The sequence below is a fragment of the Cyprinodon tularosa genome, unplaced genomic scaffold, assembly GCF_016077235.1.
Source record: "Cyprinodon tularosa strain WSP-4 unplaced genomic scaffold, ASM1607723v1 ctg566, whole genome shotgun sequence".
Taxonomy (NCBI): domain Eukaryota; kingdom Metazoa; phylum Chordata; class Actinopteri; order Cyprinodontiformes; family Cyprinodontidae; genus Cyprinodon; species Cyprinodon tularosa.
The window spans coordinates 124,008-176,585 of NW_024039303.1; the positions used below are offsets into that span (position 1 = coordinate 124,008).

Sequence of the window (52,578 nt, forward strand, 5' to 3'; positions counted from 1 at the left end):
ATTAATTTTCCCTTTAAATCAAAACGTCTATTACTGCCAAGGAACATCCAAGACATAAGTTGTTGTTTTGTGGTCAAGATTTTTTAACTTTATTGTTATATTTTTATATATATATATATATATATATATATATATATATATATATATATATATATATATATATATATATATATATATATATATATATATATATATATATATATATATAAAGCAAAGAGAACAGCAAAGAGGTAAGAAAAAATGATAACAGAACTCACAAAAATATTTAAATCAGTCATCTCTATTAAAATGATTGGTCATACTACTACAAATTAGCTGGTATGTTGTGAAAAACGTTTTAATCTAAAAGGAAAAAGCTATAAAATTTCAGTTACGTTAGTCTTTTTTTTTCTTTTTACTTTTCAAGCCCAAACAGCGTCTTGATCAGTCATTTTAAATGCTACCACAAGACCTGCTCAGTGAGTTAACTTGTTCTGAATGCAATACTTCTGATTGACCACTAGGTGCCAGTGTTGCCCTATGAAAATATCCACATCCAAAACCAAACCACACAACCGTTTGAAAAGTTTATTTCTACCATACAGAAACTGTACAACACAGCGCATATCTGTTTATTATGAAATAGTAAAAGTAATAGGAAGTTTCCATTTTACAAACTACCTCAACCGAAAAAAAAAAAACATTTTAATGTAAAACAAAACAAACCAAATTGATACAGTACAATTTCATACCAATATCGTTCCACAAAAAAGAGCATTTTCACATTACAAAACATCAAATACTAACAGGGAGAAGAGAAAAAAAATAAATATTATTCACAAAACTTCCTGAGCAAACAACATGTGGTTTAGGAATTAAAAATAACTTATAAGGGATTAAGTCTAAATAATGTAATTGGGTTTTAAAAAGATTAACATTTGTGGGTGTTTGGACAGAATAGGGTCTAAATTGTCTTCTGTTTGGCTGTTTTGCTGTTACAGTGTTTGATTCTAAAACCCTTAAAGGCTACATTGGACTTAAAAATACGACATATTGCTCAAACGAATACAGTTTGGATTTAATTCTAAAACTGGGAGACTGAATGTATGGCAGTATAAAGTAACTGCGATGACCTTTTGTCAAATTAACGGAAACACAACAGATATTTGTAAAAAGTGCAAATGATTAAAAGGAACAAGTGATTCAACTTTCAATGCTTTTTATCTGTGATGAGTGACTGAAACTGCCATGTAGTGTCTCTGTTTTCAAATAGCTGTTATTCAGATATATATACCGGTATATAAAAAGATATTTCAACCTCAATAGTTGTTGAAATGCTGAGAACTATAAGGATTAAAGACTAAAACAGAAGCAGATTTCCTGTGTCCCCCATCCATGGGATAAAAACAATCTAATATCAGTCTTTGTCATTTTTTAAGAACCTGAATCAGAGATTACAGCTACTGAAACATCGGTATTCAAACAGTCATCAGGAACTTTTCCTCCTATGAAAATAATTGTACTGTTGAATAAATTAGACACCATCCACATAATACTGTCCTACCACAAAACATAGTACTTGTATATTTTCATGAATTCATATACATTTAGGCACATACTATATGCACACACCAACATGTGTGCACAGAAGGCAGTTCAATATTTATAATTCTGTTTAAAAAAAAAGAGATGTGGTGACAAAGCGAATTTCTGATTTTCTTATTTTTTTTCTTTTTAGGTGCACTCTTTTTAGGGCACAAACTCACATTCACTTCCCAAAAAGATGTTTCATTCTCACTCCATCATCTCGAGTATAAAAAGATACAGTACTCTTGCAATTTATTTTATCATCATTCTTTTTTTTTTATCTCACTTTGTCTAATACATTCAGTTCCCATTAACAAAAGTGAAAGCAATGCCTAAAACCATTGATACTTAGTTTTGGTAGTCTTTTTTTTTTTCTTTGAATGGATTAAACTCATAAACTAAAAGAAGAGCAATAATAGACTAGCTTTTTCAACACTAGATGGCGAAAATATGCCATTAAAAACTGGAATGTGCTTTTGTGTAATTTACAATGTGCAGAAAAACCAACAGATTTCTCAAATATTAAGCATTTACAGTTCAAGAAATAAATAAAATTGGAGGAAATAAATACACTAACAAATATAATAATAAATACCAATTATTGAAGAATGACAGGAACATATACAGATTTAAATCAAGCAAACCATCCAAATAATTAAGTGCAAGAAAAGGTAAAAATAAAATAATAATAGTAAAAAAACAAACAAACAAAAAAACCTCAGCAGGATAAATGCAGAAACAGTAAAAGCATTACAAATCTGGCTGGTAATTTTCTCAGTGCAGCGTGTTTACCGGAGAAATGCCGAACACATTTCCAAAAGCCTTGTCTTATACATGCAGCCGAGCCAGCCCTCTTCAGTGAAATAGAGCTATCTAGTGCCATTATCCTAAGTCAAAGGAACCCCTTGGTAGCTCTGCAGCTTAAACATGGATGCCTTTAATAGCCTGTTTGATATTATCCAAGAGGGCCTTGCACTCTGGGGAGTATTCATGCTCCGAGTTGTTGTACATATCAGTTAATGTGTTCACATAGGCTTCAAAATTATGCTCGCTGATGGGTCCCTGCAACAAAAACATGTGTGACCATTAGTGAAAACAGCAGAGCAGACAGTGCCAGTTTGAAGGAGACTACTTTTCACTGACAAGTTGGACAGATGCAGTCTGTGGTCAAGGCTTACTGTACCATTTGAGGAAGCTGAATGTCTGTCAGGCTGTTAATGAGAGCTTGGCTGAGGCGAGCCAGCTCCTTCAGAAGGCTGTTATTGTGCTGTTCGATCATCTTGTTTTCCTCTTCAATTGTCTTTAGGTTACATTCCATCGATGAGATCTGCTTTCAGGTTCAAAATCGAAGAAAGGTTCAACAAATTAAATGTGCACCAGTCCCCCCAAAACTGTTGCGTTGGAACGCAGACTTGTAGGAGTAAATAGTTACCTGTGTTTGGAGTTGCATCATGTCTTCCTCTATTTTCATATTGGAACTGTTCAGTTCTTTGATTTCGTGGTCCAGATGGTGAATTTCTTCCTTGTTTTCAACACCTGCATCAGAGAGGATGGACTATTTTAATCTGGTCACAGCTAGGTTGCTATTTTTCTTTTCTGAAATCCATATTTTCTTGAACTCACCACTGCTGGTTTTCAGTTTGATAGTCATCATCTCCTCCTCTGAATGCTTTTTCTTGATGCTCTGTGCATTCAGCGGGCATCCTGATAAGCTAGTTAAGCATGAAAGATCATTACAGTGTGTAGAATATCACCAAATTTACAAGGCATAGTACAGGGTAGAGGTGCAACAGCAAATTGTTTCTTTAACTGAAGACCATCCTTTCAGAAATGTAATCATCAAACTCATCATGTGGAAGCAGTACCACATCGCTTTAAGGTTTAATTTTCAGTACCACTAAGTTGTTTAAAATAAACTCAACAGAACCTCACATATGTAAGAAATATGGCTGCATTAATTACAGTTAACCCAACTCCTCTGGATTCTAAGTTTTCTTACTTTTCAGCTTTGCAGTATCCCCATAGTTTTGTCCTGTGCTTTAACATCTTAACCAATAAAATTATATGCATCAGGAAAGCCATATTGCCGCCAAGCAGTCCTTTGTTATTACAATATCGTAAACATTGCTGCTGCAACAATGATGAAATTTGATATATTCCGCTTTTTAAAAGGAAACTGCATTTTTTTTTCAACCTGCGGTAGGATGAGAGAGTGGCACTTTCAGCAGATAAAAGGACGGCTTAATCAACTACAACACAGTTGTAATTGTTTACTTTTATAAACTTTCACTCTCTGTGTCATTTTGCATGCTGGACTAGGAGGCAATGGTAGATTTTTTTTCTGAAAAATTTCAGTAAACCCTTGTACTGTATGCTCAGCAATCACAAAGCCAAATTTTGGAGTCATGTCAAGCATTTTTTTATTGTCTAAAACTGTCCTCTGGATTAAGAAGCTAACTTAGAGGCTCAAGTGGCAGCACTGCCTAACAGCCAAGGTAATTTAAAACACATTGAAAGCATGAGGGTAGTGAGGCTTAGCAACTTTAGAAACAGTCTGGCCTATTCAAATGTGTGAAAGGAGCATAAATGGCCCCTTAAGGTGGACACTAGTGTTTTCATAATGGTAATTCAGCCAATTTAGGTATGATGACGCATATGTTTCTAATATTAAGGTTTAATTGTCATATGGTAATGCTGTATTGCAGATCATAGATAGAAATCCAAGCTTTCCAAATATTGGGCAATTGCTGATTTTTTTTTTTTTTTTACCAAATTCAGCGACTGGCCAGAGAGTTTGGATCGGTGCTCCTCTAGTAGAGGTGTTATTATGGTTGTGCTTGAAAGTTTACATACTGTTCCATTAAAGACAGAAAGAAATCAATTAACAAAGGTAATGATAAATAACAATGATTTTGATTTTTTTTTAAATGGAAATCATGGTACTGATTTTGAATATATATATATTTTTTAAAGTTGTTTTTCACAAGCAAGGTACTTTAATTTGTCTGGGATGGTTTGCGTTTTAGAATTATTTAAATAAAAAAAAAATCAAAATATTATTTAGTTAATTTTGATTTATTATTACCTTTTTCCATTTTATTGTGAATTACTAGCGTGCATTTGTCCTTTTCTTTAAGGGGAGGGTATGCAAACTTTCAAGCACAACTATATAGTTAAGATGAATCATATCAAAACAGCATTTTTGCTGAGAGAGGAAACAGTAAATAAGGGAGATTACCTTCGGTGAGTGGCAAATACATTATTGGCATGTCCGAGGCCATTGCAGCCAGGCAGGGGACAATGGGGCAATTCTTGCTTGTTGGCCTTCCAGGCAAAGGGCAGGCCGTTGATGGACGACTCCTTCTGTCTTTTAGCAGCTAGCGGACAACTGCCTGCGCTGCGGTGGGATGTGTATTTCCCCGATATATGGCCCTGCCCGTCACATCCAATCACAGGACACCTACAGGTCAAGAGACAAGTAGACCCAAGAGCTACAGTCACTACTGAAAACTCCAAAAAAATTGCATTTAGCAACACTGTTGTGCTGTAGACAATAAAAACACACAACCTCTTGTTAAACAACAGCAACAAAGAGTATTTAAAAAAAAAATCAATTTTAATAACTAGACCGGAAGATTTGTTAACCATTACCCTGATTAATCCAGCCAAATGCTGATTAAAAATGAAGTTGAAAAACTGGAGATGGATTCAAATCATCACATTAGCTGTAAGTTATTAATCCACTAAAACTTAGGTTGGAATAAGCGCTCTGCTTAGTTTAGTGCTTGCATTTTGTGTAGAGTAATATTTGTGTGTGGAAAAAAAAAAGCAGCACAACTCATGCTGAATGTCATTAAGAGTTTGTCAGTTGCATTTCCAGGCCTGTTTTCTGCAGGTCAGTAATGGAGTGACATGAATTACAGATAATTGTCATGTCCCCCCCCCCCTCATGCGAAAGAATGTAATTTGGAGGTGGCTAACCCATTCCCTTATTGATAAAGGTGAAAGGTCGCCTGAGATGATCCAAATGGCACGCACGCTTTGGAGTGCTGCCTGCAAAAAGCCTGTTTCAGCATTTTTTCACTACACAGCAGCAATACTGCACTTATAGGACAAAACAAAATCAGTCCCCATTACTTACATCTACCACAGGTAGGTAGCTTGATGCAAGGCACCCAGACAATGGAGGCATGCCATATGGCTCACTATTTACAATAATCTAGGGACATTTGTTACCCTCCCCCTTTCTCTCCTATTCTCCCTTAGTGTGTATGAGATCTACTACGATATAATTCCTAAGCTCTTGGCCTTGCATTAGTAATTAAAAAGAAAAAAAAATCAGTGTCCAGATGTATAAGTAAATAAGGGCTTGTGTATCTGACTTTGGATTTAAACTCCAAATCAATTACATTACCGTTGTTTTTTTTCCCCCTAACAACACTTTTACTGACAAGAGCGATTAGAGAAAATGCGTGCTGTGCCATCATTAGATCAACATTTTCTTAATGTAATATAATTATAAAGAAAGCACTGAGAGAAAAGTGAAAAGCCAGCTATCCCATTCAGAAAAAAAAAACCCTGGAAAAAATGAAAGTCTTACAAAAACCAGCTGCTAATTCCTTTGAAAAATAATAATTTACAAATGTTTCGGGACAACAAATGTATTATTTTCTTTGTTTAGCTCCACAGCCTGCAGGTATAGAACACAAAAAAAGTGTGACACTGCTCTTGCTCTGTTGCCTTGATTCATTTTTACACTGACATGATGGCAGGATGAGGAATTTAGAAAAAAACATCTTACTTAAGCTCCTGCTCGTCTTTGTCATCCTTGTTTGGTGTGAGCTTCAAACCTCCCTTTCTGGCACGTGGACACCCTGACAAGCTGAAAACAGTTGGAGAAATAAAATGAACCTACTGAGAAGTTCTGTTAAAGCCTGAAAAGAGACTAAATGCATGAATCGAAAGACAAATTGTTTTAGAGTTTCTTTCTTTTTACATAAGGGGTACCCCATAGGCCACACATAAGACAGCGAGTACACTACCAATGTAATGTCTGAGGGTGTTTAGTTTTTAATGAAAAAATAACCTTTAAAAAAAACATGTAACATGTTTTTCTCTTTCTTTACAAATGTATCAATAGAATAAATTCTGTTTTTGAAAGCTGAAAATTAAAATATATTAATATATATTTAGTATTGTAATAACAATGGTAAAAGTACTGCACCATTTCATAGATAGATAGATAGATAGATAGATAGATAGATAGATAGACAGACAGACAGACAGACAGACAGACAGACAGACAGACAGACAGACAGACAGACAGACAGACAGACAGACAGACAGACAGACAGACAGGAACCAAGTTCATCTTTAAAAACAAGAATTCAAAAAGTGCAGCATGTCTGCTGCATAAAGTGAGACTTCCACCATCTGTTTGAAAGCCATACATGTGACAAATATATTTCATGCTCAGTGGTGATGATATCTGCTTTTTTTCCCGTTTCTCTTTCATTCTACCTTCTGTGCGAAGCATAGTTCCCAGTCACATGTCCAGATCCATCACAGCCAGGTGTTGGGCACCTGCAGGTTGAGAGACACAGACACCAGGTGCTTTTTACAGCATAAAGTGGATCCGTGCTAATATGCAGGAAAGCAGCACAAATAGCTAAACGAGTTCATATTGAGGACATGGAAATCTTGCATCGTGTGTAATGGGAATGAAAGGGATAAACGAAATGCACGGGGGGGTGGATAAGAGGAGCAAAGAGTGAAAGCAAGAAAAAGCTGCCTAGTTAAATGTGAAAGAAATTCCTTTAGCAAATGAAAAATAACTGTTTTCAAAACACATACTTTAGTTCCTGAGAGTTGGCTGCCATCAGCGATTTGAGAGTTTTGTCAGCCAGGGGACACCCAGACACACTGGAGAGGATAAAGAGCTAAGAGTCACTTTAATTCATGCTTTGATCACTGTGGCATTAAATTATCCAAATACGTAAATAACAAAACATTATTTGAAAACACAACTTCCTCCTCAGGAAAAGAGAGCTGTTTCATAAAGCTGTCATTTCATATCATGTAGTGTACAAGCTACAGTTTGTGACACCTTGAAACAATAAGCACCATTTTCATAGTCTGCGTAACTTTGAGCTGCTGCTAATGAGACTGTAATTAATTGCGGTACCTCCGATGCGATGCATAATTCCCCGTCACATGGCCGCTGCCGTCACAGCCTGGGGTCGGACAGCTGCACGGAGAACACAAAGCATTTAATACACAGATTACTCCACTTCCCACAGACTGCCAAGCTGCCACTGGATCTTTTCTTTGACACTTTGAGAGCCTTTTTGTTTTTGTATACATTATGGAGGAGAAAAAAAGAGTTAGTACAGCAAGAAGTTTAGTAGCTGTTTTTGATTACGATGCTTAGGTTTCAGTCAGATGACATCTCTCAGCATCATTTTGGAAATCTCAGGGGAAGTTTTGCTGTGTAAAAACTAGAGGGTCCTACTTCTGTGGTGGAAAGACCCAGTAGAGTAGAGCATGCACTCTAACTACAAGAGTCAAGAGTTGTGCAAAGCTTTTACGGGACATACAGGTAAAAAAACTCACTTTCAAACAGACATTTCTTCTCCACATGAACCTGCAGACATATCAGTTACAGTCAAATGTGACACAGGGAGTTTCATTTGACCCACTTAAATCAATCTGCTCTACGGTTCGGAGTTACACTTTTTTTTATCATTAATACCAACCATCTGCCGACTAAAAGGGAGGATCAGCTTAAACATATCTGACTGAATAAAGATGCTGCAAGATGTTTCATTATTTAACCCTGCATACCCTACCTCAAAAGCTCCTTCTTTGAATCCCGAAGCAACAGCTTGGCTTTGGGACTTAACATACTGCCGTCCCCTGGATAGTGCTGGTCTTCCAAGGACACCTGATCATAATCCTCCAGCTGGGAAAAACAAAAAAACAACATGGTTAAAATCTCCCTCCTCACTGACCTAAAAGTGAATAATTAAGAATATCCCTTTGTAATACTCTTAAAACATTGGCTAAAGGTCAGAGGGCAGCAAAAAGAGATTAGGCCTGAGGACACTCAGGATGTAAACCATACATCCATTTAAAGTAATCCACAAAGTGTTCATGATGGAAAGCCATCAGGTACGAGTATAATGTATTAAAAATGTACTTATGTCTACAAAAAATAAGTCCTGTCTTCGAAACAAAAGACATATTACGGTTGATTCCTGCACAACAATTAGGAGCCCAGATTTTCCTCTGTATATATATATATATATATATATATATATATATATATATATATATATATATTTATTATTATGTTTTTTTCCTTTTTTTATAGATCAACAGATGGGCCATTTTTATGGATTACCTTTTCCTATAGCATTCTTCATAAATGCAAATAAAATATTCTCAGCCCATTAAAGTATTTTTTCTTTTTACTTTCTATTTGCTTTTTAAATAAATGCCTGTTAAAGTTATACCTTCACAGATTCTTATTTTTGTTATTCTTAAAGCAGAAAAACACTTAACAAAAGTTACTGTTCATTCTTTGTCACTTTGCTTTAAATTAATTGAAAGCACTTTCACAGCATTCATGTTATTTCACCAACCTAAACTGATTATTTCTTGATATTATATATTTTGGCAATAAAGCGTTATACTACTGCTATTAGTTAAGTTTAAAGGCCTTCAGATAATATGTTTTAATGAAATGATTTAACTAAATCTCACTGTGTCTGATAGAGGGAAATTAAACAGTTGAAGTAATGTTATAAACTTTGTTTCTCCTTTTGCTTTTAAGTTAAATCTGGAGCATTTTCATTTACAGAAATATGAAAATAAGAAGATAGGAATGATTTAAAATGAATAACAAAGAAACTAAAAATCATTTTGTTTTTCCTTCATTTACAGAAAATCCTTTTTTCTAGAATCTTTGCACCTTCTGGTCTCAGCAGTTTCTTTGTGATCGATGCATATTTTTCAGTCAAAAACAGCTTTACCTCTTTTTCCTGTAAAACATGTGCTTTGCTGAAGTTGACAGGGATGGAGTTCTCCCATGTTTCTCTGTCGCACAGCGGCTGGTAGAAGGTGGGGCCGATAAGCAAACTCCCGCCTTTCGCCATGGCGGACTCTGGAGGAGGCAGCTGTTCGTCCAAAGGTGTCTTTTGGGCTTTTTCACCCTCTTTACACTTTTTCATGCTCAGGTCCAATGTCCCATTTTCATCTACCTCAATGAACATATCCTAAAGAAGGAAAAAAGTTAAAAACCATGACAATCTGCTAGAGAAATTATTTTTATTTGTGCTGTGGGATTAAAAAAAATGAAAAAAGAACAGATATTTAATAATTACAATAAGCCAGCAGCTGTGCTGTAAAACTTTCACCCTCTTCTCTGTAAACATGTATAAAGTGACTTGAAACGCAGAGCAAACAACGTATTTAAATAATTCATACAGCAGTTATCTCACACCAGACAAAATACCAAACTAAGCCAGCATTAATTCTGCTGAACACAAAAAAAATAATCACTGGTGTGTAGTTTGTTTTTTGTTTTTTTTCGGTGACAGCTGTGTCATCTGTTTTCTAGGACGCACAACCAAGATGGCAGCTGGGAGTCAGTGTGTGTGTGTGTGTGTTTGCATGCCTTTGAGATTGGGGGGTTGGGATGTTGGTTTTAGGTCATCATTATTAAACCAAAAATTAAAAAGCTTAATGTGGCATAAGTTTCCCCTGCTGACAGATGTGTTTGCTGTTTGTGTATTGGGATTTTTTTTTTTTTTGTGCTGAAACGCTCTGCTATGATGACTTACGACTGTTTTAAGGTATTAAAAGTTAGACCTCAATAATTGCTAAAATCCTTATGTTTATATAAATGAAACCACCTACTCAATCCATGTGTTCATTAAACCCTATCTATGGTAATTCACTCTCTCACTAATAGTAGAGCGATCAATTAGAAAAATTATTTTCATAAATGTGACTGTCAAATTTAATTATCCTGTAGTAAAAAAGGCATCAGTGTAAAATTAAAGAACTTTAAACACTCTTTTTGATGTACTGTAATTTAATTTTAGAAGAAAAGCATTTGATTTATTTTCTCTTTTGTGTTACTGAATAATAACAACAGCTGTTTCACACTTTTCCTTGTTTTTTTTAAGCTTTTGGTTACATTTCTTTCTTGTATATAATAAAGTGTAATAAATTTACATATGCATATAAGTTAAGCATCCAGTGACATATAACACTCTAAATATGGCCCCGTCTTTTTCAAACGCGAAAGCTGTTCTTCATTTTGTGTGTCTGTCCAAGACAACTAAGCTGCAAACGAGAACAGATGATTAACTTGCTAACACTGTTTTATTCATTCAGTGGGCTGGTACCTGGTACAGGGCCACATTCTCAGCTCACCAAGCTGGGAGACAAGGATCTGTGCTGTGTAGGTGTGGAAACCTTGAATCATCTACAGTACACAGTGCACGTATGTAACCCACAGAATGTGATCAATATTAATCATGACGTGAGTTGGGAAGAAGTTGAACACAATGCCATGTTGGGCATTTGCCGAAAACAGAAGACATTTTGATCTGCACACATTTTCCAGCAAAGAGTTTGGATTTGGTGTGAATTAAACTTTTGATATGTTAACTCCTTCTGCTAATTGGCTTAATCCATTTGAAGGCTTCTAAAGACGATCTGGTGTAGACACACAGCCTATGTTGGATCATATAACTAAGCAAAATATCCTCTGCCATCTGCACTGGGCAAGACGCATCTTCAGACAACAGTTCAAGGGTTTTACGTGCCAGCTGATGTCAAAACAAAATACAATGCCGCATGTTTCACCCCCCATAAAAAGAAGAGAAAAAGACAAGTGGCTGAAACTAGAAAAGCCAGCAGATTTGATTTCCTCTTCTGATGTGATTCATTGTTTTTCTGACATGAAAATCGCCCTTTGAGAGTGCTTTCCTCTGCATCCAAGAGTGATAAAAGAGATAAAACACAGTATATGTGTTTATTATTATTAGAATTATTAGATTTTCTTCCTTTACTGCCACTTTGGTGCTAAGCTTGAATTCTTTGCACCAAAATCTCTTGTTTCCATTTCTCTTAGCTCCCAAAACAGATTTTCTTTAAAGAGCCACACAAAGGACCTTTCAAACGGTTTCATTTCATTACCTTGGTGGAGGTTGCTAAAGCCTGGCTGCTGATGGTCTCTATGCTCTTCCGGTAGCGGGTGGAGAGGTTAAGGATTGCAGTTGTCGCTGCCGTGGCCTGGAGACTGTCCTCTTTTTTGAACTGACTAGACGGACTGTGTTGACCAGAGATGGGCACGTGGCCACCGGAAGCTCCAAAGATGCCAGAATACTGCTGAGGTGCTAAAAGACAAGCAATTAGCCTGCTGGTTACTTACTGAAGCACAATTCTGTCAACTCACACATTAAAACTCTCTGAAGTATATAAAGGAAATTTATTTTACAAAGATTTAGACATGCGTTTAAAGTGAAACTTACAGTCGGGGTAGTGGGACATTTCCTGGTCTTGGTTGGCCCCCAGCAGCGGCTGTTTGCCGAAGACCTGTGCATCAAAGCTGGCATAATCAAAGCGGATTCTGCTGTACTTGTCCATTTCTTTTGTGAGGCTGGTTTGCAAGGCTGCTACTGGATGAGATAGCCTGTAGTTCAGCTGGTTCATTTCAAACTTCTTTATTAAGCTGATGGCCCTAAAAGCAGAAGAACAGAAAAGTGAGTCTTATTGTGTTAAATCATTTCAGAACAAAGGTGCCTAGAAAAGTTAATAAAAAGCAGTAAAACTGTAGACATTGTGTTTAATCATTGAGGGATGCCAGTGCTTTTGTACACATGGAGCCTGGAATCTAATGTGTGTTGTAGATCCACAGTCAGGTTGCCAGACTAATTAATATAGAAGGAGTGGGCATCCTGCCCATGATATATCCACAGGGAACAAAGAGTTCTGCTCTTTTATCATTCCTAATAGAGGGGAACTCACAGGAGCAGCAAACGTCACTTATGTTTGCTTGGAAAGCTCAGATTTAGGCTGTGTGTTCAGCTGGGATCAGGCAATTAACATTTTCCACTTTTTTTAAATAACGGTAGTCTTTATCAGTTGTTGTTTTTTTTTTTTTCAAATGATCTCAGCTGTGTTTAATAAACTGACTCCACTACTGAGCTGAAATGTGATTGTTTGTCTACATGCGTTCACACTGAGAGCATTGAAAGTCTTAAAAATATGGTCTGGCGCCATACCTCGGTGAGCGGTCAGGCGTTTGTCTGCACTTCGGGTTCTCATCCTGAGGTTTGGAGATTTTCACTGCGGCGGCAATGGGGCAGCCGGAGAGACTGGTTGGGGAGGGGGGGTAAACACATTAACAGTGTAAGAGATCGCCAAACAGGGTGCAGATTTTCTAATGGCTTATATCTGTGGATGTACCTCCGGTGGGTGCTACGGTTGCTGTTGACATGGCCCCTTCCTGTGCACCCAGGTGTAGGGCACTTGAGGACGTTTTCATGCATTGCCAGGACTGCATAACGAGAAAACAGATGACATTAGCTTAACACAAGATGTACCAAAAATATATATATATAACTACCTGTAAGGAGCAGCAAATGCAGTGTCTGACAAGAGCATTCCCACCACTTGATCTTTATGTTACACAGCTACAAACCTCAAAATGTTATAAGGATATAAGTTGAAATACCTATTTGAAGCAAAATTGTTATGCCACAGTGGAAGGAATGTAATACTTATTTTTATTTTCCTTCACAGTATGTATGTATACAGTATAAACGAAAAATCTCTTTTGTAGAACCACCTTTGTATTGCAAGTAAACTATTTCTCTACCTGCTTTGCAGGATACAAGACAATAGGAAATACAATAGAAAGCTTTAGTTTCTTCTGTGCAATGCACCCTGAGTTCAGTCAGACTGGATACATCTGAAAAAAAAAAAGTTTACACATCTTTCCTGCTAATTATTTACTAGATTTAGGTCTAGACTCTTATTCTAATGCTCCGATCCATTGTATGTTTGTGGCTATTTTGTAGTTATTTTCCTGTTGGATGGTGAACCTCAGTTTCAGGTCTTTTATAGCTTTTATTTCAGGATTACTCCTTATCCAGTTCCCCGTCCCTGAAGAAAAGCATTCCCACAGCAGGCTTCTACCAAACCAATGTTTCATAAACATGTAGGGCTGAAGCAATTAATTGGATTAATCTTGTTTAATCTATTATTAAAATAATCATAAAATATTTAGTAATCGATTAATCGTTAGCTGGACTATAGAAACTGTAAAATATGCATTTAGCTGACAGAGCAACCCATTCAGAGCAGTAATTATATCAAAATTGTAAAAAAAAATAAATAAACATTGTGCATTTAATATTAAAAAACTTTTTTGTCTGTCAATATACTCTATCCAGAACCAATCTAGTGGAAAAGTTTTAGTTTCACCTGTTTAATTTAATTAAAAAATCTTCCTTAAGGAAGCTTTGGCTAAGCAGTAATTAATCGATTAATTGACAAATTAATCGATTTGCAAAATAATCGTTAGTTCAGCCCTATAATAAAATTGTTGGCAAAATAAAACTGTGGTGACACTTTTCTTCAATAGAAGTGACAAAAGCTTTTACAATTTTAGATTTTATTAAATTAGTATTTTCTAATTCAGTTTAAATGTATGCGCTATCTTGGGTTTCTCTCCCGTTGACAAGATGACTCATAAAAAAATAAACAAGATTTGAAAACTTTCAAAAGGGTTGATACTTTTCATTTCTGTGTATAAGCTGATGTTTTAAAGAACTAGTACACTAAAGCCTACATTAAGAAAGGTCCATATGGACAGTGAATGGATAAAAACAAAACAAAAGACGGTTTAGTTATTGAGTAAAATGCTGTAATGTGGCTGAAATGTAAACAGCTTAGCAGGAGAGAGGAGGAAAAAAAACACAAGACAAGATTACATTGTTTAAAGTAAACGCGTTGTTAAAGGTCCGCTCTGTATCCTTAGAAAGTTCTCCTCTGTACGTATCCGCCAATTAGTTTGTTGGAGTTGTCTATTTATTTTTGAATTCTTGCGTCTGGAAGCCCTTTGATTTGCAAATACAGCCTGCAGTCTAAGAGCATGTGCTTTTTTGAAAAACTTAATTACTTTTTCTGTTCCCTTTTGTAACATTACCGTTTAATGTCCCATGTTTGTTGAGTTATATGGAAATGACTTAACAATCGCCAACATTGAGGAAAAAAGGGGAATTCAATATTCAAACATTATGAGTAAAAGAAAGAAAATCCTTTAAGTTTATGTGTAAAGTTTTTGTTGCTCATCTTTGAATTAAACTAAATGCATAAGCAGGCTTTTGTTGTCTTTGGAAATGTGCTAAGAGGTTTTCAATTACTGCGGCTTTTTGCAAATGGTGAAATCGAAAGGGTTTTTTTGTAAGTAAAAATCAGCCCACTTAACGGCGTTGCTTCAGCTACTCACTCTCTGGGGGAACTCGGACTTTGTGAGGACATCCAGACAGACTCCTGTGATGTGGGTACAGGCCCGTCACATGACCGGTGCCATCACAGCCGGGGGTTGGACACTTTATATCCTTTTTATCTGTCCTGGGAGAGTCTACAGACATAGGAAAAGAGCAGATTTTTTTACAACAGATAAAATGGAATTGTCTTTGTTTCGAATGTGAAAAATCAAGAAAAGTAAATGAATTGTGCATTTAAAGATTTTGCAGTGGTCTAAATGTTTAAAACAGATAAACCAAAAGATTGAAATATCATCCACGGGTTTTTCTCTGCATGCATCTATTAAGCCGTCGCTTTAGTTAAGGCTACAGTGTAACACAGAGCGTTCACTTCTTAATGCCCATCCATCGAAAGATTACATCCAGGATTACATATTTATCTGCAGTCATTTGAAGAATCCCAGGGAAACATGAGAGGTACTTTAGGAGGATTTAAGACTTATGGTCATGGTTAAATATCCCGTTGATTCCTATCAAAATCCAATATTCTGAGTAGCACCAATTCCATATTAAAAAAAATGTTCTTCTTTATATTTTAGTCTGTTTATTTATTACCTCACTTGTTGCCAAAATGTTTTTAGTCTTTAAGAGGATTTCCATCCTCTGATTCCCCCGCCACCCCCTGCATATGCTTCCTTTATTCCTTTCAACTGTTTTTTTTTTTTCTAAATAAGTCGTCTATCTGATTTGTGCTAGATGAGGCTTCTGTTTTTTTCATTCTTAAACAAGAATATTTCAGATTGGTTGGCGTTAATACCTTTCCCTCCGTGATAGTTGAGCCTGCTCTCTATGTCCATCATCCTGTGATGCCTTCTCTCGCTAGTCATCTGCTCCAGCAGGAATCGGTCCATTTCTCTGTAGGCGTGGTGCAGGGCCTGTCTTTGCTCCGTCTGCAGGGCGATGGCCTGCTCCAACAGGCTCAGGTTCACTCTCCCTCTGCTCATGTCGAGGCCTCTCTCATGGAGGCCCAGAGCCCATCCGTCCAGCCTAGGCAGCCTGTCTACCTCTGTCTCCCCCTCGCTGTCCTCCTCAGTGGGGAGCAGCCTGTACCTTACAGCTTCGGCTTGGAAAATACTCTGTCTGCCTATAGGGCAGCCCGGTTCAGACCCCTCCTTAATGTGGCTGTTTCTGCATGAAAGATCTTCTGAGGCTCTGGAAGGGCTGCAATTTGAGCTGTTGTCTTTGGCAGACAGAGACAGGGGCTCCCACTCAGCTTCCCTCAAGTCTCTGTATGGACTTTGTGGCGACGAGCTGTTGCTTATCCTGTCTTGACTTTGGTCCTCTTCTTCATTATTAGGGAACTCCTCATCCTCCTCCACCATTAGATGCTGAGATGTGTCCGGCTGGCACTGGGGTGAACTGTTAGGCGAACCTTCAGGCCATCCAAGCAGACTGCAGGACTTCGAGGCAGCATCCAGGTCACCGTTGTTGTTAGCCAGTCCATTCACTCCTTTCAGATTTTCATCTAAAACAAGATGACAACACTTATTATTAGATTCAATACTGGACTTGAGCTGCCGTTACCCTAAGAATAATGATATTTGTATTTCTTTAGTAATCTTTAGCAAAATCCTTTAATGGGTTTAGTTTATTTTTACTTCTTTGAGAATAATATTCAGAGGAAAACATGTTTTTCTAAGGATCCAAAGGGATTTGTAAGCATACATGCTATTGGGGATTGATGATTAACAGATATAAGGTTGCAAGATTTCCAAGCAATTTGGACATTTTCTTTTAAAAACATATGTAAAATCTTCCTTCTTCTGCGGAATAAGGACCACAATTGCTTTTCACTTTGTTGTCTCTATCTGGAGTAAAAGCTCAATAAAGATGTACAGCATGATTATGAAAGGATTTGCAGTGCATAGGCATAAAATAAATTTTTTATTTATTCATGATCTTTGTTATGAAGTGCTAGCTGAGGAGCAAAATATTATCTGTCAAATCTGCTTTTAGGAGCAAACAATTGTTGTTTTTTAGGTATAACACTACCGAAAAATGGGAGATTAATTCAAGAAAAAAAAACAGAAATGTCATTATTAAAAACTAAATTCATCATAGAACTAAGCAGAACTGGGTTTTGTTTCAATAAAAATAAAATAACATTAAAAAAGGAAATATGTCAGTAGCACTGGTGTCATTCTACTGAATTTGACTGAATTTGTTAACATGATGTAAAAATCAGAATGTCTATTATGTGATTTACTTAGAAAATCCCTGAATCCTCCAGCTCTTGAAGCTGGAAATATTTGGCACATTTTTGTCAAAAATAATCAACACACAAACCACAAAATATCCAACTGTTAACAGTAAATGAACGTAAAATTTAAATGAAAAAAAGTGTTTTATATTAAATATAAATCATAATAAAAAAGGATATATGTTGTTTTTTTGTGTATGTTATATCTCTGCCAGTTAAAGTCACACATGGTGGATGTATGGAGCAATTTATGATCTTGTTTTCATGTCTGTGTAAAAAAAAAATCAGCAGGTAGTTGAACTTCTAATATCAATTTAATGTAGTGACAGTTCTAAGAGAAATAACGCAGAGTGTGATTCAATAAATGTTTTTTTCTTTTCATAAATCCCTTTTATTTTAACACACATAACCTATCTATTGGCAGCATTGCAAATGATTAAACTCTGGACATATTTGAAATATTTTGCAGAATATTGAAGAGAAAAAGACCTTTTTTTTCCCATCTGGGTTATTTTGTAAAGTGCTCTTAATAATTTTGTTTGCATTAACTCAAAGATCCTTTATCATTTAGAATAAATCCTACTCAAATGCGCAGAAGATTTTAGAAAACGTCGATCTGGTAAAGAGACAAAGAGGGTTAGGGTTATCCCTGAAAATGCATCGAGACAACACTTTATTAACACTGCTGATCACATTAAATCATGGTCAGTGATTAACAAAGGAAAGCTATCATCTGGATTGATTCAACAAAATCTCTCCTGATCCTCAAGCCATTTAAACTTATGTGTTATTAAAGCTTTTTAGAATATGAGGTTTTTTTGTTTTTTTTACTTTCAGTCGGCTAAACTGGAGGTCTTTATATCCACTTAAGTAGCCGGACATTAGAGTCCAAACTGAAAGCACGATTCAATAGATTGAGAAGACTGATAGAAATGGATTGTGAGGAAAAAAAGAGGAAGATATAGATACAGGCATTAGCAGAAAGCTGCGACTTAATAACGAAAAAAAACTTAATCCTGGCCAAAAGAGCTTTAAAATCATAGGAATTATATGGTGCTGATGAAACAAAACTAACTATTAGTGAAAATACAGGATTTTGGGGCTTTGTTAAGTATGTGGGAGTTTTAATGTCTGGCTCAGGAAACATTTCAGTGGGTCAATATTCCCAACTGGGAGAAAGAACCGGAAAAAAAAAATATCTAAAGGCAAACCTTGTTGAATGAAAAATTAAAGTCAGTAACACGTATTTACATTTATGAAGCAAGGGTTTTTGTTTTTCATCCAGATGGACTCCCAGGCCTGACACAGCCGCATACAGTCAGACAAACACACACACCCACACACACACACGCTGAAGTGTAGTGAGAAAAAAAAGGAAAGAGATGGAGGAAAAAAACTTGGATCTCTCGGCTGGTTTGTGTGTTGGAACAGGTGAACAGTTTGTACTCCAGAATAGCCATTACCAGCACTCTGCAGCAGGGCTGCAGTTGGCTGGAGCTGAACGCAGCGTGGCTCAACAAAACAAGAGGCTTATTTTTTCCTCCCTTTTTGTTAAAATGCAGATATGACCAGCTTCCCGCCGCAAAAACAAAACAAAAAAAAATTCTTACAGCTTCCAGTCCACTTTTCCAATTTTTGTTTTTCCACCGAAAATAGCCCCATGATTCCAACAATAACAGCAAAATATGCTGTGAATATGCTTCACAATATTCTTGTTGTTTTAGACACATTTGAAATGTATTTTTTGTAGTTTTGTTTTTTTCTTTTTCAAACTAACTCCACTTATTAACGGTTTATATAAGGAAACATAAACAGCAGAAACCCAATTATAAACAGTGAATTACCTGAACAAAACTGTAATGTAATACAAACCCAGGAAACAAATAAATCCAATTTTTTTAATAAATCCACACAATTTTGGTGAGCCTCTCTCCTGCCCATTTAACTACACACATGTGTACTATAATGAGCTGAAGACATTATGCCTAATTATGTATTAGACTATGTTAGAGGGCCTAACAAAAGCTTTTGAAAGGGACAATTACGTTTGTTGCTTAGTTACATCGTTAAAAATATACTGAATCAGTACAGATTATAGTGGGCGAGAATGCACACGAACGCTACGAGCGCTGTTGCCAAAATGCACAAAATTCAGTTAATCTGGGAAAAATAAAAAATAAAAAGGATGAAATCAGCAAGAGTATAAGTAATGTAACGGGACAAAAAGAAAATACATAAAAGCAAGATATTGTAATATGAGAAAAATAAAGGAGGAAAGAAGCATCTCAATTTAAATCAAACTGCACTGGTGCACGTCTTCATTCAGTTTTTTATTGTATGGAATCAATGAGTTTTAGCTGGCTATTAAAACAGAACAGATGAGGGGTCTGAAATCTGGCCTCATCAAGAGAGGGTAAAGCAACGCCAAAAATATCATGGCAGATCAGCTGTCAAAACTTCAATTTGCGGACGTGAGACACAACTAATGTGGACCCAGCAGTGTAGTCTTTCACTTCCACTGCACAATGACTGTGGCTGTTGGCTGATGGCAGAGGGAGGGGAAATATGAATGCAACAGATGGGATTTTAAAATTCAGCGTCAATTGTTCATCAAAACAGACAAAACAACAGGACATCTGTTTACCTGCTGGAGTGTCAATGTTCCTCAGCTCTTCTTTGTCCTGTGGCGGTGCCAGGTCCTCGCTCTCCTCTTCACAAGCGTCGCTAGGGCTGTAGTGGCGGGGCTTCATCAGCAGGGACTTTCGCTTATTGACAGGAGCGCCCTGCACCCCATCTTGGGCGCTCCTCTTCCTCGCTGCCGACCCGTATGGGCTGAAAAAAAGGGGGTAAGCATAGGCAAAAGAGGTGTCAAGATGCTCATTTTAAATTGTAAAAATGCTGGGCTTTAATCTACATGCTAGTAGATTAAGTATAAATCTTCGAATGGATCTGAAGGTTTTCTAAAAGTTTTTTAGGATTCAAAATCTCACCTGTGGCTCTCAGTGACGCAGTCAACCAAGCCTGTGAAAGAAAAACCAGGAAGTATTAGACGTAAAGCCCTGTTTACGTTTCAAGCCACAATGGCACAGCATCTGTCTTCAAAGCTCCATGGTCACTTACAACTTCTGGAGCCTTGCTAATGAAAGTTTACAATGCACTGTAAATATTTGCTCTGCAGATAATGTCTTAGGGATGATATGATGCTGACCTTTTCACCATAGATTTTACAACGCCACAGTATCAGTATAATCAGCAGACCAGTGTAGAAGTGGACTCCTCATTGATCTGAAAAAGACCTCTCATTCAGCCTGCTCACCCTCTGGAAATGTGAAAGTAGCTCATCCTTTGACAGAATTGACAACATGATCTAAAAGGCTAAATCTATTTCCCCAGAGGGGGTCCTGCCTAAATTTCATTTACAAGTTGCACCTCTACTCCCATAAAGCACAACGAATAATAATATCGTTCATGATTTTTCTTTTATTTCTGATCTCAGTCGGGGTAATAGCCCCATCGTGATCAGAAAGGCTCTGCAAGCTTTGCACACTTGCATGTTGACATATCCAGTTTAGAGGTTTTCAATCACACAATACACAGAGACACGCACTCCTTCACTAATTTGGAGCCTGTGTTTGAATTTAATGAAGTTATTCCCCTCTGAATAATGAATGGTGGTGCAGTGCTCTTCAGATTGCAAAGATAATAGATAAAACTGACAGTTATAAAGTTGGCTTGTTGAACTGATACCCCTAACCTATAATCATAAGAGGGTTGTGTAGTGTTTGGGTGTGGGTGTGTATATGTGTGTATGCTCATAAGCGCTTAAAGCAGAAGTCTGAACTCACCTGTGCTACTGTTGCATGTTTCAAAGGTTTGCTCCTCACCTTCGGAATCCATCTGTAACAAAAGCATCATATATGCAGATGATATACAGATTTTTTTTTTTTTTTTTTTGTAGTTCTTTTACAGTTTTGGTGCAAAATTAAATTTGCCAGTTCTCCAAATTAGTCAAATCTACCGAAATAATGCAAAACAAAAAAAGTGAAACACAACAAACTGACTACTTTACCTTTCAAATAACAATTAAAACTATTCATTCTCTCACAATCTACTTATGTTAAAAAGCAGAGATAACAAGTTTTTTTTTAATCTGATATTCAAATGAATGAGATATATGGATTAAAATTGGTAAAATAAGCAAAATCTCACATTTTATATTTTAGTTGGAAACCAAGGTCAGCCTACAGAGGCTGTCTGAAGGACTGACCCGATTGCTTTTAAAAATGATGAAGAGATTACATAAATAAGATACTGCCATACTGTTTAAAACTTGACTAAATAACAAAATGCTAAAATGGAAGCCAAAACGAAAAATGGAAGCCATTATTGCAAAGCTTTCAGGACTAAAGTTCTTATTAATGTTTTTTGCTGCTAGTAAAAAGACAAGACATTTTTCAATGTAAATCAGAAAACGCATTTATTTGTTTGTGATTTAGAAGATAAGCCAGTAGTCCTGAGGGCTACTTATTCTTGAAGTCCATATTTGTGCACAACACCACAAACAATTACTAAAACACTGGTAACATGTAAACAGACTAGTATTAAGTAAAAAAAAAAAAAAAGTTCTGTAGGAGTGAGAAAATCATTGTGACACAAAATAATGACATTTAAGTGCAGACAGGACCTCATAGTGTGTTTAGACAAAAATAGTTGCTAAAAACCATCTACTCTCACTGGCTGTTGCTTGTGGATCCCAAATAAAACCTATTAAACATAATTATTCCGGGATGGTGGCGGTGTATAGTGGTCACAGGCCAGCGAAATCTGTGAGTCATAGGATATGCTGTTACTTTTCTCTGGTAATGGGAAACATGACTCCTCTCTCTCGTTTGCTGTTGTGATTGAAGGCACTGACCTGTCATACATTTATAATAGGGGAGCAGGTGTGGCAGTGATGGACCTTAATTTCCTTTAATAAACCTTTTATGTGCCACACTCTTAATGCCACGCCGGGCCCTCAGAGGTCCTGCTCATAATAGGTTCATTACTTTTGATTACTACAGCCTATTGAGACAAACAACTCCAAAACACTATAGATTACCTTCTGTAAAACTGAGTGTAGCTGATTAGGTTATAACACTTTCACAAACAGACACACTTCAATATTTTATATAAATTTGTTGGTCCAGATGTAAAATGTTTTCTTCACGTCAACTAACTTGTGATTTCAGCAATGATTTAAACTGATGTTATCAATGCAGGCAATGCAGACACTGAATTAATATATTACGGCCAATTTTTTTTTCTTTCATCTAGTTTATTCTTGATATAGACCCCCTGTCAATAAACGATAACAGTATATTAAAACAAAGCATAACATTTGTAATATTCACACTATTTATTTGCGTATTTATTTATTTTTTAATATTATTTTCTTTAGTTTTTCCAGTTATCTTTCTATCCCTATTGAAAGTTTTTTTTTTTTTTTTTTTTTTTTTAGTAATTCTAATTAATGATCTTTCATTTCTGTGTTTCCTCTTATTGAAAGGTTTACTGTTAATTTTTACACAACTTTGTGTAAAATAGATAAGCTTGCATTAAGAGAAGCTGTGTTAAGATTTGGTAACAAATCATAAAAAATCATAAATGTGAATGTCCCAATGACATTGCCTAATATCTATGTGTTTTCTGCTTAAGGGTAGGTTTAAATAGCGCAACTGACCATTTTTTATAGTTTTAGAGTAATTACATACACATTAGAGTTATTATATACACATAAAAGAGAAAGAAAAAGAATATTCTGGAGGTTCTGTGATGGAAAAAGGATTTCTAAACCAACAAGAAAATGAATACAAGTGATATGATCAAAAAAGAGCATCAAAGTATTTGAAGTGTTCAGAGACTGAAAATGTTCAGTCTTCTTAGCTTTGATATATTTAATGAGGGGGGGGGGGGGGGGGGGGTTTGCAGTGTTTGCCCTGCTCAAAAAGAACTGACCAATTCTGATCTTAAGGTGATTTGTTTATTAGTTTTCTATACGCTAACTTTAGTTATTTCTTTCATCATAAAATAGGGTCCATCTGAGTCAACAACAATAGTTCAGTGCTTTATCGCTTCAAATAAAGCAGGTTCAGCTATTTTAGAGTTTATTATCTGCCAGCCTCCCACAGCTCTCTGAGAAAAAACTATCTGAGACTGAGATGAGTGCAGCCAAAAGAGCACCGACTTCCACTTACAGAACACTCTCATTCAGACAGTTACATAATCACATTTGTGTCTTTTTCTAACATCTAACAAATCTACATATAAAACTCTGCTTTTGCAACAGACGACTCACCTTTGATTGTGGTTTCCCGAGCGCAGTGAAGGATAAGATGCCAGATCCACACTGTTCACCCTGGCTGCTGTTTTTACGCTCGTTTTCTCTCAGGAAGCGATCATGTAATTCATTATCTGTGACAGAAAAAAAACAAGAACATGCACTATTTAGTTACACACACTGCAACTTTCTTATAAAAGAGTAAACTGAGCAATGATCTGGACTTTACAAATTTATCTCAGTCATTTCATGGTATAGAAACACTTATATTGATATCTCCACAGAAAAAATGGAAGAAAATGCAAATTGATTGCTTGACAGAGATCAAATTGCTTGCTTCTAATTAATACAAAATATCCAAGAGGGAAAACAAGGATGAACACAATGAGTACATTAAGCCTCTTCACTTCACAGATCTTATTATATAATTATTTATTTCTGTTAGCTTTGGAGAAAGAAAAAAAAAAAGAAAGAAAAAGCACACATCCTCTTAATTATAGCTCACAGAGCATTTCCCCAGGAAGACAAAATTGGGGTGGGGTGGGGTGGGGGGGGGGGGATTTAACACAGTTTCATTTGCATATGAAAAAAGACTTACCCTACTACTATTCTAGTGGGTTTGTCATCTGCTGAATCATATTTAAGCCTCTCAAACACACACACACACACACCCTCACGCCCCAACATAAGTAATGTTTCTCAGAGGGTAGATAGATTTCTCTGGGGGGAAAATAAACTGAAGCAGCCTGATGCTGAGGGTCTGCGAGACTTTCGGTGTGTTAATCTGGCTGATAACTGTCCTTGAGCCCACCCTATTTTCCCCCCTTTAACCCCATCTGCCAGCATTCCCACTGCAGAGGAGGAGAATGGGCTGAAACTGGGGGGGGGGGGGGACCTTCCCAGTCCAGCAATCATGAATAACCATTGCCTTTCACCATTATCAGGGGAGCTTGGCTCCGAGCTGGAGATGGTAAGGAGAGCAAACGCATGCAGAACGCTCAACGATCTGGACATTACTCTCACATTTTGGTTGTTAGTGATGCTATTATTATTATTTTCATATAATGCCTTATTAATACTCTGCAGCTGCTGTGGATATTCATCACTGACCTTGAGTGTTTGTGTGTGTGCGCCCTGCTTCAGTTCCTAGCTTATCTGTCCACTTGGGATGCTCTCGTATAATTAACACAAACATTATTGTGATGGAGTAACAAAAAAAAAAATAAAGGAGAAAACAACAAATCTGCGCTGATACCTCATCTTGAAACCAATAAAGCATGCCAGAGTAGCAAAGTAAGATTCTGGAGAGCACAAAATTAATTACATTATTTACATTTCCTTTAGATAAGGGGGTACAGGCGATATGATGGAGGCAAATGAGATTACACAAAATAAGATTTCAAAATGTCAGAGCTGCACTCCCAACCAACCAACTGTTATGATTAGATTACTCTTTTAATATAATTACTGTCTAAGGCTGTGTGTGTGGAAACAATGCATACATAAAAACAGCAGCCGCGTATTAACTGATCCCCCCCTCCCAGCACATCCCTTTTCTCTCTGAGTCTTTTTCTCTTAACCTTTCTTCAACAGTATCATTTTGAATTATAGGGAACGGATGGGTGCTCTGCACAAGGTCACTGTCTGGTGTGCGCTCGCCCCCCCTCCTCATCCCTTCCTCCTGCCTTGTTTTTGTTTCCTCTTCCAGAAGCACACTGAGCGAAGGGTTAAAACTGGAATGGATTTAATTATGGAATGAATGGAATTATAATGCGCCTGCAGCAAGTTTTCCTCCTTATTTATTAAAGCAGCTGATGGGCCAGGTTTGATGAGCCACTTCTGGCATAATTGAGTCATCACACAAAGAGGGTTCCTCGCATTCAGAGTGGTTTTATCAGCAGCAAACAGACCTGATTACTGGCAATTACACTCTGATCTAGGGGAAGGAGAAAAAAGGGTAAATGTGCGGGGTAACTTTTTGTGTTTATAGTTTACCCCGGGAATAATTTTCACATTAATTTTACATGCTAAGTGTTTTCTGTTTATGTATTATAAAGAGCAAACGACAGGAGATAGGGGCTTTTACTTTCATATTTCCTTGTAATGAAGGTCTGGGGTATATATTTAACTGATCACAATTCATACTTACACCATAGGTGGTTACAGTGTAAAGACAGTGAGCTGAGTCTGTTTTAGCTCCAGCAGCGAGGTGAGCTAGCCGCAATGTACCTGTTTGGATAGTGCAAACACCTCATCCTGGGCAAGCTGGTGATTGCTTTTGCCATTTTTCATTGAGATGCAAATAGATTCATGGAAAGTAAATTAAGCCTTGGTCAGACAGTGAAATCAACTTCTGTTCAGAGAGTATTTAGATAAACAACTTTGTATGCGAGAGTGTGTGAGTGTATATGTGTGTATTTTTTGTTAGCTTCTTTTGTCTGAGGTGGCCACGGAGCCATCAGACATTCCAGCTGGACAGTTCAATAACTGCAAAAAAAAATAAAAAATTAAGGCAGAAGATGGGTCAGAAAAATGTGTTTAATTTGAAGTTTTCCCCCACTTGAATTTCGCAACAGGCAAATAATCGTTAGAAGGATAGTGAAGGTTTAGATTGATTACCTATATTATTATATACAAGGATTAATAATAAAGAAATAATAGGGATTCAAAACAGCTTTTTTTCAATCACTGCTTCTATTGTTTTTTCAAATCAAAAGCAAAAGAAAGAACGGTCAAAGTTTTCATTTAAATGTGTGAAGCATGGCGCATTATTACCCCCCCTCAACTTGTTGCTGCACGCTGCTGTTTTCGCTGGCTGAACAAGCTATAGGAACGGTTTTCTGTGGCTGTTTGAGAGACAGTGCTCCACCTTCACATGTCTGCACACTGATAGTCAGCTGACTTAAAGAGGGCCACTAACTCCTGTTCTTTGGTGATGTGAAAAACTTTTTTTGCAGCTATTTGAAGTGTAGAGAAGCCCACCATGGCCCTCCCTTTGGTGCTGAACGTGGTCAGACACAAAGCCTACTTCACTTAGAGAGAAACTGAGTTTACTCTGCCAGTTTAAAGCAAAGAGTAGCAAAGCCGATAGTCTGTGCTGCACATAACTAATCACTGACTAACACCTCTTACAAGAAAGATAAATGCGGGAATATAGAACGATTTCTAGAGAGATAGAGAAAAACAAAGTAGATAGTTTTGTCTGGAGATTAAAAGGAATTGTGCCAATTGCTCTTATTATGGTAATTTTGTTTTCAAACAAAACAATCTGCCTGTTAAACTGGTGACTACAGGCTGGCTACCTGAGCAGGAAGGCTGACTTATTTGCCAACCAAGGCCTACTTGTTTTTTATGGCAATGAATAGTTGAAAATGACAAATTTGGTGGGCTATTTTCTAATTATGCTTTAGTCTATATACAGAAATCAAAATTTAATTAATATGTACCATAAATAACATTATTCTAATTTTTAATAAATGTTATATCATTACAGCAGCAGCAGGAAAAAGTCTTAGAAGCAACAAGATTATGTTTCGCCAGTTTGTTTAGATTTCAGCCAAACTATGATCATTTTTAAGGATATTTCATGACAATGTCATACTGGCCAATGTCCAGCATAAATTACCGAAACAAAACTCAATCAAAATGTATTTCCTCTAGGGTGTTTTTCATCAAATATTATGCTGAGCAGCCTTGAACTTTTAAAGATTTGTTTCAGTAGTAAAATAAAACTAATGATCTTTATGTGCAACAGAGAAAAAAAAGAAAAAACTCATCTTAAAAAAATCCTGCCAACATTTTATGAGCATCCCTCTGTGTAAAGGAGTTTGGTGGTTTCATGCAGGCAAAATCCTGAAGTCAACTGCGATTTCAGATATAACAGCCTCACAGCTATCCTGACGGCCAAGCAAAGTGTTTGTGCCTTTTGCCAAAGTGTACTTTTATAGAGAAGCGTATTGGCATCTTATCGCTTCTCCAAGACGGAGACGCTTCAATAAAGGAGAGCAGCTCATAGAATTCTTAACAGACAATTAGGAGGCTGGCTCGAAGCTATCGCTTCAATGATTTGTTATGATGGCAAAACTACAGGGGAAACTTGTTGTTGGACAGAGTTAGAAGGAGTCCCATGAAAGAGTTAGATGGTGACACCTTTGCCGAGGTGATTTATAAATCTTGTAATCACGTTCCAAAGTCATCTCAAAGCCTTTCCCTCTAAATTGAGTTCATCTGGAGCCGGACCACACAGCGGCATCAAGTCCAGATTGTTTCTTCTGACATCAAAGAACCAATTTCCATTTTTGACCACATTTCTGCTTCTTTTAGTCCCCTTATCTTATAAAAGGGACCTAGATGATATGCTATTTTATTTGTGAATTTCAATCCAATTAGGGACACCAAAATATTGAAACATGGAAAATTTGTGTCCTCCTCCTCTAAGCCATTCATCAGCAGCGTAATAAATTGAGCTTTGCACAATTCATCCACTGGCAATCCTCCAGCTTGTCGAACGGCTCCTGTGTTTGCCTGAATCTTTGACTTTTATTAGAGCATGGGTTTTTCAAACCTGTCCAATTTGGGGACAGGTGTTTGGGTGAAAAAAAAAGGAACTTCCAGCTCTAGAGTGACAATGAGCAGAGTAATCCAGCTCATTGTCACTGCCCAAGGAGCCCCTTTTCATGGAGGAGCTCCAATGAATGCTACCAGGTGGTCTGCAATTTGTAGAAACGTAGTAACTACGCTGGCTAATCCGACCCCCCCTCCTCATCACAAAAGGCAGGTCTCTTGTGCTCTAGGAGGCTCTCCGGGAGGGGGGCAAAAGGGAAAAAAAGTTTACAATGGTTTCAGATGGTCTGAAAGGAGTCAGGGACTCGAGCGGTGATTCCTAATCAGATTGCGCTGAAGTGAACAGCTCGTATGGCAGCTGTAGTTTTCCCAGGGTTAATTACCTTTCACTGCTCTCTCTAAATGAGTCAGCTGTTCCTGTCATTAAACAACTCCACTCTTTCTCTGCTCCTGTGTCCTCTTCACACACGTGTCCATGTGAACACACACTATCAGACATGATATGAAACGTGTTTGGTATCGTGATCAAACACTACAAAAAATATGGATTAATCGACTGATCTTCTGAATTCGATTGCTAGCAATTTTAGGTTGGTGTGTTTTGATTTACGCCACTGATTTTAAGGCAGTGGTCCCAATGCACTTTACACTGATACAGAACAATAATAGTAGGTTATTTTGTCAGGGTGTCGTTTCTAAATGGCCCGTGTTGTACCAAAGGAGAAAACATGCTCACATATGTGCACGTGCAAACACTAGCATATGTGCATACACCAACACTCGAAACATGGATGTTCTGTCATCAATTCTGAACAATCTGCCTCCTTGCTGAGCTCAACAGCTCAGGATGTTGGGGGAGTTTTAAGTGAATTTTGCCACTGTATGGTAAAATCCCTTGGCCACCTGGATTACAAACTCTAGTCCTTTAACTCATGCCAGTATAAATCCGTGTTAACTCGGATTTACCTCTGGCATATGAATTCTCAATCTGCGTAAGCTTTGTTTGGAATGAGTCGAACAGAAGTATTTTGGATGCCCAGCAGTGAATTTTCCTTTATTCGATAAAACACACACTTAAGGGGACTAAATAGTTATTAGAAGAAATTAAGAGGGCTCAGGTGGAGTTTTATTACAGACGATATATGACACCAGTGCGGCCCTTCATGTCCAGGTGGAAGTGTGCAACACTGCACTGTGAAAGCCATGTAACCATGGTAACCAACATAAACTCAGAAAGGGTAAAGTGCAAACAAAAGCTTAAACTACAAGGTAGTATTAAAGTCACTGAAAGGTAATATAACTTTGGGAGGATGTTTTTTTGTACTTCCAATTGATAAGGAAGTTAAAATTAATAGTAAAGTGAGCTTTTTAATTTAATCTAGAAAATAGTCCTAATATTATTTCATTTACACACTTAAAGTTTGAGAGTAAACTCAAAATAAAATGCAACAAATTGTGTGGTCCAAGGTCTTTTTAAATTTGGATCAGTTCAATGATTAGAACCTGCAAATACCGTAATTGTTTTCTTCCACATTATTGAAGAAAACTTTTTTCTGTTTCTCAACATTTTGACTTTTGTCTTTAATTTATTCCTAAACCTATTCCCCCAATCCTTTTTTTTTTTTTTTTTTTTTTGAGGTCATTCAATTTTTTTTTTCTGGGAGTATTTTTTTTCCCAGACACTATGTTAACTTTTCCTTTAAAAGTCAATAATTCTTTCTTGTAATTTGAGTTGTTGAAAAAAGTTTTTTTCTTACATTGTCCTGTCATTCCAATAAAAAATAAAAAAATGTTGTTGTTTTTTGACCCGTTGTCAGGCCAAAAAAAAAAAAGAAAAAACTTTTCTCACATTTTTTTCCTCAACTGACCTTAATTCTTTACATTGTAAACTGACCCCTTATATTTATACATATTTGTTTAAACACAAATTCTGGTCTGCAACCAATGTGATCGTGATAAAATAAAACATGGCAAAAGCAGCCTGGAGGATCTAAATTAAGTATTATCCAATCTCTGCCACTCACAGACACACACACACACACACTTATGAGTTAAGCCAGACTATTTTGTACTTAAAAGGTTAGCAGGGCTGCTTTGTGAGTTTGATCTGTGTTTGCCAAATCAGCAGATGGTCCATGAATATGATTATATGCATCAATAAAGGGGGTAATCTTTGATAAAAATGTAAATTTGACTTAAGTCCAGGCTTTAATATACACCATGGACTTTACCCACTTTCCAGCTTTACCCACTTTGACTCAGGAGCACGATATGCTAAAGCTCTTGAATTTTGTAAATTAACATTCTAGTGTGATGCTACTATTCTATGAGTTTGAAACACTGAGCTAGACAGAGGGTAAAAAAACAATATTTTATATTTATCTTGTACACAAAGAATAAGCATCATATATTTCTAAGTGAATAACTGAGCAGATCAGTAATTGATTCAAATTGAGCGGGAGTGCTTAACTAGGTCCTTTTTGGAGCAGCCTTCTATTTCTCGACTTAAAATATTTGGGTACGTATTGAAAAAGACTAAACTACAAAACAAAACTAAAACATTTGAGACGTTCTTGAGCAATAGCCACAATAGTTTTGTTGATGCACAAGAAGTCTCATACCCCAAAAAATAAAAGTTACCAAAAAACTAAAAGTTTAAAGCAAAAATGTAGAAATTAAAGTTGATCAGTTAATATGTGGTCTTACCCTGATGGCTAAAGAAAAAGATGGAGAAACAAAAATAAAAAAAAGGATCACTGTTACTGACCTGGTCATTAATCTACTTATCTGAGCCTGAGGCTTACACAGTACAGCGCATCCTCACGCAGACAAACAGAATCACTTGTCTCCCCTACGTCTCAGAAAGCTCACATGTTAACATGTCGGACAGTTCAGAATCACAAGCTTGACTTACCATGCCCCTATTAGCCTTTGTTTTTCATCTCTCTGTGACATCAGGGAGAAGATGGAGCAGAAGGATATCGAGGTGGGGTTACAAGGTATAGTCCACAGTGTCGCTGCTGCGAGAGCGTGTTCGACTGTGCCGCCTGTGTGTGTACGTGTGTGTGTGTGTTTGCAGACACTCTGATATTCCTGCAAAATGCGAAGCTTTTTTTCCCTTTCCTTTTTTTCAGGGTAGCTTTTGTCCCGTTTACTTAACAACCAATCTCATTAGCTGCTGGGCTACATTAGGCTGAATTATTTTCTGTGTAAATACAACACTTGGTGATCCTCAAGGTAAAACCTCTGAAGGTCTTTTTACTGACATAAATCTGAGATTTATATCAGAAATATGAAGAGGTTCAATTCACCAGAATCAGTAAATACATTCTAAAGTTATTATTGCTGATTTTAGTTGAGTGATTAGATCATTAATAATCTATAAATGTATATATATTAGTATATTCACATTGGTAAATATAAAGTCTTAAATTGCTAATGCTAAAATAACATAGAGAACTGGAGTTTGCTCGACTTACCTCCCAGAATTTTGTAAATAAATCCCATTAAACTAAGCACAAGTGTGTATATAGTTTGTGCAATAATTTATTTATTTATTTTTTTTATTTGTTAATTATTACCTTTTGGTGCGGAGAAGCTGGGAAATGTAGCCACTGAAAGTAGTTGAAGTCATGACAGCTGTCTATAATGTGAGCTGTGCATAAGGGACACATCTATTGGCCAACTTGACCCTTGTTAGAAAACAAAACAAATACAAAAAGAGAATACTGCAGCCTGGGACTGCCGAGCCGGGTCACTGGAGATTTTCCAGACAAACGCCACACAGAGGAGGGGAGGGGAGGAAGAATAAAAAGGACAGGCTCAGAATCTCATTTTAACAGACCGCACACAATCTGGGCTCCCACAGAACTATCTCTGCCTGACCGCTTTCTATTTATCCCTTATCAGTGTTTACCAACCGCTAGTTTTCTTTCATTCACACTGTGAGGCAGTTCTCTTACTATCAGTCAACAGCTGACACCGTGGAACAGCCTCAAAGGCAAGAGGAAGGGATCAAAACTAAACCAAAGCTGTTTAAACAATACAACAGAGGAAATAAATTCATAAATCCTAATTCTTCCCAACCCACGAGGGTATAAGCAGATCCTTTATAGTTAGGCCAACAAGCAAAATCACAGCCAATGAGTTACATTAAAATCAAGGTAAATTTTGAAATATATTAAGTTAAAAAAAAAAATCCAGATAAAAAATCCAGTGTATTATTAAATGAAAGGCTCTCACAGCTGTGCCCTGTCAAGTAAATGTATATATTAAGTGAAAGGATTTTTCTCTTTTAAGATGTTTTCCAAAAATCATTTGTAATATGATTACCCACTTACATATTTAGATCACAAATAAAAAGGCTGAGAAGATTTATATTAACACAAAATAAGCATTAAGACATTTTTTTAATCTTATGTGAATAATGTAACACTTAAAGTATCTTGTAGGAATGAAACATTTCATTCAATTTAATAGGACTTTAAGATGTGTTATTCAGATCTCAATACACACAATTATTTTGCATAATTCTTTCTTTGTAGCTGTTATTTGTAAATGTGTACAAAATAGCAGTTATTATAAATTCCACCAGTTTTAAATAAAATCACAACTATGTTAGATAAAGACTATTAGGTATTATTTCCGCTGTTGCATGCCAGTTTTTGGAAACACAAACATTACTGTTCAACAGAACTGCTTTTGCTAAATTTAAGCAATTAATTACATTTATCAGATCACCAGCTGTTCAACAGCAGATGGATCATTTCTGAAAACCTTAGTTGAATCAAATCCACATGATTCATTTTTCAGGATTAACTTGCTAAAGTTTGAGAAAGAGTTGAAAGCAGGTAACAGGATGTGCAATAAACCCTAACCCTTTTTATTTGCTAAATTCAGTCAGCTTTCACTAAAGGCTAAAAGACTAATGACATAAATCCTCAGTTTTTTCTTTTACATCATATTGTATCAGGAATATATATATATATATATATATATATATATATATATATATATATATATATATATATATATATATATATATATATATATATATATATATATATATATATATATATATATATATATATATATATATATATATATATATATATATATACAATGTTAAAATTTGTAACAAAGTCCCAGTGTGTTGTCTAAAAAAACTGGAGGGGTAAGTAAGTTTCTAAGTCTTTTTCCTTTTATAGTAAGTACCATGGACAGTTCCTGAACGGCAAACACTGGTTACATTAACGTGTTGTGTAGCAACTACCATCCCTGTGCTTTGAAGAGGAAGGGATGAGAGAGGAATAATGTATCTTACTTATCACTGCTGTAACACACAGACCCGGCACAGCCTTTTGCTGCTTTTATAATTAGACCAAAGCGTAGAAGTGTAACTTTGAAAGCACTTTCTTTCTTTCTGGCTGAACCTTTGCAGGATACTTTTGGATTTGAGGGTTGTTATTTTGAGTTTTTTTTTTTTTTAAGGAAGTTGTGAAGGTGAGTTTGTGTTTGAAAAAGGCTCAGATATATTTTACAGATTTAATATTAATTATCCAGAGCCAAAGGTGTGTGCTTTTAAAAGGTTATGTACAATTGACAACCGTTGCTGAATGTCAAAGTCATCAACCAACTTATTTGCACTTATTAAAGCTTTTTCTTTCTTATTTTTGTTTTTACTTCAAAGCCACTTTTTTTTTTGAAACAATATTTAACTTAAAAACCTATTCATAGGAGGAAGATTAGAGGGCTGCCAGTTACTAGTAAATCATGAACTTTCCTAGCCAGTATCCAGCCTCCTGAATCAATAGTTGCTCTGGAGACTGCTGAGTGCTTCAACCCCTCACAATTTGTTTAAAGCTAAGTGTTGCCCACGTCTGACACCAAAAGTTTAACCTCTGGACTAAATCACCAACAATGGAAGTTGAGCATTCTGTGAGGCTTCAGTTCAGATGAACACTCTTTTGATTATGAAGGACATACCCGATTTGTAATTTATTGTTCTATCAAAAATGTGGATAGTTTTTCAAACTTGCAACACAAATCATTTGAAAGCCAGACGAACAGGCAATAAAACACTCGCCTGACTGCTCAAACATGTTATTGGAACAGAAAGTAAATGTTTAAGTGCATTAGGCTCAGTGGTCTTGTATGTACAGCTGTCACTGTCAAAGCCACAGGCAACCTGACAACGCTTTGTCTCCGAACACAATACGAACATGTGTTCTTCTAAGACAAGCTTATTCTCCGCACAAACGCGCTGGATCTAATCTGGGGAGACAGTATCCGATGCTATCTGGATGATCAAAAATAGGTCATGCCTCTCAAAAAGCAGTTTGAGCCATTTAATCTCCTCTCAAACTGTCTGAAACCTGAACAGAAGCTGCTTTCGCTTTCCAGCAAAGATTTTCTGAATGCCGGTTTGAAGCAGTGTTTACAATCAGAGCAGGATTTCTTAAATGCCCCCCTTACACGGTACAAAACAATTACCAGATCGCTTCTTCTTTTTTTCATTCTTTTCTTTCTTTTTTTTTAATTCACAAAGCATGGGTTCAACAGTAAAATCTAACCGGGATTCTGTATAAGTTTACAACACTTCTATAATTCAGCTCCAGCGTTTAAACCGAAATCTATACCAGCATGAGCTAAAAGCCTTGTCATTTTACACCCGCGATACGGCGGATCAGTGATAATAAACGCTGACCAAACTGACAGTATAATAAATGAAAAGAAGTTTTGACACCAACCTATTGCTGTGATCCAAAAAGTTTGATTTTCTCCCAGTCTCTTGATAGCTGAGCTGGTGCTGCGGCTTTGAAAGGTAGTCCCCAGGAATATGACATACTGTGCCTTTGACAGCCTCGAGATAAGCACCTGCGTTCGGGTCTCTTTTTACGTCACACCTCCCCATTCACAGCCCTTCAACATGATGCACATTTGCACATCAACAGCCACCAAACCCCCCCTCCTCCTCCTCCTCCTCCCGTCCCTCCTCGCTCTACTCCCACATCCGCAAAAAAAAAAAAAAAAGACCCAACACACAAACAGGCGCACAAGGAGGCAGATGCGCGCACTAGGCTGCGCTCATGCGCGCGGACGCATGAGCTACCTGAGGTTCAAACTTCCATCTAGGCTTGTAAGAGCTGATTTTTTTTCTCTTCCTCTAACTCTACTAGCTTTTTTATTTGTTTGTTTTTTGCTTATAAAGAATAACTTTCACTTGCCTTGCGTTAAGATGGGGGCATATGCCCTCCCATGCTCCTCATACATCACTCATCATGCAAATGAGAGGGAATGTCACTTCTCAGCAGCAGATGGCCAGGGACGATAACAATGGCTCAACAGACCAGTTTCAGTGTCTATGACTTTATTGCTACGACAACAACAAAAATAGATGGATGACTTGAAATTTGGATTTCAGTGGTATGAAAGAATTCCCTGATTTTATTTTTCTGCAGTTACTGCTTTACTTTTGTTCAACCCCAGCGTGAATAATTGATGTTTTATAAAATTATGAAGACCTGGAAATTATTTTAAAATTGTTCTTTTAAAACTCAAGTGTGGTTTAATTACATTGTATTCTGTTGTTCCAGTTCATTATGTTTACTGACCAGTGGTTTTCTTCACAGATTGTGATGCCTGATGAAAACCTAAGAACTCAAAGGCCAGATATTATTTTTTTTTATCCATATGTAAACCATGTCCTTTTTTAGTTAAAAAATGAACACACAAAAAAAAACATATATTTTCTTTTTAATCACATCCAATTGATATTCAAATTTGGTTCTAGATATGTTTCTTTTTTAAGCACCCTCTATCTGAATGATCAGGCCACATTTTAGTTGTTTTATTTACATTTACATCTTATCACATATAAAAAGCGATGGTGAGGGCTTACTAAAATGTAATAAATGAGATCATACAAGAATTGCAGATGTTCCAACTGTTGCTGTATTTATTAAGGCAGGGCAACACCTTTGTTTAGATTTTGAGGTTTCAGATGCTTAACTTTACGCTCCAGGCAGAAGAAACCAAACAGTCATGTCTACAAGCAACTACAGGCTACTAAAGCAAGACTCCTTCAAAATAAAAGTATTTTCAAAGATTATAGTAAATTCTGCAGATAGAGCTAGTTATATATTTTGGTTCAGACAGCAAAACTATACATTTGACACAAACGTGTGTTGATATATACACGGCAAAAAAATCTAATCTAAATAAGTGCATTTTTTTCTTTAATTGAGGAGGTAAAAGTGAGACACTTTGCCAATGAAACAAGATCGTTTACATTTAATATGAGAAAAACCAATTGCATTGTCTTATATCAAGTGCCCATTATCTAACTATCTTATTTTAAGAGTAAAAATACTTCTTCCATTGGCAAATCATCTTCTTTACCTACTCCAAATAAGGGTAAGTAAACTTAATTTAAGACATTTTTACCTATTTTAAGATAGTTTTGCAGTGTACTATCCATATTCATGTCCTTCTTTGCAAATGCAGATGACTTCGAGATAATAGAGTATTTAAAATGAAGTCTGACTGTGAACTTATGATTACAGCAAGAACAGCCATGAAAAAATTTGAAATTTAAAAAAAAATTGTAATCTGAGGTCTATATTAATAAATGCGGTGTAAACCAAAGTGATGTCCTGCTGATCCTTTTTTTGGAGTCATATGTCCTGGTTTCCTGACAGTATAGATTATCACTGAAACAAAGACCACTACTTTTATTTGTCAGCTGTCAGGGCAAGTACAAAACATCCACCTGGAGGGTGGAAAAAAGCAACCACTATACTTGAAAGCTTACCAACCTAGATACATCGGGTTTGAATAAATAGTTTGGATTTTGTTTCTTATTAATAGATGTTATGTATACATCTTGACAACATTTTTAAAGCACTGGAATCCAATAGAGCTATGAGAATTTTTAACCAAATAGTTTTTCTTGTTGGTATCCAATATGGAACTATTTTAAAAGTAAAAAAAAATATCATAGCCCCACCTCTAACATCATTCTAGAACATCAGCTGATTCTGCTTAACAAGAACAACCATAAGCACTCTTTCTTCTTCTTTGTGCTTCAGAAACAATGGTATATCACCATATACAGGTCTGACATAGATGTAACATTTTAGGCTAGACAGGGTTAGGGTAAAAAAAAAAAATCTATGCACAAAAAAGAGTAGTTTATAGATGGCTTTTATATATTCTTTCAAATATATTTATAACATCTTTACTGATGTTTCAACATGTTTGTTGTAGCACAATACCAGGTCCTTCTCCTGTTATGTTGCTCATTTTGCCCTAGAATAACTTTAACTGTGGAGGTGCATTTTAGATTATTGCATGTCAATACTCATTTCTGTTTCAACAACAAACCTTCTTTCTGCTTGTCCTACCACTTTAATTTTCAAGGTTTTATTAAAAAAAAAATGAGTGATTATTTTTATTTGTATGTTGAAAAAAACTATGAGGAGGGCAGAAAGATTTGCCCTAGTGGCCTGTATCCTCTTAAACCCAACACTAATGACTTGAAATAACTTGGCTGTAACTCTTAAACCAATTTATGGCATCCATAGACGTGGATATACTAAGTAGGGCATGCAGTAAGTATAAATCTTTTCTATAAATCTTTTACCATCTAAGTTCCAGTGAAAGGCAAGAGTTCTTTGGTGTCTTCAAAACCCCATCTGCCCTACGGTAATGCAAGTAATTAGGTGTAATTCCTTCCTGTAGGCCACGTTAACTCCCCCTGACTTAGTTCATGCATTTGATAGGCCTGAACAGGGAAGACCAAAAAGAAAACACATAAAACACACATGCATCTTTCCTTTTTTTTCTTTTTTTGTAACATCTCATAACCTCAAAGTGATGTCACTGTGCGTCCTGCTGACTCTTGTTCATACAAACCCCCATGGCACTGAGTAAACAGTGGAAGCGTTTAGCAAACAGGGCCAGATTACAATGACAAAGGCAACCACACTTCTGGGTGGAGCCTGGGGATGGTGGTGGTTGGGGATGTGAGGAGCACAAGAGGGGTGGCTCAGACTTTTAAATCAGGGATTGCCCCCCCTCCCAAGATCCTCAGCTGATGGTAAGGGGCCACACATACATTCATTTCTATTGGGAATGTCCCCCCTCTTGTCACCAGCCTTGTCCTCAGGGGACTGACCTGAGAACACAATATGTAATAATAATGAGTTTTCAGTTCTTTTTTCCTGTGATTTGTGCACTTAGTTATGCAAGGCCGGGGACTTGAGGACAGAGAATATCATTACTTAAGGTTTGGCAGTTGATCATCACCTTGTTTAATGCCTCATTTGAAAGTCTAATATCTAACTCTCTTCGAGAGCCAATCCATGCTACGCCGTGAAAGAGACATACAAAGAAGAATAGACATGCTCCAGTTTACCCTCTTTCCCACCGTTTAAGTCTTGTAACTGTACAAACACATCAAAGTGAGGACTAATCTATCAGAGAATCTTATCAAATAACATGTTCTTTGTTTGCGAATGAAGACAATCTCCAAAGCAGCTTGTTCAAGGGATGATTATTTCATGTTCCGAGCTGTGTGAGCCAAAAGAAAATCAACTTGTGTTAAGCAATCCTGACACGTTGCAATAGAATAACATATTGAGGGCTACACAACAACACCATTACAAAATGTTGCATTTTCTTTTAGCCCCAACATCTGTTCAAATCTAAAAAGAGAGAGAGAGAGGGAGCGAAAACTCATTCAGAGGCGACGGACAACATAAACTAGTGTTTTGTCGAGCTATTTCATCCGCTGAAAATGTGGGCATAACTGGAGAGAGCTGATGGAGAAATGAAAGAGGAGTGGGTTGGACAAAATTACATGTCAAACAAGGGTTCACATTTAAAAAGTCCTGCTCATATTTGTAGAAAGTGTTTGATTGCATTTAGAAAGGTATTACAATGGGTCACATCTGTGTCTAAAAGCTTTTTGCATTCTGCTGCAAATTATGTAAGCAGAGCAAAGTGTCACGACACCCTGTTGTTTTTGAGCACTATACCTCCCTCCTGTGAAACCTACACAAATATGTTTAACTCGATTCTTCTAATGCACGACAGGATCAAAGTGTCAGCAGCGTAACTTCAGCAAACCCTCTCACTCAAAACACGCCGCCCGGTAATTTTCGACAAAGCAAACATGACTAATTTCACATGGCAGCCCGTGCAACCAAATAACAATGCACATCCACCCTGCCATTCAGCGAGGCAGATGTGTACAAATCTCTATCAAACTATGGTTAATTTTTGCTGTGATGTTTCAAGCTTTGGTCTGAAATGACAGATTCTTCTTGGTGGTGCTGAACCCTCATTGTACCCACTTGATGTCTGTTTGTTCATCTCATCTCACAAAGTCATGTAAAAGGGTCTGAATTACATTTAAAAGAATATCTATTTGCATATGCAAATATGACTCGTCCAACATAAGCACACGTCGATGTGGATATGGCTCCAGGATGTAGTACTACATTGATGTTACTTGTCAGCAGATAGGGAGTTTTCTTTTAAAAAACACAGAACATTTTTCACGGGGAACATTATCTGTCAGGGTGTTTCTTTTTAAAAACAGAAGTGATCAGATCAGTTCACAGTAATTTCTTTTGGAAAGAAAAATGCACATGAGCATAACTTACAGCATGTTTATTCAATGTTATTAGAAGCTGCTTTGATTCAGTTGGGGGGAAATTTAGAGAGTTTTCTTTTTCTACTCCTCGGTTTAAACCTGACCATCAAAACCTGATAAAATAGTATTGGTCAGTAAATATTTAACTCATCATTTAATGATGGACTCTTTGATGATGGACGCTTTTACAACCAACCCACAGCCACAGCCCCTGAAAACTAAAGCTTTCAACCATTCAAGAATAGATTCCAGTTCAAGTTGTTTGCTGATTTGCACCTCGGCTTCATATCCATGGTTTGCCATGCCTTGCCTAATTTAATTTTTTACCTTTAAACCCATTTTCACTTATCCGTTTACTTAAATGACTATATCTGATCTGTTTTTCATTGTAGTTAAGAATTTCTTTTAATTACCGGTATTAAATTTCTAAAACTTTTTTAAATCTCATGAATAATTTTTTTTTACTGTATTATATATACTAATACTTCAGATCGCATCTTTTTAACACTTATTGTTTTTTTTTTTTGTGACGCTCATAGATAAGCTTTAATTTGAATACCAGTTTTACTGCATCACACTGTTTAAACAAAAGTTGGAAATCTACATTCACAGTTTTATTGCTTTTTACTCAGGGAAACTACAAAACAACATATTGATTTTTACAGTAATAAGAGTAAGAGTGTAATGATGACCTAATGCTATTTTTATTTGAATTCTGCAGTTAAAAGTCCTTGTTTTACTGAAGAGATATATCAGTAAATATTATATATTTAATATAATATTTTCTTGTTTTGCTCTTTAAGGAATAACACATGTTAAACAAGATGTCAAACAAGGTGTCATTTGGTAAATTTGTCAGGCTATCTGCTCAGAAAGCCATCCTATAATCAGCTGGATAACAGTCGCTCTTCTTATTGCTCTCCAAGTGTAGCTTTAAAGCAGCTTTGGGAAGAATAATGGATTTAGTGTCCAAATCATAACTGGATGCATTTTCAAGCGGCAGACTTTGTCTTCTTTGTAGGTGCAGGTTAAGGTGCAGCAGCCTTCATCCAGCACACAGAAATAGGTTGAGGAGGGGCATTTTTGGTAGTATGATTCTAAACAGCCAAAGAATACTCCAATCATTCCTATACTTCATTTGACACCTCATTCATATAATTAACAGTAAAATAATATAGTCACAATAGTATAACCGGAACTATCCGTGGTCTTAGTTTATCTTGATCACAACAACAGGTGAACTGCTACTCCTCATCAAACAAAATAACTCTAGGTAACTTTTTGCAGGTTGATATATTTATTGGAAATATTTAACCATATTTTCCTAGAAAATTATATTAATTAATAAATGAAAGATATCTCTGAGTTGTAAGTTCTCAAGGTGGTTATGACAAATGACTTCATTGATTACAATGTGATTAATGATCCCTTGGCAGACAGCTCTGTTCTAAACCAAAACTACAAAGGTTTTCAATGGTTCAGGGGCAAAAGACCTGCAGCCATTATGAGCACAGCTACATGTTAGCTGCTTCTTTGTTTTCTTTACTTCAAGCTTATAGGTGAAACCATTTCATTGCAAAACAATAAGCCACAGATAATTTTGGATGAAATTCAAGTGCCCACATGCTCTTAAATCTGACCCTGAGTGCATACGCTACATAAGTTAAAACTTAATTTATGACTCTTTATCCAGATAAAAGCCAATATATTAACGCATATTTAGGTCTAAGGTATTTGACTTTTTGAGGTCAGTTAAAAGGCCAGATTTCTTTGTATCTGTCTTCATTCTTTTCCACTTTGATGTGAGCCTAAATGTCCAAATCTCCAAAAGAGAAGGATTTTGATTTAAAAACTTTTGAGAATGCTATATACTGAAAGCAAAGAAGAGAATCTGTCCTTCTAAATCTTCTTATTAAATACAGACCTTATAAACTTAGATTGGATTAAAAAGCCAGCCAGGTTTCTAACTGCAGGTCTTGATTGTTAGTATCCAAGCCGCAGAGGGTCACAGCTGGTTTCCAGCAATTACTATGTCCAACTGAGAGCATCTGATTGGTTACATTAAACAAATCAATGCTTCACTGGTCATTCAGTGTCTTCCCTTTTATGAGCAAGGGGCTGACTTTGTTGTGTCATTGAGAAGTGAGTTACAGATTGGGGTGTCTCTGGGGGTTCTCAGCGCCCCCCCCCCCCCCTCCACACACACACACACACACACACACACACACACTGACAGCCCTTCCCCATTCATGCTAAGAATACAGCAGACACGCCTATAAAAGAGGAGATAGGAGCTTGGGTGCTTGGCCAAAAATGAGCATCGAAACAATGGTAACAGGTGTGTATAATGTGTGCTTTGATAATGACCTTGGTGGCCATAATAGTATGTCTAGACACAACTAAACATAAGCATTTTTGTCTGGAGTCCATAAAGCCAAAATATCAAATATTGGAGTGGATTATTAGTTCTTAAAAAAAAAAAGAAAGATTTGTTTTAGCTTAATGTCTTCAAGAAAATATGATTTTCTATGACACTACAAGCATGAGGGGCATCAAAAAAGTTAAGCCTATCGTACAAAATATTTGTATAACAAGCTCAAATTATATCAAGTATTTGGAGATATGCTCTTCAATTAATACAAAAAAACACGATTAACATGGATGGCTTGCCATTTCTGATTGTGCCAGATACAGGAAGCTTTGTGACATAAACCAAAATGCAAATGCCCTTTGAACAAAACAAAGAAATTGATTATGAAGTAAGTTTCTTCAGTACAAGTAGCCGCCTTTGAGTGATTAATGGGGGCGGGTCATTGATTTGCTTTTGTTTAGGATCTTGGTTAACTTTCTAGATACACAATTATAATTTGTTTGCAAACAATAAATCTAATTTCGCTTGAAGGCGTTAAACTTCCGTATGGGCTCTTCTGTGTTGTTTTACATTTGAAATTGGTTGTTATCAAAAAGCACGGCGTGCTGTCTGCTGTTTCTGTTTGTATTTGTTACCTTTCTGATTAGATATTGTTTTTCTCAGTGTATTGGAAGGTGGGGCCCCTTTTAAGAATCAGTGTACTTGTTTGCTGAGATCCTGCTTGACTTGTCTGTGATAAGAGTTAATTTCCCGGTTATACATCATCTTTCATGATGAAAAATACTGTCTTCGTTTTGTCTGTAACATTCCAAAAAGTGTTTATAGAGTGAATTTAGAGTGATCTTTATACAAGTAAAGGGTGAGGGAACTGTTTTTGGAGCACTTCAGCACAATACACTTTATATTTTTGCTTATTTGCAAGTCAAATCACAGTGTTACAGCCCAGATTATTGAGAGGATTTTTTTTTTCTTCAGCTTTAAAACTTTGAAAACTTGCACAGATCCAGACATTTATACTTCCCGATTTCTCGCATCATCTCTCCAAGATAGTTATAATACGATTTCTGTTTTTTGCGCTGTTGAGAAACAAACTGGATTATGAGCAGATCACTACATAAACAGCTTTCTAAAAGGAGGCAGCTATTTTAAAAAAGGCTGAAGAAATGCAAAGAGGGATTTAAATTTTAATTTGAATTTATTCCAGCAAGTGAAAGGTTCTTTTGAGAGGGGATTTCAGCAAAGATGATGGTATTTAAAAGTGATAAACAAGCATCTAAACCTCCAGTGGAAAAACAGTAATTTTGTCTCTTCTTTCTAGTTTGTGTCTGTGTGTGTGTGTGTGTGTGTGTGTGGGGGGGGGGGGGGGGGGGGGGGGGGGGGGGTTGGGCTCGCTTTGGTCACATCCAAAAAAAAACAAGAATAAGTAAAAGTCGTAATTAAAATGTACATAAGTGATATTCATGGAGATTTTTCAACTGATTTCTCTCCTAAATTGTGCAATTTGCATTTAGTCTTGACACACCTTGTGGCTCTGAATCAATAGCTTATATGTCCTCAGGTGAAAATTCCTCCTCTCTCTGTACTTGGCATTGCATGTTTTATACTATATTTGATGCTTAAAAAAATATTTCACACTTTTCACATGCAATTTGAATCACGACATGACAGAGAAAGACAAAAGTTCAAAATTAAATGCCTTACAAATCAGAATTTGTGTTAATTACGGGTTGTTTGGTTTTTGTTTCAGGGAGTACATCTGAAAAAAAAAAAAAAAAAAAAAAAAACAGAAATTTTTTTTTAGGGGGGAGAGTGATTCACTTTGGGCAGCGACACATCACATTTGTGTGACAAAGAGCGATTAACCAAGCCTGTCAACTGTTATATTTGTAATATGTGGATTATAATGCTGTGACTGGATTTCAAGAGTGTCTTTTCTCCTGTGGATGACCACTAAACTTAAGCAGAGAAACCTATGCCACACAAGAAAGACAAAGAGTTACATCATTTTTGTAGAACAGTTAATCCGATCATGGACAGTGTGTGTGAATTTGCTATCTTCGGAAAATGCCAGCAAAGGCGCTAAGTAAACCTATTTTACAAGACTCCCTCACAGGGGTACAGTGCCAGTATCGGGATAAAAATTTCACACAGTACCATGGCTCAGTCACATAACCTAAGCAGGCTTAGGAAAATGGAACACAACAAAGTGTTGCACTTTCTTCCCCGCATGTCTTTTATAGCAAACACACACACACAAATATTTGCTCAAATGACTGATGTGGAGTTTAAGCATGAGAGCCAGTGACAACTAATGTCTGAATAGCATGGAGATACTGTTGTTGATACTCAGAGTTGTTTAAAATGGTAGATTATGGAAGTGTGCACCTGGCATTCTGTGGACTAGCCTGGCAACACTCCTCCCTTATAATTATAATGAACACACAGTAATTCAGGATTGAGGCTGAAATACGAATGATGTCCTTTGAGACAGCTTGTTTTAATGGCTATGCAGAAGAGTTCCTAGAAGTGCAGATGGCAGATGCAATGCCTTTGAAGCTGTTTACAGATTATGCACAACAAGGTATGGAAAGACCCCTGGTGTGAGGCCATATTACTTTAGTGTGCTCCTCAATTATACCCTATACTAACTGGTGTAGAGCATGTACAGTACGAAAACAGGAATACTGAAACCACATAAAAAAAAACTTAATTGGTAATTTTGTATGGACATTTTCAACCTTTGCATTGCATATAGCTCCCTGTACTGATTTTGTCCACATAGGGGAGCATTTTCTCTGATTCGCATGCTGTTTTTCACAAATACATGACACCTACTAGGGTTTTATATAATTCTGGCATAATGGAATAAAATGTTACTTTTGCATTAGAGGTGAAATTCTTCAAATGAGTGAAAAAAACATATACAAATGTTGTAAAGAATAAAGCAGTGGCATTGCTGTATTAAAAAGCCCAGAGGTGTTTATTAAAGCTGTTCTCTTTATGTTGTCTTTGTATTCATTAGAAAATCCCCTAAACCAAGACACTAAAAATAAACTTAAAGTCAAACTCACAGCTAAAATATCAGGTCATTGTAAAATGATGAATGTCTTTATGTTTCTAGCAGGTGTAAGCAGTGGTTGAGGACTAAAACAAAAATATAATGAATACCAGTTTAACTCAGTAGAGCATTTGAAATAAAAATGGTTGTTGCGCATTATATTATTGTTTCATGCTATTCGGTTCCATAGAGTTGTATCAGCTGTTATTAACTATTCTAATGGCTCATTTCACTAGCCTGCACTCCCCTGTTTATCACAACTGCCACTCTGCCTGTTAACATGCTAAGCTGCATGTTCAATATAAGCATTGCCTTGCTAATAGTAAAGGTCAGAACTCATAAACTCAAATAGCCCTGAAATTCAAATAGCCATGTGTCCTTATAAGAAACAATAGAGACATGTGATGGTGACAGAGGCTGTCAAAACAGAAGGAGGAGGAATGTCCTGCTGAATAATGGAAAACCAACTTACCCCAAGACTTTTTTAAACAGTATGACAAAATATTAAATGGCTTTTAAAAGCTTCTTAAAAAATGTGTGTTAATCAATGACGTATAGTAGAGGCAACGTTTGGTCTCTGGTCAAGAAAGCCCTTCCGTAAAATCTGATTCACTTGTAAATAATCAAAAAAAATAAAATCTCAGACTAAAGGTTTGGATGTGTGAATGTTACATTTTTCCAGTGTTCATCATTATTTTAGTATATTTCTTACATACTTTTGGCTTAATAATGAGTTATTCTTTCATATTTCCTTATTCCCTGTGAAATCGCTGTGACCTTGTTGTTGACAGGTGCAGCTTTCATTGAATTCTGATCGTGAAAATTGACAGGAGCACAGTAGATGTCTTCCATGCCAAGTGACCCCATAAAACAGATTTATGGAATGAAGTCTGGCTCTTTTTAATTAAACTTTTAACACAAATGATGCTATGATCTTGTTCAAAGGTTAAATGATTGCACCTGTTTGCACTTTTCACATATTAAACCAATGCATTTTTATGCCTTCATGTACACCTTAGTGAGTGTATCTCTCTCTCTCTCTCTGGCCGAGTCCCAAACTCATGTAAAAAAGGAATGCTGAGTCTTTGAATCAGACCACTGCTGCGATACAAGAGCAACAAAAATGCTCGCTCCAAGAAAAACTTTTTGCCGCTTCTAAGTCGCTCAGGAGCCGCATTAGCATGTGAAAGGAATAAACAGGAGCATTCTCAGTTACACACTCCACCTGGCTGCAAACCAGCGTCCTTGTCAGAAGTCCACCCACCGCACTGGCTAACACTGAAAGACCTCCTGGGGACCGCAGTGACCATTCACTCGCTCCCCTCTTTTTCCCATGCACCTGTGACTGTTTTTGTGTTTGCTATTTTTCGCTTTGTCTTTTTCTGGCAACACTGTATCATCGGAGACACACTTTCCATCAAAAGGAATTCTCCTGCCCAACAATGTGGTTTGTTTGTTCATCGGATACGGCAGGCCAAAAAGTCAAAGCAAAAAAAACACAAACAAACCAAAAAAAAAAAAAAAACCACTGCAATAATTAAATGACCACCATACAAAAAAAGTCAGCTAATTCAATAGTGAGGCTGAACTCAAAATAAGAAATAAGATCCTCTTTACCAACTGGTTTCTTGGCGAGTTGGGGGTCTTTACAGGTGAAGCTAGGAAGACTCGCCTCCTTACTCTCCTCGGACGGCTCATCCGGCTTCTCCATGGTCCTGGACCTTAGAGAGCTGCTTTTCCATTTTCCAAAGGACTTCGCCACAATCGCTTTGTCCACTCCTTTCATTGTTTTCTGTAAAACACATTTACAGCATGACTTCCCAGGTTTATCCCTCTTGTGAGCCATCTGCCCCCTTTTTTGGCTCTCGGTAAACCTGGGCTCATCTTTCCCAAACCCAAAGTAAAAGAGAATTAGGGCATTGTGTGCATATGCATTCTCTTAAGCATTCCAGAAAATTTCCTGATTGCCCTGGCATATTTTTGTTAGAGAGCGTTTGGACATTGTTTTCCTCTCCTGACATTTTTCAATTCAGTGATGAGGGACTCGTGCTGATTGAAACAGTATAAAACAATACTTTAGCAAGTACAAAAACACAGTAAACATTGGAAGGAAATAGAAAAAAAACAAATATGTTTTCACATTTAATCCAACTTAAAGGAAATAAAAATAGCACATTATGCCCTAATTGAGTGCTCTACAGTCCACAAATACTATTACAAGGCCGATCAGGATTAGCAGAGGAACATACCTAGTTATCTATTTCTGAGTGCCAAGACTGCTAGCAGTGGGCAACTAAATTTCAAAAGCTGGCAAATCCAGTTGTCTCCTAAATACAGAAAGTACTTAAATCCGCAGCTAACAGAAGAAAAAGACGGATAAAGGGTGCTCTGCATATCACCAAAAAGCTTGTGCACTTTTCAGAATCACTGGCTAGGTTAAACAAATATGCTAAGTAGAGATCAAAACAATCCTTTGATCTGCAGCCTAGTTTCCAGAGGAATGGTTGGCTGTTGTTGTAAATAACTTGTATAAATCTATACACCATTTGCCTTCAGGTAATATGAAAAGTGCCAGGAATTCTCAGGCAAATACCTTGTGGTTAGGAAATAGATCAGATAAAAGCATATGAATATTTAAAAAATCCTGCACTTTGTAATTTTCTGCATTGTAGCTCAGATTTTCTAACCCCGTACCCACCCCACCCACCCCACATACTCATTACATTTACTTTAACAGACCATAAAAACAAGATTGAGTACAACGCGATAACAGACACAAAAAATATACACTTTCCTTCATTTTCTGTTTTGTAGTTTGGAACAGTGCTCCTACCTCCAGCATCCCATTCAGGTCAAACACAGTGTAAAACATTGTGCTCAACTTCATACAAAAGAGGCTTGAAGAACCAGAATGCAGAAGCTATGCAACTTGCTGACTAACTTTGCCCTCTGTTTTGATCGGCTACACAAAGAAAAACGCTGTCCATTCAAAACAGACAGCATAACTCTTTTCAGAGGGGTGGGGTGTGGGGGGGGGGGGGGGGGGGGGGGGGGGGGGGGGGCACCGTGAACAAACGAGGCCATGTCCTGAGCTGCAGTCAGCTTCCCGTCAGGCCTGAACAGTGCACGGTGAGAGCCGCAGGGACTGGGACCGGCTGACACCACATTCAGGCAACAGAAAAACTTTTGTGCACTCTGTCCTCTTCTAGAGAATTGTTATCCCATTTATTGCCAACATTAAACACGTCTTCTGCTTTAAACTAAAACCTTTTCCACCCCAACTATTCCTGGTTGGAATATATACAGCAACTTTGGGAAAAGCTGAATATAAAACCTGATATGAAATCCCGAACTAGCTGCTAACTATCCAAACTAACTAGCTCACCCAGAGCTGTTTGATTCAACCAAACTAAGCTGCCATACAGATTGACTTTAGTTTTGATGCTCAATATGACTACATTTTTAAGTGTTTTGTTGAATATAAGAGATAAAACGAGAATAAATTGGTGAAATAGAAGGATAAAAAACATGCACTGATGAGCATTTTGTTAATAAGTTGATTCAGCTAATGCGCTGATGACATATTGTGCCATGTAAATATTATATGTGTTTATCTGGTTGCCCCTACAATGTCCATTAAATGTAATTAGTCTTTTGTTTGCTGTTGCATGACTGTTTTGTACAGACTCTCCATCCATAAGCTCAGACATATCCTGAAAGCTCAGTTTATTTGCCCTTCATATACAGACATATCTGCAATTAATACATGGATACACTTCAGTTATTTCATAGAGCAACACTGTGGAAAACATTCTTTTTTTTAGAACATAAATTCCATGTAATCAGGTATCAACTAGTTTAGCAAGCAGTTGACACTGAGATGAGATTAGACAATATGTCTACACACTGAAAAGTTTGATATGAACATTAGATGTATACCAGTACATGAAAAGCAGTAGTCACACTTGTGTTTTTAAGCGGGAAAACTTTGTTTCCAAACTCAAACAAGAGAACCCCTACTTAGGAATAAGGCCAACCACACAGTCATAAACAGTTTCAGGGAAAAACTGATGATAAAAAAAGAAACATGTTTAGCTCTTTGTGTAATATGTGGATATATATATATATATATATATATATATATATATATATATATATATATATATATATATATATATATATATATATATATATATATATATATATATATATATATATATATATATATCCGTCATTTACACAAAGAGCTAAACATGTTTCTTTTTTCTTCATATGTGGAATATATATATGTGAATATATATTTACATTTCATTCTGCACATATTTCTGAATTTTTTTGTTTTTTAAATTAGATTAATATTAATGAAACCCTGAACAATTCAAAATTGTTGGTATTTTTAGTTTAGTTTAGTTTAGTTTAGTTTCGGTAGAACTCTCTCCTCAAATCATTAAACTGGTAATGAACTATGTTGGATTATATCTGGTACTATTTCAAATATAATACATACAACAAATTTTTATTATGAAGTCATTTCTGTAAATACTTTTTATTTCCCCTTTTTTCCAGAATCAAATTTATTAGCTCTGTTTTTGTGCAGAAGCAAGAAATTTGACTTTCAGTTGAATCAGTTTCATTTCCACACTGTTTATAGAAATAAATTATAAATACATCAAGTTTTAAGGGAAATAAAAGACAAAAAAAAGACATGTGTGTTTAATATGTACACTAAAAAATTACATGTTTGTCTTTTTCTAGCAATTACAAAACAAAAAGAATTTCTAGCAGAGATTCCTCAGGAGAAGAAATGTTGGGTCTTAAAGGGAATTTTCTTTTCTTACTAAATAAATGCTTTTTTATAATCAGCATTTTTTACAACTATTTGCAAATGTGTATTTCTTAAAAGAAATTGTTTTGAACTCGTGACCGGAAGATGTCACTCTTTGCTGCAGGTTAGGATATTTTTTCTACATGTACCCAGCTGGTCAGATAAACTGTTCCTCTTGTTTATCACTGTTTATTATTGCTCAACCTGTACATATGGCCAAGTATAGCCGTATTATTGCATCAACTTTATTCTTTATTATGATCACCTTTTATCTGCTATATTTGACTGTTATTCCTATTGGGGAAAGTGTCATTACATGTTTATTCCCTTGGGAAAAAAAGAAGTTGTGCACCTTTGCTTGTTTTATTTTAAAGCAGTTGTCAGAAGCACTGAAATTTTTAGTAAGCATGATATTGTTGAAAACAGTTGTTTCTTCATGTGTGAATATTTTTAACTTAACAATTCATGTAAGGTGGGATTTTCTACAGATTTGAGTGTGAAATTTTGCCGCTGATATAAAAATATGTCTATTGAAAGGGATCTTTAGTGAAGGTGCTAATATTACGTAGGCTGCTATATGAGCCGAGGTGACTTTTGAAAATAATGCAAGTATAAAAACAAAAAGAAATAATAGACAGATGTACATCTAGTTAAAGATTTAATTGCACTGTTTGAAGAGCCAACTGGAATAAAAAGAGTTTTAGACTCTACTTCTTTTAGAGGATAAAATAAGATGTCTATCAGATCCTTGAAAGTCCTGAAAAGCATTTTTAAGAGGGAACAGAATGTACCATATTCTTGACCCGTCTGCCTCAGATGCTTGCTGTATATGGAACTGAATACTGGACGTGAATTGTATCGTTCTCTGTGTCAACTTGTTAGATGGCAGTTGCTGTAGTGGAGTGGTGAGAGCGGCACATATGCATTATAGGAGAAAATTGTGAAATGACAGATTCCGGGTGTGATACTGAGGGAATGACTAACTAATAGGAGGGGTGCTCCAGGCTGTTAGCTTTGAAAAGCAGTTTGCACATTACTTTATCTTGTCAATCAGATTCCTGGAATGGAAAAGGTGACTGATAACTTGAATTAATTATTTTCTTATTGCATGCATGTGTTAATTCATGTTAATTTATGTCCCTTAAAGGCCCAAGCCAGAATATCCAGAGTAAAGCGCCACCTCTGGCACCTAGATCACCACACCACTCTCTTTGCATATATTTATATCAAATGAAAGACTTTTTTTTTTATCCTGTTGGAACAAGGACTGACTGCCAAATGTGATTTTTGAAATGTACTTTTAAGCTGTTCATGCTTTCTGCTTGCAGTTTTTCATAACAACTGAACAAGATGGAGCTGTATTTATGGCTATGATGGGATTGGAAAGTTACAGATTATTTTTTTTAAAGCAAATCCTTCCCCTTCAAAACCCCATTATCTTTATGGGACTCATAACTAATGTAATGCATGGTTAAAACTACAAAAGGAATATTTTGGTAAAACATTTCAGTAGACAAGGAGACATATGCTTTATACCCTGTGTATTGATATTGGGACGCATCTAGAAAAGAAGCAGCAGTTTGATGCAATGCACAGAAAGCACTTTGAACAATTTAACTAAACATCTTTAAACATTTTAACAAATTTAACTTCCCCTGAACACGGAGGATAAGAGGAAAATCATTCCTCTGATGAGAACAGAAACAGCAAGAAGTTCTAACAAGGAAAGCCTGCCAGGTGGCGAACTGGCTGCACCAACAGAACGCACAATCTGTCTGCTTCTCCTTCCAAACCATTGACAGCTGCCATCACCAGCCTTGCACAGTCGCACTCAGTGGCTCCTCAGCTCCCTGCCCATCCCTCTTTAGTGTTTCCTGCTAACCTCAGAGACAGGGTCACCTGGCCCCCTAGTTTCCCGTCTGTGGGGCCGTGCTGGCCCCCTGGAGACCTGCCTGCACGGGGATGCATGGCTAACAGGGGTCTATCGAATCCCCTTTAATATGCAAACTAAAGGGATATTCCTCTGACCCGAGACCATGGTTTTTATTCCCTAACAGTGAAATCCAAAAAAAATTTCAGTGATGTACAATAATGAGACTGGATGACAAATTTTTGATCTGGTAGTAATTTGATATCAAGCTCTATCACAGAAAAACAGAACCATATTCAGGCTGTCTTCAGTCAGTTAGAAGTTTTTGTGGTTTAATCCAAATTTTGATGGAAGATTGTTCGGTTGAACCCGTTTTTAGAAAGAATCAGACAGTTTCAGTGTTTGTTTGAATAATGCTTCTACGTCTGAGTGAAAAACCAAAGCACACAGATGCACAGAGGCTAAAATAAAGAGTGTTCCACAAAGCCAGCCTTGCAACTAGGCTAAAAATAAAACCTGGCAAAGTTATTCTGATCTCTTATTGGTCCCATAGTTTGATTTCACATTTAGCATTTGCAT

General features: G+C 36.6%; 1 protein-coding gene across 6 annotated transcripts; it reads right to left on the reverse strand.

Moving 5' to 3' along the window:
• Positions 1–553: 553 nt before the first annotated feature.
• st18 (ST18 C2H2C-type zinc finger transcription factor) lies at positions 554–48,206 on the reverse strand. 6 transcript variants are annotated; one of them, XM_038305816.1, is made up of 23 exons: positions 48,138–48,206; positions 46,922–47,096; positions 23,672–23,787; positions 21,180–21,231; positions 20,325–20,355; positions 19,979–20,166; positions 15,892–16,599; positions 15,095–15,229; positions 13,048–13,138; positions 12,864–12,956; positions 12,111–12,319; positions 11,776–11,975; positions 9,600–9,842; positions 8,415–8,527; positions 7,751–7,813; positions 7,420–7,488; positions 7,087–7,149; positions 6,368–6,448; positions 4,805–5,026; positions 3,190–3,278; positions 2,999–3,102; positions 2,750–2,893; positions 554–2,628 (listed from the first exon to the last, which is right to left on the reverse strand). In XM_038305816.1, exons 1-23 carry the CDS (start codon positions 48,189–48,191, stop codon positions 2,488–2,490), a joined length of 3,384 nt encoding a protein of 1,127 aa, XP_038161744.1. In that variant the 5' UTR covers positions 48,192–48,206; the 3' UTR covers positions 554–2,487. The 6 variants fall into 6 exon arrangements, 5 of the variants coding, with proteins under 5 accessions (XP_038161744.1, XP_038161743.1, XP_038161745.1 ...); XM_038305815.1 differs by having other exon boundaries at positions 2,750–2,896; positions 48,138–48,191; XM_038305817.1 differs by lacking the exons at positions 46,922–47,096; positions 48,138–48,206 and adding an exon at positions 34,966–35,145 and having other exon boundaries at positions 2,750–2,896.
• Positions 48,207–52,578: the final 4,372 nt, after the last annotated feature.

Coding starts and splice junctions, on each gene's coding strand:
- st18 (XM_038305815.1), bottom strand. CDS start 48,191: ATGAAGTTGAGCACAATGTTTTACACTGTGTTTGACCTGAATGGGATG. Junction 20,356..21,179: donor AACATGCAACAGTAGCACAG/GTGAGTTCAGAC, acceptor TTTCTTTCACAG/GCTTGGTTGACTGCGTCACT. Junction 16,600..19,978: donor GAACATTGACACTCCAGCAG/GTAAACAGATGT, acceptor ATCTTGTTTTAG/ATGAAAATCTGAAAGGAGTG.